The sequence below is a fragment of the Oculina patagonica genome, chromosome 11, assembly GCF_052425735.1.
Source record: "Oculina patagonica isolate OP01 chromosome 11, crgOcupat, whole genome shotgun sequence".
Taxonomy (NCBI): Eukaryota; Metazoa; Cnidaria; class Anthozoa; order Scleractinia; family Oculinidae; genus Oculina; species Oculina patagonica.
Genome location: NC_135768.1, coordinates 14880220 through 14941167, shown reverse-complemented (window position 1 = coordinate 14941167; position 60948 = coordinate 14880220). Strand labels below are relative to the sequence as shown.

At 37.8% G+C, this 60948-nt stretch overlaps 3 protein-coding genes across 4 annotated transcripts; 1 reads left to right on the top strand and 2 right to left on the bottom strand.

Moving 5' to 3' along the window:
* Positions 1–345: 345 nt before the first annotated feature.
* LOC144629536 (uncharacterized) lies at positions 346–21120 on the top strand. Of its 2 annotated transcripts, XM_078487766.1 has the most exons (6): positions 346–460; positions 1062–1121; positions 10509–10760; positions 12165–12267; positions 18744–18844; positions 19663–21120. In XM_078487766.1, the coding sequence occupies exons 2-6, from the start codon at positions 1062–1064 to the stop codon at positions 19861–19863; spliced, it is 717 nt and encodes a 238-aa protein (XP_078343892.1). In that variant the 5' UTR covers positions 346–460; the 3' UTR covers positions 19864–21120. The 2 variants fall into 2 exon arrangements, with proteins under 2 accessions (XP_078343892.1, XP_078343893.1); XM_078487767.1 differs by lacking the exons at positions 346–460; positions 1062–1121 and adding an exon at positions 9923–10048.
* A 571-nt stretch (positions 21121–21691) lies between these two features.
* On the bottom strand, positions 21692–47998 carry LOC144630433 (puromycin-sensitive aminopeptidase-like). Its single transcript, XM_078488804.1, has 24 exons — positions 47740–47998; positions 46127–46208; positions 45200–45399; positions 44319–44426; positions 42944–43144; positions 41806–41902; positions 41074–41107; positions 37979–38049; positions 36994–37028; positions 36066–36074; positions 35788–35939; positions 35254–35266; positions 34979–35083; positions 33913–33973; positions 33256–33365; positions 32136–32199; positions 30985–31118; positions 29938–30072; positions 28936–29155; positions 28005–28312; positions 27224–27276; positions 26700–26799; positions 25432–25477; positions 21692–22065 (listed from the first exon to the last, which is right to left on the bottom strand). Exons 1-24 carry the CDS (start codon positions 47863–47865, stop codon positions 21926–21928), a joined length of 2604 nt encoding a protein of 867 aa, XP_078344930.1. The 5' UTR covers positions 47866–47998; the 3' UTR covers positions 21692–21925.
* Positions 47999–55541: 7543 nt separating this feature from the next.
* Positions 55542–56162, bottom strand: LOC144630473 (uncharacterized). Its single transcript, XM_078488830.1, has 2 exons — positions 55908–56162; positions 55542–55664 (listed from the first exon to the last, which is right to left on the bottom strand). The coding sequence occupies exons 1-2, from the start codon at positions 56153–56155 to the stop codon at positions 55610–55612; spliced, it is 303 nt and encodes a 100-aa protein (XP_078344956.1). The 5' UTR covers positions 56156–56162; the 3' UTR covers positions 55542–55609.
* Between the last annotated feature and the right edge of the window lie 4786 nt (positions 56163–60948).

Genomic DNA, 60948 nt, shown 5'->3' with positions numbered 1-60948 from the left:
TTCATTTTGTTGATTTATTAGAAAAAAACACCCACATGTTTAGCCATTATGGTTTCAAAAAAGTAAGAAAATTACGTTTAATCTGCTAAATATAGTATTTCAGCCTTCTTTTTAACAAAATACACGTATCTGTAATCTTTATTTACCAATGTCACTTAAAAAAACAAGACTATGTTTCAAAAAGCTTTTCGCCTTACTGAAGAATCTCTTAAGATTGCCATTCATGTGAATGGCATTTTCCTCTTAATTAAAAAACCATGTGTAACTGATTATCACCATAAAAGACAGGTTTCCTGAAATTACCTTGTTAATAATCATTATTTAAAGTGCGCTTTTGCGAACAGCCTGGATCACTTGAGTCCCTGGCGTCATTCGACACAGTCGGTTTCAATTTCACTGAGTTCACTATCCTGGCAAAACCGGAATACTGAATCAAGAAAGTTGTCCAACGTACATTAAGGTAAGAGCTTAAACTTGACAGGATTTATCAAAAAACAAAACATAAAAAAAGACTAATTGTACTGTAGAAAGAAAGTTGTTCGTTTGCATCGATAGAACACAACTTGTTTCCAAGTTGCTCTCAGAAGACACTTAACACGTGGGGAAAGGAATGGGTTCTCAAAAAAGCATCTATATCCTAGAATATTTGATCACTCACAATGTGGATATTTGATGAACTGGATTGAGTTTAAACTACACTGTAATTCAAGATCAACTTCGCTCTGCGTAGGAACTGCGGACCGTCAAAAAATAGTTTACAATGGTCATTAAGCTTACAACTTCCTGTACAGAGTGTTTGATATTCACATTTTGATTCAAAGTGGAATGAACGAAGGAACGCAGATTATTGTTTCAGTTCAATAAAAATATAAAGCTGGATTCAATTCAAAAGAACAGAATATCAAAAAACAGAGATAATAAAAAACAAAATACTGTAAAATGATGCATGCAAATTTAGTGTGTGTTATCTTTTTGGAGTAAAAGATGTTATAATAAAATAATAAAACAAACGTGTGGGCAACCAACAAGTTACTGCTGTTTGTGTTTGTCTTGACTTTAAGATGGCAAGCCGCAGAATTCTCAATAGACGTTCTACCGAAGGACCATGCCTTACGAACAGGGTATGTAAAAATCTATTTAACTTAAGCTTGAGCGAGAGTGTTTTGCTTTTTAAAAGGGACTATGTCACTGGCATTTCCGCAGATTTTTTATCCGCTAAATTGTTCTGAAATTAGTGGTAGGCAACTTAACCCCTAAATAAACATGATAATTTTTGAACTTGCTAAAGGAATATATAGTCTTAATTTGCTGATAGAAATCAAGCTACGGCTATAAATGTCGATATTTCGAAGACGTGCAGAAACAACTTGAAAACTTTTGTCTAACTTTTTCAATTGCAATCCGTTTCCATCCGAGTCATTCGAAGCCAAAGATGCTCGTTAACATTTTCAGTGCTCTAATATAGCAATTTTTTAAAAATGGATTATTGTTTTTAAAATGTTTCCTGCGACACAAATATAAATTTTGGCGGTTCAAAAATCAGTTTAAATCCGTGACATAGTCCCTTTAAACGTATTAACTTTCCAAGAGTGATCAACATCTGAATTCCTTCCACAATATCAATACATTTTGAAGCAGACAGGTGAGAAGAATTAAAAAAATTATCAACAGAGAGAAATTGTCTTTGTGTACCACTAAATTATCAGTGTCCTAGGGTTTCTTGAAAACCTTGCTTAGCGCAATAAACAATACTAAATGAAGTACTGCTCAATAGCTTTCAATTAAATGGTTACACACTAGGGTTTTCGTACACCGACGCAAAAGTTCTAATCACCACAATCAATACAATCATTGTACAGCATAATTAACAGTCCCAAATGCAAGTTCTGCTCAATAGCTTTCATTTAAATGGTCACACACCAGGGTTTCCGTCCACCGACTGAAAAGTCCCAATCACCTTGTTCAGCATACCCTCGGTGGCAGAGGCAGCCGGCCGACGATGCTTGGCCTACAACCGATCCCGTAGTTTCCGCAGCGCACAAGAATAAAACCCTGATATTCAGGTTATATACAGCATAATTAACTGTCCCAATTGAACGCTAAATAGCTTCCATTTGAATGGTCACACACTAGGATTTCATCAGCAGACTCAAGCAGACTTAAAAGTTAGAAACATCTTTTACAGGATAATGAACAGTCCCTAATGGGAGTACATACTACTTATTAACCGAGAGTGAGGTCATTACGGGGAATCTCAGACCGAGGCCTTGATGTATGACCGAGCGACAGCGAGGTCAATACATCAGGTCGAGGTCTGGTTCCCCTGTAATGCCGAACGGACGAGGTTAATAAGTTATTTATTATATGGCCTTTTAGCACTATTCAAAAAAGAGTATAATCAAGGGAAAAAAACACTGGAGGTAAAACTCGCTCTCTGTGGCTCTCTTCGTCGCTCATACTAAAGAAGTATCGGTATGCTTATATTTTTCTTTCAGTTATTGAAAAGATAGTTATATTTTGTCGGCATTTTTTGTTGTTTTTGCCCCCTCGCTAGCAGCTTTTACTCACAACTCAAAAAACCGTCAAGCTGAGAAAAACTTTCATAATGCCCGGTCATTACAAGAAAATAATGCCCGCTCAGCAGCCAATCAGCGCGCGTACTATTGTGGCCATATAATAATGCTCGATAGCTTTCACTTAAATGGTCAAGGCTAGGTTTTCATCCACAAACTCAAAACTTAGAAGCCACCCGGAACAGCACGATAAACAAAACTACATGAAAAGTACTGCTTAATAGCTTTCACTTGAACGGTCAAACAACAGAGTCTCATCCACAGACTTAAAAGATAGAACCACCTTGTGCAGCATAATAAACAGTACCTAAAGGAACAAAGGTTCAAAACAACTTTAAAGATAGAACCACTTGTAACCAATAAACATACACCTGAAAGTGCTGCTTATCAGCTTCTATTTGAATGATCACACGCTAGCTTTCATCCACCGAGGCAAACGTTACAACCGCCACACCTTATACACACAAAATTAATGCTAAATAAAAAAGCTTTCATTGTGAATGGTCATAAGCAAGGATTTAAAAGCTGGTATTACCTCCACTTGTTTAGCGTCATAAGCAAAAACACATGAAAATACTGCTATTTATTCAATAGCCTTTATTTGAATGGTTACACATTAGAGTAAAAACCACATTAATGTAACTATGTTTTGACTCCAGGAAAAATACGGCTAATGTAGAATCAGTGTGTGGTTCTCTACTTGTCCAAAGGTTTCCCCATCTTACTAAAAACCAACGCTGTTTCCAGTTTTTTAAAATTAATTTCGTCTGGCACATTGTCTACACATCAGCATGCACTGTATTGTTACAAACGATGAAAGTTTAATTTATGTTTTAAAAACAGGCCAAAAAAAAAAACCGCAGATCAGCACGAGATACATTTTCATCGTTTTGGTCACATGTTTTTCAATTAACGACGGGCTGTCAGCTTTCTCGCACCAGACATACGCGAAAGATCTTATAATTAATTGTAGAATTACTACAATTTAAGTCTTTGCACTGTTGAACGCAAAGATCGCATTACCATCTAGCAACTCCATCATTCTTCATCTTAAGGCCTTTAGTTCCACACTTGAAATTTATAGTTTCCTTTAAGAGTACACACATGTAAAACGTTTCACTTTAATCACACTTGTGAACAGCGTTCGTTAAAAGATCGCAAAGATTCTCTTTTATGTGCAATTCCTGGACGGGCACTAAAATAATTATGTTTACAAACCACTGATCAAACTCTACAATACACTTATAATTTAACTCTGTTGGTTACATTTTACATTTTTCAAGAGGTGGAATTTTTTTTTACTTTTTGTTAGTCTTTATCGCCAGCTTGTGCAAAATCCTCAGAAAACAAAAATTGAAGCGTGTTTTTCAAAGTGCTTTTTTAAATAAACAACAATCGAAATTGAAATTTTGGTTCCTTTTATTATTGGCAGCATTATTTCAAGCTAATAAAGTTGCATTAGCCTCTCAGAATATTCTGTAGAGAGGAAAATGTTTTATTGACGAAACTATGAAAGCTGCAAAAACAGTGCAAATGTGTTCGCTTTAGTGTTTCAATTAAACAAACTGAACTTTCAGGTTTTCTTAATTAAGCATCTACATACTCGATGAAATCAACTTTCGTTGTACCATTGTAAGAGCTTTGACCGAAGGGATGCTCCCATTTTAATCCTGAAAAAGCATAAAATTGAAACTTGGATATCTAGTATACTGATACCTCAAGCTGCAGTGTATCAAAATTTAGACAGAATAAAAGTAGAAGCCTATATTTATGGTGTAATTATTTTTTCTTTCATACACCCGTTTTTTTTTCGTCTAGATCTAAATGAAGAAATTCCTTGTTTGTATGTTGCTAAGAAACACTCGAAGAATGTAGGAATGGAAGGACACGAACCAGCTGTCGATCAAAACACACGCCCACGGCACACGTTTCCACAGAGCTTAATTTCTCGTTTTTCCAAAATAGTCCTTCTTCTAATATCTTGGGGAGAAAGAGAATATCCTCTCTTTGGTCTCTAATAATCTTAATGATGATGATAATATTTTAGGAGCATCCTACAGGGTTACAACATGAGTTGAAGTACGGCAAAACTCGAAGCAGCTGCAGAAACACTCGCCTACGGCTCGTGTTTCCACAGCATTGTATCTTTTTGCAAAAAAATCCTTCTGTTTTGAAGAGATAGAACATTTCCTTCCTTTGGTTTCAATAGCGTTACGACATGAGTGGGTGTTTAGGAGGACTTGAGGACAGCCACCAACTGCTTTTGTAGCCAAATCTTTTCTTGTTTTACCTAAATATTCCTTCTCCAATTGTGTTGGGATGAAAGAAGACTTCCTTTCCTTTGGTTTAATAGAATTATAAGACAATAAGTGTTTGGAAAACTCAAAACAGAATACTCACCTACAACTTGTCCATTCTCAGCATTTGCTATTTTTTTCTAAAATGTTCCTTATTCTTCTTTCATAGTCAGATAGAACAGCACGAGTTATAGCACCAGGGCTGTAACTAGAAAGAGGCAAGACAAGGCACTTGCCGCGTCTAAATTTTTTACCAAAAATTAAAATCCCCAGTTGATCAAGATTGATTTTTCTCATGAAATTCCTCATGAAAAATATCTCTGAAAGAGATTCAGAGTTTCTACCTTTAAAAATTTTCTGGAGGGCATGCCCCAGAACCCACAATCAAGTTCTTGCCTCGTCTATGGCAAAGGTCTAGTTACGGCCTTCAGCACAAGTGGATGTTTGGGAAAACTTTTTAAAGCTGCTTGAAAGAACATTTGCCAACTGCTTGTGTATCCACAGCTTAAATGTTGCTTATTTACTTCCTTTGAGAAATAGAAAATAGCTTTTCTTTCATTTCCACGGAGTTGTATCACGGGTGGTAGTCAGAAGGGGAAACCCAAAATACTCTTCCTCTGTGTTCATTCTTGGAGAGATTGAAACTTCCTTTTTCTGGCGTCTATAGCTACGGAAACACTAGTCTGTGGGACAACCCCCCCCCCCCCCCCCCCTCGGGGCACCTGCGAGAACACAAACCTACGGTTCACGTTTCCACAGTTTTGTCGTCTCACAAAAACCCACCCTTGTCAAGTATAACTGGAAACAAAAAAAAACACGGAAAATCTATTGTGAGTCCTTCTGTACAAAATATCGTTCTTTCTTCCTTATGAATTTTTGTCACTTGTCGAGTACTGTTCTATAAATTCAAAAAATTACCGCAACTGTCTAGTTCTTTATCCCTGATGTCTAGGTCTGTTTTTAAGGAACTCGTAATCAAGCTAAAAATACCAGATGACAGCGGGCCCCTAACTAAGCTAACATTGATAAGACAGGACGACACTCATTTCTGGCTGTTAAAGACGCGTTTCATTGCTAATTAAAAAACTACGTGTAGACGCTACAAAATGTTATCTTTAGAGCACTTGATATTCTAAACACGTTTTGAAATAAGGAAGTGTTCCTAGCCGATGCGTGTTCAAGCGTAATTGAAATTCAAAGCACGAAGCTAAAATACGTAAAAAAAAAATAAAAAAATAAAAATAAAAACAGGCAAATAGAAGAGCAAGCAATGATAAAGGAACAGGTTAAATACTGCGATGAAAAGGCGAGAAATTTCCTTACTGATTATGGTCAACTTTAATATCCGTTCTGAGAGTCTAGCGGTACAGCATGACTTTATGAAGAAAAATGGCTAGAAGGGGTGAAAATGGGAAAAAAAAGACCACAAAAATGATAGAAAGTAAGCTTCGTATTGATCTTTAATGCAGGCTTGTTGCATACTTTTATGCAACAAGCCAATTTACGAGATGAAACGTGGACAAGAAACGCATTTTAAATTGGGTATTTAGCAACCGTCGGGAGTTCGGGGATAAGAGGGTTAGTCTATGACTCAGGGATATGTTAACAAGTACTTATGATACAAATAGGTGTTGGTCAACGTTTTTCGAGACTAACTAAATTACTTATTTTGATACCAAAATTATCATACCACCCGTAAAGCCCAGCTGACGCAATCCTATAGAAAGCATTACTACGACCCGACATGCGTGGGGTCGGACTGGCTGACGTGAGCTGTTCCGAAAACAGTCGTCCAGCACGAATATGCGTTTAGGCCTGGCTAAACGAGGAAAAATGTTTCCAGAAACATTTGTAGCACGCGCATGTTTTCCCAATGTTTCTCAGTTTTGCCACACGGGAAGCACTGTTCAGTTCCAGCGTTAATTTTGTTTCCATGAAGCAACTTTTACTTCTACTACACGGAGGAACATTTCGTGTTTCTGCGCGACATGGCAGTGGGAACATGGCAAAATGGGAACATGCATCCTGCATGTTTCTGGAAACATCTTTCCTCGTTTTGCGCGGCCTTAAGGGCGGGCAGGACAGGAATTATTTAGCCTTCGGTCATTTTGCGCAGACTTCGCCATGCAGGTCCAAACGGCATAACCTTGAGCCAATTTTTTTTCCTGTACAGCCCTCCCACTCAGTCATTTGGAAAAAAAATATTTTCTTGACAAATGTTTTGGCGATAAATTGGAACGATTTTCACAAAAAGGGATAAATTAACGGAATTTAAGCAAGTTGATAAATTTCTGTTTTCCCATAGTCTTGGCCTTTCTAAAAGTCCTTTGCGATCTTTTTCGAGTTCGTTCGTTCGCTCGCGAATTTGTCACTTGCCGGTCGCGTGTTCGTAACCAAACGCTTATAAAAACTCGTCAAAACCTCGAAGGAAGTTAGTCATATTTTTGCTGATCCTGACAAATCTATTTTCTCTACTTGTTGTTGTAGTCCAACTTGCGTACTCACATGAGTTCCTCAGTACAGAGGTTTTACGGTTCAAGGAATGGTTGAGGCTATATCGCTCAGTTTGTAGTGTTTTTTGTAATGAAAATGATCCTTCCTGTATTTGCGTTTTGAATGCACTACACATTAACAACCTTAAGTTAGCCGTTAGTTAGGAAATTTTCTTTCGACAAGCCATATTCCTACCTAAAGGTCGTACTCGTAACAGCAATTCTACAGTTTCCAAAGCAATAAATATTCCTCTAAAAAGTTATATCCGGATTAGTTATTGACAAAAATGATGTTTCACGGATGTGATCTTAAGTCTGTTTTCTAAGTATTGTTCATAATTACGTATTTCACGTCCTACTCGTATTAAACACAAAAAGACTGAATGAAATATCAGCCACATTGATTATCAACAGGTGAAAAGTAATTATCACCCTTTAGAAAGCAAACGTGGCGCGCCAGTTACATTAATTATCACACGGTTGCATTATAATAGTGGGCAGTTATTAAGTTATCACCCTAATAGACTGACAAGTAAGGCCAGATATGAATTTCTTGTATGACGGCGCGTTCAACATCAGTAAACTCGAGGAAGTATAAAGCTAAAGATGAATTTTTGTTTGATAAGCCACGCAAATTTTGGAAACAAAAGCATATAATTAAATTATTAAATGTACGCCCAGCACCTTTGATTCACGGAAGATAGAACTCTTGAGATATTCACTAAGGAAGGTTTCTTTATGTGCAGTCGAAAGAGTCACGCACCAAAATTAAAGCTTAAAAAGTTTGCGACCATCAATGTTTAACATATTTTTAAACAACAACATTTAAATCAATAGTCAAAATACTTTAAAAGTATTAAGGAAAACAGTAAAATTTCGCCTTAGTTAGTTTAGTTTTTCAATATATATTTTTTTCAAACAGTTTAAAATGCTAAAAGATATAAATAGTGTTTTCTTTTTAAACTGTGCGCATCAATTTATTCCCTTAGGCTGTCCGCCTTTTGAAGTGGCTGTTCCGAGGAACTATTAGCGACATTTAGGAAAAAAGAAAGCCAAAAACCGTTTAAGCATCGATATCGCGAAAAGTCCCGCCTTCAGAGGGTTTTTCACTGTAGTTTGAGACCGTTAAATGCTTTATGAATAACCCGCATATGAGCGTCAAATGTCTAGATTAGGCTTTCTCAATGGCAGGAACTACAATACAGAGATAAATATATAAGTAAACGGCGAGACGGCTTTTCTATTGTCTTTTTACAATGAACACACGCCGGCGAAAGAACCAGAATATTAAACCTTTGTTTTATGTTAAAAGTTGTTGTAAGGCCTCATTGTACAGGGAGGGCCTGCTAACATATTGTCCTGCTTGTTATTAAACATGTTTGAAGTTGAAACAGCTAAGAACTATTCAATCCACTTTTCGATACTCAAAGCTCCATTTATTAGGCTTGTGCTAATGGCTTTCAATGGCTTGGGCTCGCAAGATTTTGAAATTTTAATGACCGAACCACTCATATGTTTTCACCTGTCTTGCCGGAACACGTGGAGGTACTAACACGATATCAAATTTAATTTTTGCGTCAGAAAATAAAATAACTACTTGTAAAAGTGCAAGAAAAGACAAACCATATGTGAGCCTGGCGCTTTCGTTAAGGCGTCAAAAACACCTCGATTTAACTGAGTTTATTCTTAATTTTTTAGTTGAGTTTATCTCTGTCTCAAATTAATTAAGTTTGGAAATTTAAGCCCACCTTATAATTACTTGTAAAAGAGCAAGAAAAGACAAACCATATGTGAGCCTGGCGCTTTCGTTAATGTTTCCAAGGCGCCAAAAACAGCTCGATTTAACTGAGTTTATTCTTAAATTTTGTCGTCATTACTTTATTTTTAGTTGAGTTTATCTCTGTCTCAAATTAATTAAGTTTGGAAATTTAAGCCCACCTTTTTTTGCTTTGCATATTAAACGTTTAGGTTAAGCTCTTGCTAAATTCAAATGACTAATCTTAAAAGCGCTGTATTAAGGGGTTCGACGCGTCTTGTGAAAATTCGAACTGCGACTTTTGAACTTCTTTAAGTTAGCTTCAAAATTTAAGACTTTCATTCCAGTTCAAATTAACCTTTATGGGTGAAGCCCACTCTTTTTGTTTCAAACAAAGGGGACAACAATTGACTGACAACCCAGGCTTGATGAAATTCAAATACTTGATCTGAAATGAAGCCGACTAGAAATTTAATGCCTCAACGAAATGATCCCAAAATTAGAGCATAACACAAACAAAAAAAAGAGTAAATTCTAAGGACCACTTGTAGTAAAACAGCGTTTATTTTTCGTGAGAGACGAACTAGAGGAAGTTGTGTAATCTCGAAACCGATCGCTCAAACTTCCAAGTGACTGTCATATATAGTTATCGGATATTAGGAAGCGTAAAAAAATATGACATGATGTTTGATAAGTATGACCATTTAAGGCATAACCACTTTTTAAAATATTTCAATAAGAATATTCCTCCACCTGCGATCTACCTCAGGGCAGCTCATATAAAACCAAGCTTCAGGAGACAGCATTGTCATTATTCCGTGGTAGTGAAAACTACTCTTGTCTAGCAATAGCATCTCAAACTTCTAGCGCCGTTTAACTTGCCAACTGAGTCGCCGCAAAATGAACACAAGTTTAACTATATCAAAATGGGTAAGATTTGTTTATATTTTTATAATTTTTTTTTTCATGTTTTGAACCTGAATGATTATTGCTGAAGTTGCTAAATATTACATCTCTTTGTTAAATAAAACTTTGTTGTGCTTTCATAATCATTTCAAAAGCTTTCTAAACATTTTTATCGACTGTTTGTGTTTTTAATGTCGCAGAGGAATGATCTGATTCCGTCCTGTTAAATTTTGTGCCCAAACTTTACTTAAAAGAACAAATTTCGCAGCGCGTTTCCAGTGATAATGCATATCTTTGCTCCATCGCTACTATGTGGACGCTGAAAACAAAAAAGTTAGTTATTATTCTAGAAATAGCTGTTAGTTTATGTTAACTTTTAACAAATATTCAATTCTAGCCTCTCAGCCACCGCGGCAGCAAAAAAATGATAATGTTAAGATAATAAAAGTCACAAAGTTTTCCTGTTATGTTTTTCCACCAACAGATTATATTTGTCCTAGCTTTCTTCGCCTACACAATCACCTTCATAAATGGCCATCCAAGTGCATTCTCCTGGACGCCGAAGGATTCCGAAGATGACGTCAGATCCCGAAGCCTTTCGTATGGCGATGTACCGACTTTGGACGATTACGAAGAACTAAATGATGAGTACGATTTCAATACTTTAGACGCCGATGTCGAAGACGACTTTTCGGAGTACAATTTTATGCACAACAATAAAAGAAGCCCTAATTCTGTAAGTATGCGCAGATTCTTTTTTTTTTTTTTTTCATTTTCTATACTAAGGTACTTAAAAGTTCACTAATGCTTTAAATTCATGCTGTTTTCGTGGGTTTTATTCTTCTTAATCTTTCTTGAAAACTCATCAACGCAGTTCCTAAACAAACTAAACTGCATGTCGCCTTGCTTTGGGTATTGTCTCGATTTTCAACAAGGTTTCAAACGGTTACCATTTATAAATTAATTTCCTCTTGCTGGCTCTAATGAGTAATCAAAGGCCAACACACCTGTTAAAATACATTGTAGAACAGTTTAATCATTTTTTATAATGCTATTTCAATGTCTGTATAAAGGTTTAAAGAACCCGCAAAGATAAAAATATCTTTGTTCTATGTTATAGAAAAAATAAACTGAAAATAAATGGTCGGACACTTTGCTATATTGATGAGCTTTAACGGCGAGCAATTTAGACTAAACATGCGTTCTTGAAAGCGTCACGAAGTGAAAAAACTGTTTGCTCAAGACGATTAATTAATATGAAAAAAACAGGTGTTCTATTTCTAATATTCGAAAAACTATTAAAGGGACTCTGTCACGGCCGAGTTAAGTTTATTTTATTAAGTTTTGCCAAATACTCGCTATGAAACTTAATCTTTTCAAAGAAATTATGGATCTAAATGACAAAACCATAGCTTTATTGCAACCATATGTGTCTCCTGGGCGTTCTAATTTTAATGTTGCAACCATACAAGATTAACTTTGAATACTTGTTCAGCCTAACAATCTTTCAAAAACCCCGTTTAAATCTTCGTCACTTTTAGCCATCTGTACCTTATTTTGTATCTGCTGTGTTATTGAAATGTTTCTTCACTGTTTTAAGAGGTTATTTTTATATTTCATCGAAATTGATGGTCATTTCCCATGCCTAAATTTGGCTTAAATCCGTGACACAGTCAGAAAGTTTAAAAGCTGTGCTCATTTTTAATTATGTTTCTATTGATGAAAACGAAAAAAAAATGGCATACTTTCTGGCGTGTTTTTATCGGTTCACAGATAAAGTTCCTTTTCGTGAAGAGGGACTAAGGGCTCTGGTACCCAGCGAGTTTCGTCATAGCGGGCAATTCTCGTCCCCAGATTGTAAAAAGAGACAATGAGCTCTGGGATGAGTGGGTATAAGTGGTTGACAATTTGATATGTTAAATTATAACCTGACAGCCTTTATACTATAAACAACATCACATTGTCCTGCGTCTGAAAATGACTTCATTGCTAAAATCGATATCCTGACCTCGAATACGTTCGAAAAGTTTTCTTTTTGTCGCCATGGACCTATTTTGTTGTTTTGGGCGTTGTTGTTCCCTTAATTTTAGCATTAATCCCAGGTACAATAAATATTTATTCAATACTATTATTTTTTCAGAGAGGCGATAAGAGTTACAAAAATAAAGCTGGTTATTACCTGGTTGAAGGTCCTAACCACACAGTCACCGGAACACAAGACCTGTCGAAGTGTTACACAAGTGGTAAGAAAAAAATATTTAATATTCTACCATGTTTACAGTTAGTATGTTACATGCAAACAAATTTTCCTCGCCAAGATTTAGATGACAAGTTTTATCTGCTCATGTGAACCTCAAAATGTGAAAATATTTTCTCTTTGTCCAATAACTGGTCAAGTAGAAACAGTTGGTCGTGTGCATGGTTAAAAAAGGTAAACTTGTCGCCCGGTTAGCTCAGTTAACGTTGGTAGAACGCCAGACTGCTGTGCGGGAGGTCTCGGGTTCGACTCCCAGACCGGACCATAACTCAGGGTCTTAAAATAATTGAGGAGAACGTGCTGCCTTTGTATTGCTACATCTGCTAATGGTTAGATGTTCTAGTCTTCTCGGATAAGGACGATAAACCGTAGGCCCCGTCTCCTGCATCTTCAGTGTATATGGTCAGCAGGAGATAGATTTAGATGACAAGTTTTATCTGCTCATGTGAACCTCAAAATGTGAAAATATTTTCTCTTTGTCCAATAACTGGTCAAGTAGAAACAGTTGGTCGTGTGCATGGTTAAAAAAGGTAAACTTGTCGCCCGGTTAGCTCAGTTAACGTTGGTAGAGCGCCGGACTGCTGTGCGGGAGGTCTCGGGTTCGACTCCCAGACTGGACCATAACTCAGGGTCTTAAAATAATTGAGGAGAACGTGCTGCCTTTGTATTGCTACATCTGCTAATGGTTAGATGTTCTAGTCTTCTCGGATAAGGACGATAAACCGTAGGCCCCGTCTCCTGCATCTTCAGTGTATATGGTCAGCAGGAGACGTTAAAGAACCCACACACTTATCGCAAAGAGTAGGGCATGGCATGTTGTGGTCTGGCCTAATTAATCGGGCGTGGCCGATTTATAGTTTACCCTTTGGTCGTCCTAGACGATAGTCTCCTGTCGGCTAAAAACGACGGGGATAGCCTGGGCCAATCGGTTTCATTTCAGTTTTGATAGTAATAAATCGGTGTAGGAACACTGGGTCGACTTTTGGGCTAATCTGCAATCTGGTTCTCTTCTTTGCTTCGGCGGGAGGACAGAGAAAAAAGCTTAAGGGGTAAAGTACTAATAATCACCATTGTGAAACTGTAGTTGCTTTGACAAGTTGAAGCTATTTTTGTAAATAAAAGGGGTAACGTCATTCATGTCACGCAATGTTTTTGTGGGAAACTTTGAAACTAGACGCTTTACTGGTTTCTACAAATAGCAGTGTGATCTGGCGGTACATTTTTTTGAGGCGGACTCCACTTTAAAACTATTTTTTATATATTTAGCAAGAAGTGTGTCGATTTTCATTTCCGCACAGTTGGGCGTCAAAGTCGCCTGTCACAAAGAGTAGAATGTTTGCACAACATGTTTTGGATATATTTTAGATTTGACTAGTGACGTTAGTAAGACACTTCTCAAGACGTCAGCAAAACATTGGCAATGTACAGTATTGGTGTGAACTTGAATGGAATTTTTTACGAGATCAGTAAAGCTGACTTCAAAATGAAAACTTCGAATAATTATAATTAAATACCAATTGAATTTTAGAAGAGAAATTCCGGAAGTGACATCTGTGTTCAAAATAAGAATTTTTGTATAACTTAAAGTTCCGAAAAAAAAGACCACATGTTTTGTAAAAATCACAGACAAACATGATCAGGAAAACAAAACAGGCCAATGGGTTTTATTCACGAAAATACAACTTTCTTAAGAAAGAGTTTGTAAACAAGACAATGGAATCGAATTACATTTTAAACGAAATTTGCATACATTTGAACTTGCAAAAAAGAAGTATCTCTGCCGAGACATAATAGCGAGACCTTACATTAATAATTATTGTATTCTGATCTGATTGTTATTTTTTATGCATTAACTATTTGAAAGTGGTTCTCATTGATGAAAACAAAACGGTTTTTCATTCACTGCTTGAAGTATTTATAGACGTGAAAACATTCGCTTAATCAAATTACATTCTGCACGAAATATTTTGTATCCATTTGTCCCGAAACTTTGAGGAAATTGAAATCTTTGTTGGACAGTACTTATACCTAATCGTACCTTTTTGGTACGCTTCGGTAGCATATCAGGCGAGTTTGGTCGAGCCATGGTTCGTATTTTGGCGAGACGCAGTCGAGCCAAAATACCCATGGCGAGACCAAACGAGCCTGATATGCAGCCGAAGCGTACCAAAAAGGTACGATTAGGTATTTACCGTACCCAAATTCAGCCAAAAACCCGGTTATATTTATTGCTCTGTTGAAGCCATGCTTGCAAGGTACGTACTGCAAATTGTGTTGACTTGGTCTTCAACACTTTTACAAAGTTCCTCTTCTGCCTTTTTTTCCACTCGTTTGTTTAGAGTTTCATTTTCTAAATTTTCAAAATCAAAATTAAGTGAAAAATTTGGAAATTCCGGCTCCATTTTTTTCAGTCTGAATGTCTCAGTACTCGTCGGCAAACATCGCGCAATTGGCGAGCGCGCTCAAGTTTAGTTTTGGCAGGAAGGTTTTTCTCTTTTTACGACCCGCTAAACACCGCTAAATTTAAATTACGAAGTTCTGTTTTATCGGTAAAATCTCTTTTCAATTCATCGCACAGTAACACTACTTTACTTCAAAGTGACCGTGATATGGTGGCATATCAGGCCAGTGACTTGATATCGTAGGATATCAGGACAGTAGATCGCGCTTCTGATTGGCTACTTGCGAATTTGGGTACGGTAATGCATAAAAGCAGTTCATAGAATTGAATAAAAAGATAAGAACCATATTGATAAAGGAAATTTTAAAACTTTATTTTGGCTCATTTTGACGAAATTCAGGATTTTCAAAGACTGCCAGTAAACGGCTGTATCTTGTCTGTCTCTAACGATTTTGCCACAGTTTCGAACGAGCTAATTTTTCAACATAATACCATGGTAGCGGACAGAAGTCGGTTCGTTCTGAATTTTTCAATACGGTATACAAGTTACAGGTCAATATACAGACCCTCTGTATAGTAAAAAACGTTTGGGAACAAACCATTGTGAACTTATTTTCTATGTTTGATCAGTAAAAATCCTTAGTACGACATGGGGTTTGTTATCAAGTTCGTTAGTACGTTAATACTGCAAGGTGTATAACCTCAGAGAATTATTTTCAAGTGTGTTTTGTTTTATTAGCGGTTTATACTCTAAGGTCTTGGTATGGGAGATCAAAATTAAGGCAAATTTCTGTTATTATCTGATTGCTTGGCACAGATTAGTACGATACTGAATTGGTTAAGAAATGTAAACAAACATTAAATTGAATGAGAGTAGAAAGGGAGGGACAGGTGAGGGTGAAAGGCTAAGGAGATGGAAAGGGAGGGAGAATTAAAATCCATGCTTGGTTATATCACGCAACCTTTGACTTCTGTTGTTTTCTCACAAGAACAAAACTTAAGGTGGGGTTCTACCTGAATTTGAATGGAACTTTAAGAAATTTAAAGAAGGGATTGAAGAAAAGAATGGAAACACCACCAAACAGTTGACCCCCTCCGGCAAGAGCACTCCGGGTTGTCAGGAGACTGTTTGGTGTCCGTCCACCAATTTTTAACTTCAAATTCAAATTTTAAAATCACATTAAATCTCCAATATTTCTTATTTGTCTAAATTTTACTAATCCTTTGAGAAAAACTATCGCCTCCCAGACATCCCCCAAAATCGTCCAAAAATTAACAAAATACTGCAAAACAAATATATATGGGATAAGTAAAGCTTTTTTGGATTCCTTAAAACGCGGGTGAAATGGTTTTCAGTGTTTTCCAGCCCTTATACTTTGGGTCAGTACTACTATTCATCACCAGTTGCTATTACAGTAATGGTATGAAACAAATACCTAATCATTGGTCAATAAGTTGTGATCATTTTCTTGACAATAGTAGTTACCTGATAAAGAGTTGTATACTGTTCCATTAAAGTGTAAGGGCTGGAAAATACTGAAATGCGTCAGCCACCTAAAGCGTTGGAAAAATTGGTATTCAGGTAAAAACCCTGCCTTTATTAAGCATTGCGAAAAGGCTGCACTTTGCTTAGTGTTACAAATATATATTTTCTAGACGTCTAGTTCAATCGTTTATTTGTATTGTGCGAAATATATTTATAAATTGAGACCATTATGTCATTAAGTAATAATGCAATCTTGAAAACATTCCAGATTTTCATTATTAAATAGAAACACGAAAATTAAAAATTTGGGAAAACAAGCCTGTCAAAATGACGTTGCCATGGTGATTTCAAGTTACTGGCACAATAAGTAATCCTACCAAATTATTGCGAGATAAATTTTAGATAAACTCGCAAAGTTTGGCAGCGTTTGGTTGAATCTTGAAAAAGTTATAAGCGTCCAAAGTCAGCGCGGGCCTCAAAAGCCCCCCGGGTCTGAATAGGTTTAAGTGACTGTTTTTCCAGTGATTTTTACTGTACTGTACCCTGCCTTTCAAGTCAAAACAGATAGCTAATTATTAAGCGCCCGATTTTAAGCTTCTCAAGCTTCTCAAGCTTCTTGTTCACATTAATCCATGGGTTGGGTGGATGGACGAGGTCATATACATGGACGGATAGCGGCTGCCAAAGGCGCCTGTAATAATTATGCTGATGTCCGATCTCGTCCCGTGCTTTAATTGTAAAGTGCATTGAGCTTCGGGAAATGCGCTATAGAAGTACATTACGTTACCATTGTCAAGGCATTACGAAAACTAGTTCCCAGATCTCTTGTTTCAAGATATTTTGCTGTAAAACGAGTACTACAACTTTAAAGAAAACCCGTCAACGGAACTCATTTTAACTTAGTCAGTTAGGCAACTTACTGTTTGTTCACACAATTAAATAAAAATTGTGAAAGAGACTAAACCAAAGCCAAGGAAAACTTGTTTACGGTGCTGTTTCATACAAGCCGATGTTTCAAGAAATCAAATGAAACGATTTCTCTGAGATTTTCTCCCAAGGTAATTAGATAGTACAAGATTCACTTAAGGCCAAAATGTTACTTGATCGAGCCTTGTGAACGTTTTCTCAATAATGTCTTAAGACTGCTTTGTTTTTGTTGTATTTTAGCACCTGAAAACTTCATCCAAAATTTTCTCGAAAAAGCTCTCATAGAAATTCTTCAAATTTCGCAGACCTTGAGAAAACTATGTCAAGTCCAAGATCTAGAAGCCTTTTTTTTTAAAATTATCCCTCTATTACAAGAAAATCGGTCTCGTGTAAAATGGGTGGTGACGTCATAATGTTGCTATGGTTACTCCGATTTCGATGAAACTTATCTCATTCGCGACTTTCATCTTTCTTTAGTACAGCTGTGATGATCGAGTTTCAGTCGGATTGTTTACGGTGGCGTACAAGTTGTTCAAAGTTGAAAGGTATCGTCACTCAAAAATCCGATCGAGCCACCTTAAATGCGAAAATGATTAACTGAGCATTTTATTGTTCGCACCAAAAATGACGAAGATGCCTCCTTTCTTCTTGGGATGAAGGCCGCCATGTTTTTTCATTACCATAAACGCGTGCACATGCAAGCTCACGAGAACAGCACTAGAGTCAATGATGCATTTATGGTGACGTGAGCCAACATTTATGCTGCAAAACAGTGTTGAGCCAGCATCGACCAAGATGGGTGGTTTATTTGTCTAATTAGAGCCGGTTTGCATGATTCCGGAATGACTTTCATTCCGGAACGAAACTTGTTCCAGAATGAAGTTCGTTCTGCATTTACATGACAAAGTAGACCGGTTCAACCAAAGGCATTTTCACGTGCGCGGTTTTCGCTGGAGATCAAAACAAGATGGCGCATAAATTGCGCGAGATCAAAACAAGATGGCGTATGTTTTGCGCAAACATGTTTTTGTGCCCATTAATTGCCGTATCTGCAATTTTAACGAGTAATTTGACCATAGCGCTGTTTCTTTGGGCTAAACAGTAAATGCTATTACGTTTTTTCACAAAGAATTCAAACTGTGGAGTCCGTATGCGGTTTCATGAGTTGCGATTTCATCTCGGAACGAAATTCGCTCTGTGTTTACATGATACCAAAATGAAATGACATTCCAGAACGAAACTTTCATTCCTGAATGAAAACCGGAATGAACTTATTCCGGAATGACCTGACTTTCTTCTCGGTGTATGTAAACAGATACAGAGAAATGTATGGGGATGGAATAAACTTGTTCCGGAATGAAAGTCATTCCAGAATCAAGTGTACAGGCCCTAACAATCTTTAACGACATTTCCTTTGCTCAAACGACCCAAACGTCACTCGAACATTTCGCCCAGGCGGGATGCTGACTAAGTCAAAAAAAATAAAATAAAATTTATGTTTATATATTTATTTTAAACAGCGCGTATCGAGGAGTTCGCGTCTGACCTGTGTACAGCCGCCCAATCACAGGCTAGTTCGCGTTCAACTTCAACATTTTCGACATTGCAATTTTATACAGTAGTTTCACTCTTTCGTTTTTAATTTTAGGAGTGTTTCAAGTGGGTAGAACCACATCAGGACCTTTCTTCAAAAATAAGGCCTCAGGCTGGTACTTAGCCATCAGTAAAGGCGGAACAGTCTACATGACGGTAAGAGCGAGGATTTCAATGATATTGAATTCAAAGACTGCGCACAGTCTTAGAAGAGAAGGATGGCCGAGCGGAACTGGAACCTCGCCTCCATTAATACACAGTCAAGCGACTTTCTGTTTATTTATGACTTTCTACAACATTTTTAAAACAACTACAAACAACTACCAGAAGTTGCATGCTGTGGTTTCGAGAAAGTCAAGTTCTTATCTACGGCGATTGGTAAAAAAAACTTTGTACAAATCGTACTGGCCTCGGCGCGCAATGTGTGCAGGGTAAAATGGGTCTTTCGGGACGCTTGACTTCACAACACAAACGTTTCCTATTGTTAGGAAAGCCACAATCGCCCCTCTTGAAAACGCTCTTTACAAATTCCCAAAGGGTTGGGGGTCATCCCTTTATAGCCGAAGAGTAAGGGTTAGTACACACTTTTGCATGCAAAATTTAAGACATTCTCCATACTTTTTCACGCAATTATTTTCTTTTTTCCAGACTTAAGGTTAATTGTCAAATCAAACCCCAAGAACAATGTCAGTGGGTAGGCTGGAGAGGGTTCTAACGAGTTTGCTATTGAAAATTTGACGTAATGAAGGTCGAAATTTGATCGACGAGCTGGCAACGATTTCAATTCTCAATAAAACACTTTTTGTAGCTTAGAAAAATCTCCAGACTTTTTTAATGTTCTGCAGACTTTATCTTTATTCTCAATACTTTTCCAGTTCTGGAAAAATAGATTTCCGCACGTTTTTTAAGAATTCTATACAAACCCTCCAAACGTTTTGTATAACACTACGATACACTTTTTTTTCTTCTTTCAGCCAAAGGAGAACGACGATACAAAGATCCACACGGTAGTAGATCAACATGACTTGAGCGTTTACTTGTACCGTATGTTTAACACAGCAGGCGGAAAAGTACGTTTATACCTCGACCTCGCTCCACAGAGTAGCACAGTGTACTCCGACTCTACCAGCAATACAACAAAATTTATTGTAAGAGGAGGTAAAAAAACCTGCTAAAGTCAGAGTGTACTAGGAAATTTTATCCATCTTTAAAAGCTTAATGAACACTTGAAAGTTTGAGATATGTATAAGTTGTAACTTAAGTTATGTTTTCACTGTACTGTTGCTAATATTTGATCGAGATAGATTGATGGATTGATTGAATGGTTGTTTGATGATTGATTGATTGATTGATTGATGATTGATTGATTTGTCGATCTCACGCTTCTTTGGTTGACAAAACAAGTTAATATGAAATCTTAAAAGTTTAAAGTTTATAACTCATATCCGATAAGTAGTTTCACTCTTTCTTGCTTTCTTTCCTTCCGATATCTTGAAATTGAAAGAAAATTTCGAGAAATATGCCAATGAAAATAGAGTATTTCCTTTGTATTTCAGTCGTATTTTGTTGTGGTTTTTGTCAATATTTATTTCCTGTTATTTAGAAAGTGCTCGTGCAAAAAAATGTTTTAAATCAATCAAACTAAAAAATATCGATTGGCAACAATATAGCGTGTGGTTGCAATACAGTGGAACCTCGATTTAACGAACCTCTTTATAGCGAAGTCCTCGATATAATTAACGAACAATATTCTTCGCCCCAGTAATAGTAAAATATATGGAAAAGAACCTCGATATAACGAAACCTCGTTATAGCGAAGATATTTTGCCAGTCCCTTGGCCCTTCGTTATATCGAGGTTCCACTGTAACAAGACGTATTTTAAGAGCAGAATAATCCCAACATAGTATGTAACCAAAAGCGAAGAATTTATAATAGTATTTTTGAATGACGACCTACCATCCAGCCAAAACAATACAAAGTAAAGTGAAGATTCACTCTTTCAGTCTCAGGTTCAAATTACAAATTCTCCATACCGACTACTATATATTTATAGCTTTAGATCGTGTAATTTGCCTGTTTTTCGCAATCAAAAAGCCTGCAACAGCCGTACAATACACGTCCGTTTCTTTGGATTGGCCAAAACACCTAAAAGGAATTGTACTTTACAACCATGGATTAACGTAAGCACAAAACAGTTAATACGTTTCCCACGAAGAGGTTCGACTTCTGTTGGCAAAACTCGGAATTTTTTCCAAGTATGGCTGTGCCAGTAACTAAAAAATCATTATCGTAAAAAACGTTAAGGTTAACTTAATCCGTATCAAAACGCACAAGATAGATACATGGTGCAAACAGTTCTATTTCATATCTAATTAGATAGGAGATTGTAAGACGAGAAATAAATAAAGTATATTAAAATTATAAATGCGAAGTTGTTGAACTGTCTTGTTGTTACTTGAATTTTTTTTCTTATGTTTTGCGGGTTGTGTTTTTTTTTTATTATCCCTGAAAAGAGTTTCTTCCACAAACTTAAACGTTAAATGTCCAATTATGGTTTAATCTACAGACTTAAAAAGGTTACAATTACCCTGCATAGGATAGTAAGCAGTAACACACGAAAGAATTACTCAATAGCTTTTATTTGAATGAACACACAGTAAGGTTTTAACCACGACTTTGTTAGGTTAGAGCCACCTTGTACAGTTAAATAATCAGTACCACATCAAAGTACTGCTAAATAGTAAAATGTTCATACGCTAAGGGTTTCACCCACAGACTTTTAAAATGGTAGAACCACCTTGAAGAACATATTTAACAGTACCAAATGAAAGTACTGCTCAATAACTTCAATTTGAATGTCCTAGAGATAATCAACAATATAATGAACGGGATTTTTTTCTTCTTTTTTTTCGGTAACACAGACCTACACGTGGCAACTATTTCTCGTAGCTATTTCTCTTGGTTTGAACTGTTTTTCTTAAAGTACTTGAACACATATGCAAAGGCGACAAGCTTAAAGGCGCTATGTTACGATAAAGCAAGTCGTTTCGTTTTTGCGATGAACAAAATTGCCCTTTAATTGAAGGACATCTCAAAATAATTGTTTCCTAAGGTAGAAAAACACCAAATAAGTAAAAATAAGCCAAAAAGGAACAAGGATGGTTAAGATTGGAGAAGATTAAGACGGATTTCGATGTTAAAATTCTTTAAGACCCGCCATCCGTGACATAGCCCCTTTAATAGCTCTTCTCTTGAAGCCAAACTCGCACATTGTCCGAATCACGTGATAACCACGTGATATGCAGGCGTATGCTCTCCAATGACTGTTGAACTGTACGCTCGGCGTTTGGAACTGAGCGCTTAGCAAAGAAATCCTACCAAACAATAAACAATAGCATTAATCAGTGCACGGTTATTAAAAGAGCTATGTCGCGTTAGTTTTTAAGATTTAGGTTCAACGTACATGAACATATACCCTCAAAGACAAGAATTGTTCCAAAAAGTCTTTTTTCAGTTAAATATGAAGTTGTCATGGTGATCTTTCCTGAACAAAAACTCTTTGGAAAACGAGTTAATTATGACGGAGAAATAGAGTGCGGGAGATTTTAGCGGAAGTGAGGTTTGAGTGAGATGTGATGACCTCCCATGCTGTTTTTAGCCTCGAAATGTATTTTTGGCCAATAAAGGCATCTTTAAAGAGTTACAACTTTGTTCAATGATCACCAATTTTCAACGTTCAATTTTTATCAAATTTGGAGAGAGGGTAAAATATTAACAAATAAAAACCGTGTGAGAAATTCCAAAATTTTCAAACCTTTCACAGTTACGGCAACTCGCATGCAAACATTTTTTTTATCCTCAGTTTACCAAATTAGGTATATATTTTTGCTGGAATTTGATATTAGAAAAACTCTTGGGAGTTAAGAGGGACGATGTACTGAAAATATCATGGTGTTTTTTAATACCTGTATGGCCATGTGCATGCTGTTGGTGGGCAGTTGTCAAGTACCGATTTCAACTACATTTCACGTGAATTTTGTTTCATCCCAAGAGACAAGATTTTGCACAAAGTACAATAACAACTAGATCTTTCCATCCAAATAAAAAAAATGGCCTTTGTGGTGGCAGTTTGAGATATTCCGTCGAATAGAAGGCCAAAATTGTGTATTTTTGGCATGTCACATGTAACACACAACCCGAATATGACAACATCAAAATCGTTTTCATTGTTTTCACCGTAACTAATGAGCTCTAAAATGCAAACTTCCGAAAGTTCATAAAATAACGAACATTTTGCAGTAATTTGTGCTACAATTGATGCCTGCCTTTTCAGAAACCAAAAGGTTTTTTATGATGAGGACGAAATGTCCAATGATTGTCATTATCGTCAGTGCCCATAATTGACATCAACCTTTACTACGGTTTCAGTGATCTTATCTTCAAAAAGAAGTAACGCATGGATGGTTCATAAAATAAACAATCTATGTGGTATGTTGCTTTCAACTATTAGCATCTTCCACTGGCTATTTGGCGTTTTTTCTGCGATGAGAACAGCAATGTCCAACATAACTTGCCGATATAGTTCTGTTTCTTTTGAACACCGTGTATCGTGCCATTTTATATTGAATGTATCGTGTATCGTGTATCATCGATCGTGTACGTACCGTGTGCCTTGTGTTTGAGCATCGTACATCGTCTATCGGCTACAATGCATGGATCAGTGTGCGAGGAACCGTGTTTTACTGCTTGGTTATTTTAAACAATGTTAATATTTTTTAGTCAAAGAACAAAACAACTTTTATGTGTACTTTAATTGCAAGCGGTGACGTTCCAAGTTAACCTTCACATAAAGTGGGTCACAAGATCGACAAAGAGGCTGTGTTTTACATGTTGAGACTGTTAACAAAATATTGTTTGATACCAATGGATTTTCGTTGCTTATCGTCCAAATGTACACCGCTGTTGATAGCTTTTGATAGTCCTGCTCCTTCTAGTTCTGTGAAAGGCGGCGTGCGAGTAGAAGCTCTGATAGCCGATCGATACATCTAGTAGATCGATACATCTAGTAGATCGATACATCTAGTAATTCAATAAAAAGAAACATAATTTCGTTCTCGTTCGTTACCTTATACAAAGGCAGTTAGAATAAAGTCAATTAACAGCTCACTGCAAGTATTCGAATACGAGAGTGTTAAAAATGCAAAGGCATGAAGCTATTTACCTTTTATGTTCTCAAAAAGCGTCAACATACATGTCCATGCAGACGTCGGCAACATGCAAGCCCTTCTTATTCTATTACAACAATTATTTTCGTTCAATCCTTTCAGTTTCAGTACCATTATTTTTGTCATCAAGATAAATACTAAGAGCTCCACACTTCAAAGCTTAAATCGCGGTAAAGCAGACTACAATCAAGCGACCTGCTCTTATAATACCCCGCCAAAATATTCCCTCCAAAAAGTGTTCGAAATATGAACCCTCAAATTCATGTTCATGTTACACGTGGTGTGACATCATGCTTATCGTGTAACGTGTATCGGTTCGTGTACGTAGCATCATCCTAGAGACAAAATTCTTCCAGCAATATTCCCAATCAGTGGGAATATTACAGGCTTTGAACTATGAAACCGTGCGAGGTCAAAATTCAACGTGTTCAGTATGTCAGTATGGTTTATTCAGTTTATTAAATCAGTGACATCAGTTTCCCTTCTCAAATTAAAAGTCTACATGAACAGCGTATTATAAACCCACTTGCATCATTAATTTCGCTTTGAATTTGGAGCAGAAACTGAACAAATACACGGAGTATTCCTATAATTTTGCAGAACCAGTGCAGAACGCTGTAATAAACTTCGAAGCGGCGTTGAATGAAATCATGCTGCATGTCTGCGTTTCAAATGACATTTGATCCCTTGCATCAATCGCGCGCACGCAACAAGTTCTAATGATGAATATATTTTATTCCGCGGCCACAACTCTCTATTACTGGTGCCGATAAAACCCTTCTGCTGTTAAGTTATCAAAAAGGGCTTCGCTGCGCTGGCCGTTGCAATAAAACAGCACAAAAATAAAAGGCGCAAACTTTTATTTTTTTAGCGTCGACGGGTAAACATGCGGCGCTACATTGTCTGCCGTGTTAGCGTATAAATTGTTTTCCTGAAAAGATCTGTAAACCGTTCTGTTTCATCTGCTTTACAAGCGCCGAAAACTTGAAACCGGAGACTTTACGTCTCATAAAAATCTTTTAAATGCCTTCACCATGTAAAAAAGTTAAACTTGAGCAAATTTAATTAGTGTTAATGTTGGGATAAACTTTATCGCCAGTTCATGTCGGGATGGTTCATGTCATCCAACAAGTCACGCACGACGCAGTATGTGTTCGGGAGCGACAAAGATAATTATTATTTTCATAGTCTTGTCTCTCCTTGCTCAAACATTGGTTGAGAATAATTTTAAGCAAGAATGTTAGGCAAAAAAATTCTGATCCATATTTTACGAACAAGATAAGCTTATAATTTGCAAAGTAGATGAACACGGTACACGATACTGATACACACGATAAACGATGCTCTGTACGCTATCAGCTATTATTGACACACGATACACGATGCATTATACACGGTATTTCTTCAGCCACGCACGGTGTACGATGCACTATACACGATTTTTTATTCGGATGCACGATGTACGATACTTAATACACGATGTTACGCTTTTGCTAACCAACAGCGTGCACTTGGCCGTATTTCCTTGAGGCTCTTTTCTGTTGCAAACGAATCTGTTGTAACCTTGAAATAAAACAAAATGGTCGAAAATTAATTTTGGAACATTCTTGTCCTCCCTAAAATGGGAAATATGGGTTCAGAATTTTGGGGATTAGAAAAATTGGAATATTTCCTTTCCTTTTTTTTTGGGGGGGGGGGGGAGGAAGGCGCAGGGGGATTATCTTCCCGTCACTTTTTTTCCATTGAATAACGTCTAGATCCCCCCCCCCCCGGAATAGGGCTTCTTCTGACCACTGATGTTGCTGCTCCATTCCATTATCAAAGGCTTGTTCAGCTGTCTCAGTGTACTTTTTTCAAGATCCTTTAATTTATCCGCAGAATTACATAAAACCCTGCTATCTTGCGACAGGTAACGACGCGCAGCATGTTTGTTTGTTACTTTGACGAAAGCCGACATCCCTATTCTTGATCAAATTGGCATACCGTAAAATTCCGGTTATAAGCCCCCCCGGTTATAGGCCCATCTATCTCGAAACAAAAAAATACATCCGATTATAAGCCCCCCCGGATATATGCTCCCCTCTACCGGATGACAGTACCGAACAGGGCTAAATGTTGCTTTATTATGCGTTTTTAACCTAAAAAAGGTATTTCGATCAACACTCCCGTGGCTCTTTTCGAAACGATTTTTTCATTCCGCTTATAAGCCCTCCCGGATATAAGCCCCTCCGCTTATAAGCCCACCCAAAACCCCTTACGAAGTTGTATAAGCCCAGGGCTTATAACCGGAATTCTACGGTATTGCAGATCGGATACCGAGATGTCAAAAGGTGAAAATGATAAGCCCTGACATGAACGATGAAATAATATTAGGGACCTTTAGATCGGCGAACGAGTACGAGATTTTGTACGAAGACGACTTTTCAAACTTTCTGCTTTTGCTTTCGATTATCACATTTGACACCAATCTGATAGGCTCCATTTGAAATAGTCAGCAACAGGGAAGAGTGGAGCTCTGAAAACGTAGCTGGGTCTTAACTATTTTAAAGAGGGCCAAAAGTTTATCAGTTTTAGAACTATTAAGTGCAACCTTCTCTAGATCGATCGATTGATCGATCGATTGATTGATTGGTCGATCGATACTCGATCTTGTACTAGTCTGCTTTCTTACGGTGCTCGTTAAGTGCTCTGGTGATATGAAGTTCCACGTACAATGTCGTGTCTACACAAGCCAAAGATTGATCAACATGCAGTCTAGAAACTCTTCTGGAATTTCCCAAGTTACCTTTATCAGACGAGGTAATAACAGTCCACTAGAAAAGCGATTGTAGAGCTCGTCCCAGTTGTCCTGGAAAAACTGCCAGGCTAGTTCACGCCCTAGTAAACTAAACAAACAAAATACATATATTAGATTCGGCTGAAAGTGTACACCCGGGACAAAATGGCCAACAAAGTCGGAGCGTTTCGTTGTTTCTTTAACATAAAGCGACTAGGTGCATTGCTGTTCTACAAGAACCGACTTCTGCAAGTTAGCCCCTCCCCCTCCCCCATCAACTCCTGGTCGCAGTATGATTCTAATAAAACTAACAGCTCGTCGAGTCCCATTTATACTCTTGGGTGAGAGTTGTGTATTGTCCAAGAACACACGGTGACCACAGACAGCACGGTGACACAACACAGTGACCACAGCCCGCGCTCGAGCCCTGACCACCAAATCCAGAGTTTAATGCACTAATCTTTAGACCACCGTGCCACCCAGGCACCCACTTTTCCAGCACTTTCTAGTTTGTAACCAGACCATTGGCTTACCTCCCGGTCACACCTGCAATGACAAAGACAGTATCCTGGGACCGAACCTCACTCTGAAAAATAATAGACAAAACAAGGTCATATAGCAACAAGCCATGAATGTATTAGAATGGATGGCATACTGCGGCAAGGCTACATATCAGTCGGGGAATCAAGTTCCAGTTGATGGCGACATCTCTTCTCCGAGAAGTGACTGAGCCCGCGGTTTTCGTCCCAGAAAGTTGCTAAGCAATATGACATATTAAAACACGCAATTGCTTTCGGGGTACTCGTGACCGCTCGCGCTAGTTTTTGATGGGATGAAATAATACAGAAATTCTTCGATTCCTTCAACGACGATTTGCTAAAACCGGCACTTATTCCCCCGACTGATATACTTCTAGATGCACAACCCTTATAAATCCCTTTTAGAAAGTGTCTAGCAGAACCACGCAATTTTTTGAGCATGCGAGGGGTGATCATTTGATTTGCGCATATTAAGTCCGTTTACCGCTGACTTTCATTTATTGGAACTTGCCAGAGTCGTGCTCTTGGTACTGACCAAAAAAAATTTAAAACACCCAAGAAAAGGAGAAAATACTTGTCAATGTAGAGTGGATGGGTATAAAACGTTGAAATGAATGTGTAACCGCTAGCAAGACGAGCAGAGTATCTACTAATCTTCTATAAAATTTCATATTTTTGACTTTTTTTTACTTAATTGTTTTGGTTTTACTTTTTCGTGGTTATAAATTACCATTAAAAATATCTGTCAAGTTTTTGAAGCTATTTCAAGACATACCGACATGGAGAAATCCAGCACTTTCTTGATCAGTTCAGGCTGTAAGACAGCCCCCATACATCTCATTATTCGTACTTTCTCTTCGTCTAAATCAGCTTCTCTGAACAACTTCATCATGGAGTCCAATGTGACGTCATCACCATGCTTAAGAACTGTGCTATACACCGCTGACCTCAAGTCTGCCGGGATGGTGGATTCACCTTTACAGTGAGCGTCAAATCTCTTTCGCGCCTCAGCGATTGTCGCTTGATCGCCACTGCGTCCCATACAACCAAGAACCAAGCCTCTTAAAAGCGCGTCCAAATGACCTGTAAGAAATATAAATTGTGTTCAGATAAATTACGCTGAGAAGCATGAAAAACCCAAATATAACAACCTAGTGGTAAAGAACCTGTTAGGCCAAGATTTTCCATTTAGAACCCCTTCACAAAAGAAATTCAGTAAACACTTCTATAAAGGGCATAAATAGAAAGTTATAAAGGGCATAAAAAGAAATAAGATAACCTAGAATAAGGTTTGTGTTAGTTTAGAATGCAGCCATTTAGACATAATTGCCATTTTAAGGACCTAAATGGCTTAATTTTTCAGTAAACAACAATTATATAAGAACTATTTTAGGCTAGCTTGGAAAAATGCATGTTCTTTGATGCGGGTTTTTACTGTAGTCCACATGACTGTCGTGAGTATAAACACGGAAACCAATGGATGTCATCAGACTGGCGCTTACATGTCATGGAGGTACTCGGAGTAGTTCTATTCCTCACCCCTCCCTGAACGTGGGGCAAAGTGAAAACTGAGTCCCCGACGGGAATCGAACCCACGATCTTCCACACACTAGTCGAACAATCTAACCACTGAGCTACAGGGCAACTGGTGGTGAGCTAGGTCATTTATTATAGGTTCATATGTATTTTTTTCGTTGCGTTGTTACCTTCGCCATCTTTAGGGTCCCATCCGACTTTACTGGCAATTTGCTCATAAAGCTTCACGCAGAAGGTCTGGAAACTAGGGTAGAACCCAGTGTTCTGCAACAGTTTGGCCAGATTGCTAAGGTTGGCAGTCAAGTCATTCCAGACGGTGTAGTTTGTCTCGTTTTTGAACTGTTCAGCTAATTTAAGGAATTCCGTGGTAGATGCAAGGCCTGCTTGTGCCTGAAAGGTAAAATTCAAAATACTGTGAAACAAAAGGATTCTATATGGCCCCGTTTTGATTTGACTGTTTCTCTACTAAAGTGGTCAGGTCCGGACCAATTTTTTGACAGGTCCATACCCAAGTTTTTCTGTCGTGTAAACGCGCCTAACTGATGTTTTAAAGAGCAGTTAGACTCTGGTAGCCCACATAAAATTTGCACTTTGTTTGGCTAACGAAGCGAGGGGGCTACTTTTAAGTGAGACATTTGCGCGACATTGTTTTGTTTAGTTTTGTTTTTTTGTTTGTTTGGTACAATGTAAAAAGAAAAGAATAACATTATCAGTTTAAACCAGTTAGCCAAATTCCAACGCAAAAGCCAACATCGTCTCCTGGGCTCTTTTCCCTTCAAAGTAAGTCTTCCCACTTTAAAGGGAAAAGCATCCTGAGGTTGAGCCAAAGCCGAATTCAAAGACTGAAAACTTTTCATGCAAAAGGAGTACAGGTTTACAGAGAAAAGGCTTCTCTTTCTAAATTTAGAGCTTCTGCTAGGAATTGACTTTGAAGTGACTTCCAAGCACGCATGTTCCGAGCAAATAGGAATACTATAAAAGATAAAATAGGATTTGTAAAATAATTTCACTTGAAAAACTGCATCAACGAAGCAATTTGTGCAATGTAAGTTCTTCAAGAAAAATAAAATCGGCTTGTCAGGCAATAAATTTCCGGTAAACGTTACATTATCAGTTTGTAACGTATCATCTCAAATGATAGCTGGCTAAGGAGGTGGGTTTCCTGTGCATACCAGAGCAAATAGATCACTCTGCAGTCCCAGTCTGTCTCTTGGGGGAACACTGTTGTCATTGATGGCTGGTAGAAGGAGTTCCAACATGGCGGATGAGTACTGTACACGATAGAAACCAACTTGACCTGGATTAACCTGCAATAGAAATGTCAGAACACTCTAAAAGTGATTTATTTGTGGAAACCAACCGTTATCTTTTGCAAATCTTCGCCACTTTTACATCTAAACGAGTTTCTTTTCATACAAGTACACTTCTCAGGAAAGAACTCGTTATGCTCTTCAGTAGAAGGAAATTTGCCAATTAACACGATCTTCCGAACTCAAATACACAAGAAATAATAGTGAAGGAAAAACGTGCTCACGTTTAGCTGTACATTTTTAATGTTTCATCTTAACTTATTACTATTTTTACACCAGTGTCCAGTTGTTCAAGGGACGGATAAAGCTATCCACTGGATAAACCACAAATCCAGTGGATAGTGTAGTATGTTTTGTAAGCATTATCCACTGGATAGCGTCATCCGTCCTTTGAACAGCTGGGCTTGGGCGAAGAGTTAAGTGTCTTACCCAAGAACACAACATAGAGCGGTTTTCACTTGAGTGTCGAAAGTAAATTGCGTTTGCTTTGGTTTTGCATTACTACGCTTAGTGATTGGCTTTAAAATCTCGCGCCACTTTCTCAGCCAATCAGAAGTAAAACCAAAACCAATCGTGACAAGAAAAAAAAAAAAGAAAAAAAGAAAAAAAAAACAATCGTGACTTGCTCGCGCACGTTTTCCCGCGCTTTCTGCCAGCTACATGTATTTGCTTCGAATTTTGATTGGTACACTGGATTGTCTGTGTCCTTTGTGATTGGCCAGAGTAATTACTTTGGTTTTGGTTTTACGACACTCAATTGAAAACTACTCAAATGACCCTGGCCATAACTCAAACCCTCTCTCTAGAGTCTAACACACTAACCATTAGGGCTACGATGCAGGTTTAGTTTGTTTACATAGAGCGTTAGCCTCATTTAATCATAATGGGGTAAGCTTGATTGTCATTTACCTTAATCCACTGGTCTTTCCCAACTCCATTGACCACAACAGTACAAGAGTCTTTTTCTAACAATGTTTCAACTACAGGTTGTGTAGGACTTGCACTGGTACACACAGCTATTGGTACCTTCCATTGAGAAGAATCTAAAATTTGATATAGAAGTTTTAGTAAACATTTTAAGGGTAAAACTTAGTGAAAAAACTTTTGAATAATTCTCCTTACTGATTGTCATACATTTCTTTTAAAGTTAGTTCAGAGATTTTGGTGTTACATCAAGATCCTATCCCCTTGTTGATGATTTTCTAATCACGTCTGCTTGACAATCAGACGATTAGCAACAATCTTGGACAAAACGGTTGAGACACCTTGCTAAGTTTCACCAATTTTGGTACTACAGCTCATTCTTGTCAATCCCCCTATTTCAATGTTGTCAATGTTGTCGTCTTATGAAAACAAAGCCTGGTGAGTTGCATACCCCATAAAACAACATTGAGTGGGGTGAGACGGGGATAACACGTTTTTAACAAGCTTGTAAGTCAAGACATTCGCAAAAAATCTGTGAAATGCGTTTTTCTCAACCGGTTTTGTCCGAGATTGAAGGTAGTCGTATTAAAGTGGCTGTATATAAAATACGAAACCCTAAGCTTTTCTTTGGGCTTCAATAAAACGGTCGTATTGACGACATAGTCGTAAGGTGTGGCTCCAACATACTTCCAGAAAGTAACGTCTCGTGATTAAAAGGAAAAAAAACGTTTCACTGTATGTTCTTACCCCCCCTGACCATGAAGAAAACAGCATCTTTCTCCGTGCAATTTATTCCTCCCCCACTTCAGATGAGGGTCCTTGTTGTAACCTGAAAAATTCCGTACTGATGACGCAACTGTACAGAGATCCGTGTAGTGTGTCTGATTGGTTGTTTCTTGGTTTTAAATTCATCTGCACGAACTAAACAACCAATCAGAGAAACGGATGTCTGTAGGGCCACGTCATCAGTATGGAATTTTTTTGGGTTGAACGTCAGCTCATCTCTTGAGCGGGGAAGAATTTAGCACACAATGGAGGTAGCCTGCGTTGCAGACAACCTAAACCCTGGCTGCAACGCAGGTTAAATGAGGGAGGACACGTTTTTAATTTAGTCTATTTTGTTGTCAGTGCTTAACCTTTTGTTGCACCATCTGCCGAGAACTTCCTTTGTGATATAGTGAGTTGAAAAGATTTTCCCTTCTGGAAAAAAAAATAGCGATCAGATTAAACACTTTTAAACAATATACCATACATAAGATCGAAAAGTAACGATCTCCCGAAAAATAGCGATAATGTCAATTTACACGGTACGACTTAATTGTCGCATGCGACAAAGTTACGACAGGCCTACGGCGGCATGACTCAGGACCACTTTCACACACACGCGTCTCTTGTAAGGATGTCGTATATTGTTTTACGTGATTTTTGAGTAGAATCGTACCGTCTAATTCGCCCCATAAAACTCGACGTTTGTAAGCAAATCTTAAGGTAGCGATCCTCCGAATGTAACTACCCTCGAACATTACTTGACTACTTGACTTGCTATTAGGAAACGAGGGGAAAAAAAAACAAACACAACAAAACAAAAACCTGTGTACGTACCAAACAGATCGGATGTTATTTTGTTGATGATGAACTTTACTTTAAAGACAATAGAGTACTCTGTTTTGATGTACCATAATTTTTTCAACAAGTTTTGATTGGATTGTGAAGTTTTATTCACAAATGAAGTTTGTATTTTTAGATACCTTTTTAATTGATATTGTAATTTTAAAGATTTTTTTCTAATATTATTGTAATTTTAGATACTTTTTTAATTGTAATTGCAATTACCTTTTAAGTTATATTTATATTGATTTCTATCTATTCATACCACAATCAAAATTTTGTACATATATACACTTTTTACCTTTTTAAAACGTCTTTTTATTTGTAATTTTTAAACCATTTTTTTTCACGAGAGCGTTTTAACGAGCTACGGCTCCTAAGCTTTTCGAGGTAAAATAAATTATGTCTTACGCCTTGTCTTTATTTCATTAGACGGATTGATCCACATTTGGTATACGTTTTAGTTACCCAAAGGAACTTAACGATACTCATTTCATATGACCAGTGTCACATATTTATTCTTGCTATTTTACCCATCTGAAATCTTATAGACCACACAGGACTTCAAACTATGTTTTCCCTTCATATTCCCTTTGACGTGTTATTATTGGAGATTGTAGAAATGAGAAAACCCATCATAATTAATACCTGTTCTGCTGTGACAGACAGTACTGGAAATCCCATTTGTTTTGTCCATGTGTCCATGACGGCAGCTACTGGTTTGGAACTGGCATGAGACAGACTAGCCCACAAATCATCTTGAAAACAAAGCACAAACTCAGAATGAAACCCAGATCGATACCAATTTTTGCTATACAAAAAGGGTCCGTTTGCACTTTTACAAAGAAGGTTGGTTTGATATTAAAGGTAAAGATCATTTTACTTAAAATAGAGAACTTTTACAAGGGTCTGTTTTGGTACTGTTACAGCGGTAAAAAGAGGTTTGTACAATTAGAAGAAGTACAACCTATAACCTACGGCAGAGGATTTTTTTTTTACTTTGTAAAAGACCGCAATAAAATGAAGTGTATTAATTTACAACTTTTCTTATAAATCGACACTAGTAAATTAAAGATGGTATTTTTTTTAGCTCGGTGATAAATAATAAAGATGTATTTTTCAACAATGACACGAGCATGGGACAAAGAAAAATTCTGAGTCCCCGACGGGAATCGAACCCATGGCCTCCCAGATACCGGTTGGGCGCTCTATTACCACTATAATCGAGTGGTCTAGTGGGGTATATGTTAAACTACAAAACCTCATGTGTTCACGTCACGAGCGTAATAGATTGATGTAACTAACCTGTTGAAGCAGCGCTGTATTCAAACTTTTTTAGGTAGTGATTAAGGCCCTTCCTAAAGTCCTTAGAATAAAAAACAATAATTACATAAACAGAAAATAGCAGCGTGAAATTGTGATTTTTTATGGTGGAAAGAAAGAAATGTTTTAAAAATAAAGTTCAATTAAATGTCTAAGTTTTGAGCTGACTCTTGTCTTGTCTATTATTTCTACAACACTTAACTAGTTCAAGACCTTTTCACTGCAAAATAAACCATCTGAATGCATTGGTCACACAACGCAATTCTGCAGTTTTGCCAAAACCTGCACATAGGGAAGCAACTAGGCGCGTAACATAAATAAGCTTACAGAGTGATTTTATGACTGTGAAAATTAATTGAGCCTTTTTATACAGAAATTACGCACAAGCTTTTTGGCGGCCGAGAACTGGGCCCACAGATGGAGTTTTCCCTTTTTATTGCTCGGGCAAATTAATTATTGACCGGTCGATAGCTTTATACCAAAAAGCTGAAGATGAAGCTAGCTCTGAGAGAAATTTCAAGTTTCTTTAGTTATTCTGAGGAAAGAAATACAAGTTTACGTCTGAAGTGGCCGAGAACTGGGCCCCATACTAAACAATAGGGGGCTTTAACAATCGGAAGGAGAAATTGGAAAAAGTCACACCTTTCATAAACTGCTAGCAGTCTCTCTTTTGCTCTGAAATCCGTGTGGATGTACGAAAAATAGCAAGCGAACCCGACATACGAGAGGGGGAAGCAGCTAGCCTTGAATTGCAAGTAGCGCAGGTACCGGAAGAAGAGCGACCGCGACCGCGCTTGCGCTACTTGCAAATCGAGGCTCGCAAGTTCTCTTTCTAGTATTATTTGCGTCAACATTAATTTTTTTGTGTTCGTCTCATGGATTTTAGATCAAATAAGAGACTGCTCGCTGTCTAAATCGTTTGTTAATACCTATATGTAGCAGTCCATGGAAGTCGAACGGGAGGGGAGGGGGGATTTATTATCGAATTATTTTTAGGCTGAGCCTTGTTTTCGGTGGCCAATTATGGCGATTTAACGTAAAAACTTACTTGATCTCCTACATACTGATGTAGCATTCTGATAATTGAAGCACCTTTGTTGTAAGATATAGTATCAAATATTTCCTCTATCTCCCCTGGGTGGCCAACTGGAACCTACAACAAAGTTATAACCTAAAATTTAATTATAACGAACATATTTTGCCAGTCCCTTATTACTTAGTTGCATCAGGTTTCTGCAGTAGTTTAATTTTGTCTAAGTTACTTCGAAAGCTCTGCAAGAACAATATTCATTTAATAACATAGAGAAAATACAAACACGTTACCTCTATTGGGTGACTTGAACATGCCACAGTTTCATAAATGGAAAAGACAAGCACTTATTAGTCATTGTTATTGAGCAATTTTCAATTGAGTGTCAAAACACCAAAACCAATGTAATCACACCGGCCAATCACAAAGGATGCAGACAGTCCAGTGAACCAATCACAACAAAACAAGAAGTGAAATACAGGGCGCCAGTGATTTAGTCACGATCGGTTTTGGTTTTACTTCTGATTGGTTCAGAAACTGGTTTGAGTTTTCATACTTGAGTAGCGTGAGCATCAGACTGTTCAGAACACAGGACTCTGAGTTTGTTGGAAGCTGCTTTGAGAATTGTCAGTACAGATCTATTCTCGTCAATCAAATAAGAAGTATTTTTCCACTGCATTCAGTTTGGTTTTGTCACTGTTGGGAAACTATATGGTTATGCTACCATGAGCGTGCAATACGTGCAAAGAGCTCCACATACCTTGCCCTCTGCACACATTGCGTGCCTATACTGCTAGCAAATAAATTCTTTAGAGGGAAACAAATACCTGTTACATAATGCATCAAGCTTCAAGGCACTGGCAAAATCAGTGCTTACAAACTGTGTCCATACATCAAACTCTGGGAAACAGTGATCGACAAGGAGGTACTCAATCCATGAAGCAAATCCTTCCTTCAGCCACAAGTGAGTCCACCATTCCTGAATTTACAATAAAAAGACTTAAAATGTGCACTATTGGTACAGCCAGGAACTATGTGGTTAATGACAGGCTTGCCACACGTGAAAAATTAAATACAAGTATTCTACCCAATCTTGGTAACTTACCACTGTCACCTAGAACAAAGATAAAAAAAGAAAAAAAAAATGTTACAAGGTTACAAACTATAGTTTATTTATGATAGTTTCATATTATGTTTTGGCCTGTGACCACATGTACTTCATGTATGTCAGGGGCGTAGCTTGCCTGTAGGACCATAGGCCCGGGGCTACAATTTTCTTAGCCCACTGAAGCACTTTCAAGATGAAATGGAAAGCAATATTCATTATAAATATCGGAACTACCCTTTCGCAATTTATCTTGTCTCCAGCAAGTAGAAACTAGGGAGACTTCTAGATTAGCCAAGTGATAGGTATGTGTCGTTAAGACAAGTGCATTGATATATTTAGCAATGAATGAAAATTGGCCCATTCTCTATAACAAAATGTCAAAATTTAGGTGCTGCCAAATTGCCTTTTGATGGTCTTTATCAGGAGCATACCCTGGAGCCCTCCCTCGCAACCTACCCCCCCCCCCCACCCCCCACAAGCCACTTGAACGACTTAACCTGAGATCATGCCCTCCTTCCCTATTTATCACTTCGGGAAAGTTTCCCTCTCCCTTTCGAAAAAGAGAAAAGAACACCTGATCGCAGGTTAAGACTGACTAGGCCTACAAACCATCAGAAAGCTGGCTACGTTATGCTATTGCTGAAGTATCACATATCAACAAATTCAAAACAAATTAATGAACAACCCTGAGACTGTGCAGTATGGAATGGAAATCAGCTTTAGCTTAGATTCTGTTCCACTTGCTGTTTCATATTTTTCTTCGGCTTTCAAGGTTCATTGATTGTCCTTGTAATTACATACAACTAATCATGCGATCAAAAGCAGTTGGGTTATGAACTTCACTGAGTTCATGTGTAATAAAAAGAAAAAAGTAATAAAAAATGACCAATAATTAAATAAATGTAAAATTAACAAATTGAATTACCAGATTTCCAAACCACATATGGGCAAGTTCATGACCTAAGAAAACAACAAAAAATTCTATTTAAAATCTAGCATTTTCATTGTCTCTACTCATTACTAACCATAGCCGTCATCTTGGGACCAAATAGCATGCAAAAGATTTTGGCTACTGGCGGGCCGGGGGGCGGATCCAGGATTTCGAGAAGGGGGGTCCGGGGGCATGCTCCCCCAGGAAATTTTGAAATTTAAGTCCTTGGTAATGCGATTTCCAGCATTCTGAGGGATGATTGTGGACAGTTTAAAACCTTAACAAACCATCCCTTTTTAAAGCTATTTTATTAAACAAGGACTATGTTTAAGTCTTTGCAATAATCAAGATCAACTAGTATCATAATCGACAGGCTTTTCATAATAAATACTCATAAAAGTCAGGCCAGAGAGTCTCTCGGTTGTCATCATGGTCCAAACTCCAAAGGTAGCGCTTGACTAGTTTTAAAGTGCTGTTTGAGCGCTCGTTATCAGTTGATGTTACTGGAATTATACACGCAATTATACAAGCCAGGAGCCTTGACAAGCAATAGACAGAAAGTGCAATCAATAAAGTTGTCATTTGTTACCTTAAGGGAAATTTGAACAAAAACAAATTGAGTTTCTTCGAAAAATTGAGTTTCTGCCGTCTCTGATTGCCATTTTCTCATCCAACGATCAAATTCAATGTCGCGAGTCTGTGGGCTAAGGAGATCTGACATATACATCTCGGAGACTTCAGCAATGTCTATATTTGTGCCTGCATCAATGGAACGAAGCGCTTATATAAAACGAATTTTAGACTGGCATTTTGTTTTGTTGACTTATGCTTTTTTGTCAGAAACCGCTTGTGTTAGAATGTTTTTTTCTTTTAGTTAAGGAGGTTTGACCAAACCACCCGAACCACCCCTGGAACCGCCCCAGTTATATTGTAAAAATGTAAAACATCACATCAATTAAGTCAGTAGTCTTGCACTCACCAACAACCAAAGCCACATACTGTTTAGCTGCTGCAGAAGAATCTTTTGGATCAATCAACAGGCAGGTCTCCCTAACAATAGCAAAAACAGATGATTATAAATAAAAATACTGATTATGAGTCAAATGAAAAAGGTAATTTTATGACGTGAAAAATGGACTTTCCAAAACTTATCTATACCCACCCCATGGAGGATCATTGGAAATTCTGAGGGGGTGGGGAGGGGGTCTCAAAGGCCAAATTTTTTAAAGGAAAGTATGGGGCTTAACTGGAATTTTTTTTTTTTTTTTTTTTTTTAATGCATTTATTTAATATCACACGTTACAGAAAGTGAAAAAAAAAAACAGTTACAAAAAAAAAGAAGATAAAAATACATCAAGTTACACAATTTAACCGATAAAGCCTAACTTACTAACAAATACTTTTAACTAGTCTAAATTTTTACATAAATTTCTCTACACGGTATTTAAAATTAAGTTTCCTAACGAATTCAATTACCCCAGGCTCTATTTGATTAAGTTTCTGATTGTAAAGGTAATACTTAGCTAATAACATGCAGTAATTTAATTTCTTTTTTAGAGAGTGTCGTTGCAGTTGAGCAGAATTTAGTGATTTACCAAAGAGTAGTTCTTCATCACTTTGCGTAAAGGAGGTGCCGTTTTCTTCATTGAAGTGTTGTAAAACTTTATGAAAGAATTGTTTAGAAAGGTGGCAGTCGATGAAAGTATGACTTATCGAATCTGGATGGCCGCAGTAGGTGCAGTCCGAGTTGTTCGATACTCCAAAGAGGTGAAGTTCCTTTTTGGAGACAAGTATCCTATGAGCAAGTTTGAAGTAAAATTCTTTAAGTTTGTTCTCTTTGCACATAAATTTAATTTGCTTAAAGTAGTTTTTCCAATGAATATCATTTGATGATAGATCTCGTTCCCATTTACTAAGTGCAATTATTTTGGGAGTACTTTTCTTTATAAAAAGCCAGTAATAGTCTTTGTTTTTTGTTTTCGTAAGATCGATCGATATTGTAGGTGACAATTGAAAATTCACACTATCAAGAAAGAGTGACTTATTTAATTGAGCATGTTTTGCTCTTTCTACTAGATGTTTCGGAATTGCAGATATGATTTGGTAATAATTTAAGAAGTTGCACTTAATTGTGTATGTTTGTTTGAATTCTTGAAATGATAAAAACTTTCCGTTCTCGCTGAGAATATCTTGGATAGAGACAATTCCTTCTTCAAACCAGCTTTTCAGAAAAATCGGCCTATTCCCAATGAGAATTTCTTTGTTATTGAACAGTATCATTTCTTGTCCATTGTCACTTTCATACAGGGTTTTAAGTTCTAAAAAGTACCACAATACCTGTTTGTAAAAAGGAGGTATATCAGTCTGGTTGAGAAATTTTTTATCGTAATTACAACGTAATAGAAAGTTTAAACCACCGTATTCTCTGAAAAAATGATAGGGAATTGCCTTCCAGTTCTCCTTCCTTGAAAGCGCGTCGGTTATCAAAAATCTAGAAATCCAAGCAAGTTTTAATGATTTAGCTATTACCTCCATATTTGGCACACGTAATCCTCCGTCAACATAGTCTTGATACATGACTTGCCTTTTAACTTTGTCCGGTTTTTTACACCAGATAAAGTCAAATAGAGAGGTTGTAACTGAAGAGACAGTTTCCGAGGGGATGACTAACATTGAAGTGGAGTATACTAAATGTGGAATGCCGAGACTTTTTGTTATCAAACACCTTCCAAATAAACTGAGATTCCTTGATCTCCAAATATCAAGATTAGTATTAAGCTTTCGAACCTTAAGCGTAAAGTTTCTTTTCTCATTCCCATTTTCATCGTAAGAAACAAAGATCCCAAGAGTTCTAACAGGTTCTTTTGTCCATTTTAGATTGAAGGGCTGATCTTCCCTATTGCGCCATGGGCCTAACCATATCGCTTTGGTTTTTGAAGTGTTTAGTTTCAGACCTGAAAATGTCCCGAAATCGTTAACTATTGCAATCAAGTTTTGGACAGAAAATAAATTATCACAAAAGGCTGATGTGTCATCCGCGAATTGACTTATTTTCGACTCTGTTCCAAAGATTGTGATACCTCTGACAGTTTTGTCTTGTCGGATCTTTGTGGCAAGAACTTCTGCAGCTAAGATGAAGAGATACGGTGATAAGGGGCAACCCTGCCTCACCCCTCTCGACAATTTAAAATAGTTTGTACAAAAACCATTGTTCAAGACGCTGCTCTCAGAGTTCGTATAGAACGTAGAGATCCATTTTTTAATGCCGTTACCAAAGTTGAACAGGTTGAGGGTATTTTGAATAAAAGAACATTCTAGGGTATCGAATGCTTTTTGAAAGTCTAGAAGTAGCAGTATCCCAGGGATCTTTTGTAGCTCAGTTTGCTGGATAATGTCATTTATAAGCCTAATGTTTTGTCCTATGTATCTCCCTTTCATAAAACCGGTCTGATCTGGATGGATAAGAGATGGTAAGACGCGTTCTATCCTCTTAGCAATAACTTTTGACGCTATCTTATAGTCTACGTTTAATAGCGTTATTGGACGCCAATTTGACAAAAACAACAAATTTGCATCTTCTTTGGGTAGAAGCGTGATAACTCCTCTTCGCTGGGACACAGACATTTCGCCGAAATCAAAAGCTGCATTTAGACTATTTACTTAACTGGAATTTGCAGAGGGGTGGAGGGATTCAAACCAAAAAAAAACATCCGTGGGAGGGATATGGATGTTTTCTGGTAGCACATGATTAAAAACTTTATTCAAAATGTATAATAAAAACAAATAAGCCACCATGTCTGGATGTTATTTAAAAGTTGAATATTATAATGTTGTAGTCTGCAACAAAAGCCTAACAAATGGGGTTTCCTTCTGAAAACTAATTGATTAACCCAACATGAAATGAAGAAACATTAATTTTTTTAATTTTAAAAATGTTTGTTTTGACTACTTTGTGAAAATGATCTTCATGCTAGTAAATATTCCTAGGCTTATCAGCCGACCATTTTTTTTTCATGATTACCCTGCAGCGTAACACACTTGTAACATGTTTAATAATTTAATAAGTGAACATACCTGTAGGTTACCAGGCCCCAGTTTTCCATAGCTCCTGTGATCAAAATAACAAATGTCATGGTAGTTCTCATTAGCACTTTCTAAAAATTAGCAGTTGTACAAAAAATCATAGCTCTAGGCTCTAGATTCACAGCTCCTTCCTAACAATTAAACACAAATTTGATATCTTCATTTGTCTTTCTTAATGATGTCAGACAAAACCACCAAGTTGACACCTTGAGGGATAGAGTGGTGGGGTGGGGGCGGGGGGTGGAATCAGAGAGCCATGATTCAAAGCAGGTAAACAGGTAAAGTAGGAAAAGTTTGCGTCGAACCAAGTGGCCCATACAGACCGAAGCTAATCCCGGTTTCTGTAGCATGAAGCGACTAGGAGTATTTCTACTCCCCCCTGGATGGGATGCTCGTCCATTGCAGGGTTACCCTCCAGCATTAATTGGCCAGTACCCATTTATACACCTGGGTGGAGAGAGGTACTATGAGAGTAAAGTGTCTTGCCCAAGAACACAACACAATGACCCTGGCCACGGCTCAAACCCAGACGGCACAATCCTGAGCCCTGTGTACTAACCATCAGGCCACTGCGCCTCCCACATCAGACATGTAAACAAAAATTATTTGACTCAGTTTTAAAAATAAGGCACAGCAGTGATGGGTCAGAATGTAATGTAGATGTGATTCCTGGCTAACATGAAATTCTGATGAAATTGGAGGAATAGCTATATTTAATTTTACCTATAACAAAGTCTTGGATAGCAATGAGATCAAGCTTTGGCAGTAGGTAACCAATACCAAAATACTCTTTGTAGAAGGGTAGGCACTTCTTGGCAACCTAGACATTGATGTCAATAAAAATATCAGAATATGTCTTCTTTGGATAGCTGTTATGTTCAAGTTTACCCTTGGTACAATTTGGTGTTTTCCTTTGTTCAGGTGTAATGAGTTTAAAACGAAGGAAAAACCATCATACCAATTTGGACCACAACATAAGGCAGTCTTTCATAGACTACATTTGAACCCAGCTAATTTGAACTCGGTTATTTCAAAACTATTACCCATTATTTCAAACTAAAACCCGTTTCCCTTGGATTTGCCCTTCAGTCATTTACTATCGGCTATTTCGAACTCCTGCTATTTCAAACTATTATTTTGCATGTTTCCCCTGATGGTTCAAAATAACAGGGTTCAGCTGTTATGGCAGATATGTCTACATAATCAATGAACATGGAGGCATTACTATTACTAAGTACCAGTCAAGTTCATTAGCCCATCAGCCAGTGCCTCCATGTATCTCCCATTTTAGTTAAGCACAAAGCGATTGAGAGTATACATATGTATTTCTTACTTAATTCACCCTGGATGGCATGGGATGCTACAATCATTGACAAAAGTCATTGGCCCACCTACCCCCATCCCCCCGTTTCAATGTTGGATAGTACAATGTGCCCAAACTCCCCGTGCAGTGCGTTTCAGTGTGCTAACAAAAGTAAGCAGCAATTGAAGGCAATATTTTTTTGCATGCTACGCAACATTGCAAAGGGGGAGAGGGGAAAGTACTTAACGTTTTCACATTCCAAGTAAGAAAAATAGCAACTGCGCCAAGGTTTTGTCAATGATTGTAGTCCATCACACTTGGTTACCCCCTACCAAGTAATTCCCTAGGGCCATTCATAAATACACCTCGAGGGTAAGCATTGTGAGAGTACATCGTCTTGCCTACTAGTACTAACACAACACAATGACCCTGGGCAGGGCTCAAAACACAGAATGCTTAGTCGAGAGTCCAGTGGACTAGCGATCAGGCCACGTCACCTCCCTAAAGAGTATAAGGATTGGCTTAAAACATTTTTAAAATAATAATAAACTCACTCACCTCTAAAGCAAACTTTCCCTGGATAGCTTTTCCCTTTGCAGTGTAAACTCTGATAGTAACACCATCAGAATCTTTTCCTTCAACATAGTCAAACTCTCCTACAACAAATGCCACAAGATATGTAGACATGATAGGTGTTCTGGCAAACTTCACCACTTTAAGAGAAGTGTCATCAGTGTAATCTTTCTCTTCTGTCAGATTCTGAAAATAAAATAGCAATGAAAGTAGATTCCTTTAGAGGCAGTTTGAATATTTAACAGTCAATTGTATTCATCTACATAACATCAAACTCAGAAGATAAAATTTTGGACAATTTAAATTTAATATCAATTTTAATTTTAAGGCAAATAAAAATGAATCATTGATTCAGGGGGAAAATTGGGCTGGCAATCAAAACTGAACATTTAAAAGCCACCTTAGCCCTTAGGTTTTTTCCTTAAGTTGAGCCCTGTAACCCTGTTGGGTGTTTGGAATGTTTGATCTTGTGAGTCTCCCTTAGTTAACTGACACAATTTTGAGACTTAACTTCCAACAAACAATAGTTGGAAATTGACTAGCATTATACAGATGCAATATAATGCATGCAGAGATACTTGTAGCTATAGCCCTTTGCACACATTGTAGACCTATCATACTAGCACTATTAGCATCCAATGTGTGCCGAGTGCTATATAGCTTGAGCCCTTTGCACAAATTGCAGACCTTTCATACTAGAACTAAAGGCATGCAATGTGTGCAGAGAGCTTTGTAGCTTTCTCCCTTAGCATGCATTGCATGCCTTTCATGCTAAAGCATTAAAGGCATGCAATGAGTACAGAGAATAGTGCAGCATATCCCTTTGCATGCATTGCAGACCTATGATTCTAAGTTGTATAGACATTCAGCTTTACTCCTTTGCATATGATGCTAAAGCATCACAGGCATGTAATGCTTATAGAAATCCATTTAGTTTTATCCCTTCGCACATATATTGTGGGTCTGCATGTATGCTCAATAACCCATTATTGGATGGCAAGCACAAAATACCTGCAGAGAGCTAATTGTACCTGTGAAGTTGTGCATGCATTACATTGTGTAGTCTAGAGATTTAGCAGGGCTGTCATTAAGGGCTCTTACCTGTAACACCTATTACAGTTGAGATCACTTGATGTTAAGGGTGAAGATGTTGAGTGGTGTTACTTTACACTTAGCTTGTATACAGAGTGAAATGCTACATGTGATATTAAAGTTCAATGTAACAGCTGTTTAAAAACTTAACAACAGCAGTGTCTAGAGAGTCTGTAAACCTTGCATGTACCTTTGGTTACAGTACATCAAGTTACAGAAAAAAGCTTAGTTAAATATTAATTTTGTCTGCACTCTGAGACTTACTAACCATATTTGATAAAGCCACTCTGTCCTTGGGAACAACCAGGGTGATATCAAATGTGGCGCGAATGGTTGGCTCATCCCAACAGGGAAATGCTCTGCGTGCACCTGTAGGCTGTTAATTTCAACATAAAATAATTAGTACAATTTGTCAGGATACCCACATAAGGCCAGGAAGTCCTTGTTTAATATATAACTGCTATCTGTACATAAAAGAATGATATCCTTAATATAATTATCATGAATATGTGCCGGGAGTTTGCCATAATTATTCAAAAACTTAGTACACTTGAGAAGACACATCCAACCTCTTTTAAAGTGAGAGCTTTCAGTAAGACCTCAATGGCACCTACATGTGCGTGATTTTGGGGATAATATTACAGGGTGGTAAAGGGGGTCCTAATCTCAAATCATGAGCATTTTTAGACCAATTTCATTAATCATGTATTCAATATACATTATTTGAAAAAAATGAGCTTTAATTGATTAAAAATAGTTAATTCCCCTTTCAATAGCCCAGTAACAAGAGTAGTTCATCTCTCAGGGGAGTCAATGCAAGACAAACCTAAAACGCATAAGTTAAGCCAAGAGAATGCGTCCTCCACACAACCTGGTCTTTGGCTTTATGATTCATGTCGTTTGTCAATTGATGCTTCACTACCAGGAATTGATTTATGAATATGTAGTTCATTTTTGGTTTGCACAAACCTTTTCAGCCAGAACCATGAATCACGGCTTTCAAAATAAACAGATCACACAACATACTAGAGTTGGTAATTTATGCATCATGGCCAGATTTGAGCTGTTTCACATGTCACACATTAATTTTGCTCAGATCAGGAGTCATGTACTGCCCCTTTTCAATGCTGATTTTATTGTTGAATATACCTCAAAGTGTGTAACAGCACAGAACTTCTGATTTCCATCTTCTCCAGTGTATTTACATCTGTAGAATCCTTTTAACTTATCATTCAGTTCTCCAGTAAAATTCAGGGACAACAGGCCTCTCCCCAAGGGAAGGGGTAAGGAAAAGCTAACGATAACCGTTTCTTCCTCTTTATTATGTATTATGTTTGAAGATGGATAATCTAAAAGCAAAAATGCGGAAACAATATTATCTTATGTCAGGGACAACATCAAACTCTACCCTCTTGATCCAGACAAGGCCATCGGCAGGATTTTGCATGGGTGGGTGTGAGTACTAGAGGTGTGAGCATCTAGGGGGGTTCAGGGGTATTCTCCCCTGGGAAATTTTGAAAAGTCAAGGTGTTAATTTCCTGCAATCTGCAAGTCAACCCTCACTCCTCAAATAGGCAGAACTATGTGGCCAATGGGATGGGGGGAGTAGATGCACCCATTGCACCCACCCCCCTACCCCTGCCTATGGCCCTGGCTTATCATTAGACCACTGCACCACCTGGTAAGCTCCCTTTTCATTGTCATCAGATTAGATACTAACCATGTGCGATCAGGACTTTTTCCTGTCTCTAAAGTGTGTCTTCTTAAGGCAGGCCTACAGTCATTGCCAAAAGTCATTGGCCTGCCCACCCCGATCCCCCCATTTCAGTGTTGGATAGCACAATTCAATGTGCCCAAACTCCTTGTGCAGTGGGTTTCAGTTGGCGAGCAAAAGTAGGCAGCAATTGGAGGCATTATTTTTTTGCATACTATGCAACGTTGTAAAGGTGGAAGGGGAAATTACTTACGGTAACTTGTTAATGTTTCAAGTAAGAAAAACAGCAACTGCAACGCACCAAGGTTTTGTCAATGATATGATATACCACTTATAATATATTAAATACATTAAATACTTACTATGTTCTCCAACAGAAAAGCTGGCTGATTTGACATTTATATCTAGACAGTTGATGGTCACTGTATTGGTTTCTTCCTTAACCTGAGAATATTAGGGACTGTTCGTTATTTATGCCTAAGGGGGGGGGGGGCAGTGTTTAGAGTGGGGGGGGGGTAAAATTTTCAAAATCAATAAAAGGGGGGTGTTTTTTTTAAAATACAGTAGAAATAAGGTGGGTAAGCTTTAAGAAACAAACATTGATTGATTGATTGAAACATTGATTTAAACATTGATTGATTGATTGATTGATTGATTGATTGATTGATTGATTGAAACTGTTGTTTCAATAGTCTCAACAGATGTGTAGCCGTTTTGCAGACATTTCAAAAGTTGCTCTCTGTTTGAGAATTCTGTTTCAAAAGAACCTGGTCTTAGTTTAAAAAGCCAAGAAAACAGGACGTGGAGTAGCGTTATTTAAAGGTTCCCATATACATGTATATTAACTTATTAAATACCTTTACATGCAATCTGATATTTAATAATGGCAAAACCCACATGTGTCATTTACCCGGGCCAGTTGTAGTTTTTTAAAATACAGTATTGTAGTGCGCATGTAAATAGAAATACTCTAACAGCAAAACTAGAGATCGTTCCAGCTTGCCAACGCCATATAGGAGTCACATGGATATGGGGAGAGACTACGACGAACTGATTTCTTTCTTATATTGGATCTTCTCTGGGCCTATAATAATACCAGCACTGCAGATTCGCTTTCTTTACTGAGTGCTTCAATTCTGTATGATCACAAATGACCTTGCACTGGATTTTGGTTTATTGGCACGCAGCCAGAACAAATGCTGTATGCAATTTCACAATTGGAAGTACATCACGTCCTGAGGGTAGGGGGAGGGGGATAAAATTTAAGGCCTGTCATGTACACGGGGGGGGGGGGGGGTTTAAAATACCCTCTTTTGGGGAGGGTAATATAAATTTTACATAAGCCTGAATTGGTTTAAAATCACCCCCCCCCCTCCTTAGCCATAAATAACGAACAGTCCCTTAATAATTGTTATTAAAACAGTAACTACCGGTATTTTTCCTATCAATCGCAAAACATGGCAGCAATGGAGAAAGAAAAGGTCGATGTAGTGGTTAAACTCAGCTGAGAAAAGTGAAAACAGATGAACCACCAACACTCTTTTGCAAATCTGCAAGTCTGTAATATTTCTTATATCACAACTTTTTCTGGAAAACCCCAAAATTTGGGTCGGTCAGACGACGGTAAATGAAGAAAAAAAGGGGAAGGCCTAAGCATCTAAAAATCTAGAACCCAGCAAGATATAGACTGCATATTTTGACAAGATCACATGTTTACAACTGAACAGCAACCTGGTTACCGGTACATATAGTTAGGGCAGCCCCCTCAGAATGTTTGGTACTCTCCCCAAGCTGTGCTTGCCATATAATGACCAACTCCTCTCCCCCCGGGCAACCACTGAGGTTCCTCCCCTCCCTCCCCACACAGATAACACTCACACACAGCACAAAGTTTTGATCATCAGTGAAACCTAAAACATATCATTACCAATTGTCAAAAGTCAGTTCCATTTTGTTCACAAACTAAAATTTTTACCTCCACATCGATTACTTCCTCGCCAGTGAAAGTAAATTCTGTAAGATTTGGCTTCAGAGTCAATTTGTAGTTCTTTGGAAGCACGCTTGTTGGAAGCCGTTCAAAGGGTTTCTTTACCGAGCTCATTATTCTTGCAACAGCTCTAAAACGAACTGTAGAAGATGCCAAAAGACCCAATCTAGCTCCCACAAAAGTGGAAGGTCGAAATACAAGGCAAGAAAGAATTTTGGAATATTTTCCTTCGTGCAACACCAAGAGCACGATTGATTGGCGATCTCAGTCCGAATCTTCCCAGTCCCTTTTCAGATTCTCGCGCCACGTAGCGCAGCCAAGATGACTACTTGCGTGACAACTGTGCAACAAGTAACGCAACGCTGTGTTTAACATGCACGAGGTCTAATTACCATGCAAGAGGAAAGAATGCAAGAAAATTTCAAATAGCTAGGGCAACTAGCCTGCGTTGCAGACGAACTAAGCCCTGGTATAGTCCGACTATACCGGAGTTTAGTTCGTGTGCAACGCAGGCTAGTAGTACTCAGGCTATAGGGCAACTAACTCTGGCACTAGCTAGAGTGGATAAAATATTTGATAAATAATATGGATAATATTAATGTGACTGGAGGCTCCTTTATTGGTGGGTTTATAATGGAAAGGAATTTCACGTTTCAAGAATGACGGATTATAAATGACCATATACCTATCTCGGAAGCATACTCGCGTGATGTTCGTGGAGAGAGGGGGAATCGGATAACGATATTCTAATCCTCGAACTCATGAAACACAAGCATAAAAGTCTCGTTTGCTCTCTATTTGTATTTCCAAAGGAGATAATTGACTGTGGAAAACGCCATTGAAGAGCAAGGTTTGCCCTCTTAAAGACATGCCTAGGAACGCACGAAAATCCTCTGCATTTCTATTTTGACTGTTCACTGGCTTTACTTTATATCGCGAAATACTGAGTAAAAAGACCATAAGTAAAGCATGCCAAAAAGATCTGAGCACAGGCAGACCACCCTATGTGTTCATGGTTAATCAATAAGACGAACAAAAGAAATATGTTGAAGTCTATGAGAGTTATTAATAAAGCCCTGGAAATTACATTTCTAAATGAATCACGTTCTAAATATTTCAATAAAGGTGAATTAAATGTTAATCGACTCGATTGTGGTGTTTTTTTTTCTTTTCGCGTTCCTGGGCCGTATTAAGCGTTTTCGTCCTTTGTTATATCCGGCCAAAGGCCGCAGTAAGGAAGAAAAGGAGGTCTCAAATGGGCGGTTTTGCTGGATTTGGAGTGAAAATAAGGTTTCATCTACGTGGTGGTATTTTCAACACAAGAGCACAAAATTGTCATTTTCAGTGGCTCATGTAGCACTTTTTTATTCGATTCTTTTGGACCTGGAGTTAAAATAAGGATAAACCCACGTGATGGCGGATTTGCAGAAAGACCCAAACTGAACATTTCAAGTCTCAAATGGCCGGTTTTGCTGGATCTAGAGTGAAAATAAGGTTTAAATCTACGTACTGGTATTTCAGCACAATCACTCCAAATCGTCATTATTAGTGACTCCTGTAGCACTTTATTATTCGATTCTCTTCGACCTGGAGTGAAAATTAGCATACATTCACGTGAAGGCGGATTTTTAAAAACACCCAAACTGTACATATCATGTCTCAAATGGCCGGTATTGCTGGATCTGGAGTGAAAACAAGCTTTATTCTCCGTGGTGGTATTTCAACGCAGGAGCTCAAAATCGTTATTTTAAGTGACTCCTGTAGCACTCTCTTTTTCGATTCTTTTGGACATGGAGTGAAACTTAGGATGAATCCACGTGAATGCGGATTTGTAGAAAGACCCAAACTGTAGTAGTCTATATAAATGTTGTTTTTAAGCCTACAATAGCTCGTGCCTTCTTCCATACTAATGAGTGCTTCCTCCATACTAATAAGTGTCTTCCTCCATACTAATGAATGCCTTCCTCCATACTAATGAGTGTCTTCCTCCATACTAATGAGTGTCTTCCTCCATACTAATGAGTGCCTTCCTCCATACTAATGAGTGTCTTCCTCCATACTAATGAGTGCCTTCCTCCATACTAATGAGTGTCTTCCTCCATACTAATGTGTGCCTTCCTCCATACTAATGAGTGCCTTCCTCCATACTAATGAGTGTCTTCCTCCATACTAATGATCATGAGTGCCTTCCTCCATACTAATGAGTGTCTTCCTCCATACTAATGAGTGCCTTCCTCCATACTAATGAGTGTCTTCCTCCATACTAATGAGTGTCTTCCTCCATACTAATGAGTGTCTTCCTCCATAATGAGTGCCTTCCTCCATACTAATGAGTGCCTTCCTCCATACTAATGAGTGCCTTCCTGCATATTAATGAGTGTCTTCCTCCATACAAATGAAGTGTCTAGTCGCTTCTTTTCATATGATAATAAACTGTCTTCCGAGGTTTCTCTTACAATGGACTTGTTCTGACATGTTTCTTTGTTTGCGTTCAATCTTCATTCCTGATTGGACGTTCACGGCTGTATTGTTCATTGAAATATTAAGGCGCGAAAAACTGATGAGCGCTATTCTTGTTGCAAGACACATAGCTGTAAAAAAGTTGTTTAAGTTCTGTTCTTTTGAGAAAACTTTTTTGACTTTTATTACTATGGCTTTCATTACCGATGAGGCTGAGCTTCAAGCATTTTTGAACGCCTGTACTTCCAATACGAATTATTTTCTTTGAAGCTCAAATAGATCAAATAATTATTCACGATCGAGCAAAAAGAAAAAAAGAAAAAAAAGGTATTGTTATGCAAAGCCGGCGAACGCGCTTGATTGACCACGGATATAAACATAAGGATTTTAGCGAAAACGAGTCGCTTCTGTATAGAAAAAATTCCATAAATCGGCGAATATCGAACAGTTACGAGTAAAATAAATTGTAAGACCGGCTGTGAACCGATTTTGAGAAAACAATTTGCTACATGTGTTAAGCTCACTCTCAATTCAATGTACATTTTTTTACTGTTAATAAACCGTTGATTCGTAAACCAATTTTAGGTCTTCGTGTTTTTGATATTTTTTCTTCACTCATCATTTTTTAAAGCTTCACTGTACTATTATAATTATAATTATAATTATGCAATATTTCTTCCACTGCAGACATGCAAGAACAATGCTTTAGTCCGATTGAACTCAATTTAATAAAACAAACAGAATTAACAAACATGTGTATTAACGTAAACCATTTTTTTAACAATTCGATAACTTTATCATAATGTTCACAGCCTAGAGTTCGCTATCTCTAGCTTTTTTCACTGGCTCGGGTTTCTTCAACAAATTTCTTGACACTTGATTCGTCTTCGTGTATATAGATCCACTTGGTCTTACCATTTGAATAATGCCTTATTTTGACAGGCCAGTAATTTTCTAGTGCAAATGAGACTGTAGGAATATATGGACTGAACTGATTTCGAGCACTCGTGTACATTTCGGCAACACCAAACCCTTCTGGAAGAGTTTTGAGATAGGGCGCACCTTGCATAAAATTTCGCACAGCAGGCCAGCTTGCATCAGACCACGTCAGATCAAAATATTTGTGCTCTCGACGAGAATACCTAGTAGCAGCAGATGAAGCAGTTTCCTCAAGATTTGTTGGAAGACTGGTTTGCACGCTTTCCTCTGGTTTTGAGGATTTGTTAATACTCGGATAAACGCGACACGAACCAAAGATATCGCTCAAGACTTGTCTATTTCCTGGCGTGGCTGGCTGGTTATCCACAAACAAATATCCGTACGGCCTTTCCGTTTCTTGATAAATCGCTGCCATGAATCGTTGGCGATTCTTGTCAAACATTCCTTCGGCAATAATACCGATTTGTTTTCGATCGCTAAGGTTGCGAAAGAGACCATGTATTGAGCGTTCCGACTGATATCGGTGTTGAATTTTTCTTTGGGGAACATGTTTTGGAGCAGGAGTATGACGCTGGCATTTCTATGACGGCCTTGAGTTAATAGGCGGGAAAAGATGGGACTCTGAATTGCTTCTGACATGAGATCGTCAAAAATCAGAATATTGTTATATTTTGGGTCAATTTCTCGAAGGTCGTCTTGAAACATTGGAAGCCCGCGGAAAAACTGAATCTCTTTTCCGAGTCTCGTCTTCAGGGCTTCGTAACTATCTTGCCATTGACTATATAATACCACTAGAAATAGCTGACACTAGGTTGCCCCCGAAGTTTCGACGATGTTTATCGGTTTTTCTTTGCTCTTAATCCTTTTCTACAGACCCTCTACAATTCAGACATTTGATTGGAAATTAATTTTCTATTTTGGATGATTATTAATTATGATACGGTAAATCATTTAATTACAAGAACGCAACAGCATCTTGACATCATTTTGTCATGTTTTGCTGTGGTGTGGGATCTCAGCTAGACTCAAGCTAGACTTTAGAAAAAGTCAGTCGTCTTTATTAATTTAACACGCCGGGACGGTCGACCTATCGCGACTTGCGTGGCTCGTTTTCGCGACTTCGTCGCTTTGAATGGGCCGCTTTGCGGGCTCGAATCGAACTCACTTCACTGTGGAAAAGTCTTGATCTCAGCGAGGATAAACTTTAGAAACAGCAAAACGTTTTAAAATTACCATTTGAGCCGGCCCAATTGTTTTATAAATATATGGGCTGAGAGCCCGAGCATGAAGAATGACATGAGAATGATCAATCTTAAGAAAGAAAAGGATGTCGAAAGAATTTCTTACCTCTGTCAAAGCAAACGCCTGCCGCGAGTTTTAAATAATCACAATGCATCTCGAGATCTCTTTTGAATTTCTTTTCTTGATGCCGTATATCATCTTGTAAAGTTAAAATTTCGTCCGGAAGTGGACCGATCAAGACTTTTGAAGTTTTCTCCATTCAAGTAGTTTGTGCCTGGTAAATCACGGTCAGTTGGACAAAGGCTTTCTTATCGTAAATCACGCTTCATGACAACGATCAACTTTTTAAAAGGAAAGGATACCGAAAGAATTTCTCACCCTTGACAATGAAAACGCTTGACTTTCTAAAAGTCGCTCGCTTCTGGTTTCCGGTTTCGCCTGCCGCGAGTCTTAAACAATTATCTCGAGATCTTTTTTTAAATTTCTTGTAAATCTCGTCCGGAGATAGACTGATCAAGGCTTTTCTCCGTTCAAGTAGTTTGCGCTTGGTAAATCGCGGTTTTGGACTAAGGCTTGCTTATCGATCGTAAATCGCAGACAAATTTGAAGATATGGCTTGATATGTTCGTACGTGTTTCTAGACATATTTCTTCTTCGGCCACTCAGATGTAAAAAATGTGGATTTTCTTACTTCTCTGCGAGTTACTTAGTTAATTATCGCGAAGTCTTTTCAACAATTGCATTGCTTTCGGCTTTTAGACATTGTGAAATGAATAGGCCTCGAATAAAACCTCAAATTATCTTTTTCAAAATTCTGCCCAACTGCAATCAACCTTTACAAGCTTCGTTTGTTTACTTGTTGTCATCTGTGCACGTGCTCATGCTTTGGGCTGTCATCATCACCCAATCATCGTTTACTTGCGTCATCATTGACCAATCACCGTATGTCGGCATTTTACAACTCCCGATACCTACTTGCGGGCTTTCAGCTTGTCGGCATTTTACAACTCCCGAGACTATTTGCGGGCAAAAATTGATCAAATCGAGATTTTTCCCAGTATATACTATATATTCGCGCGGATTACAATGATGCCTCCTCGGGTTTTGGCCTCTGGGCCAAAACCCTGCGGGGGCAATGAAATACGCCTCGGTTTCTTGACTTCATAGAGAATACGATCACTTGTTAGCATCTGCTTCACAAAATAGGTTTTACCAGACTGGCTTGGGCCAACCACAAGAAGCGAAAACTTATGACGAAACCTAAAATCTGGATAAGCTTCTGTTGTCAAGGTAACACAATGGGCCAATTTCTGTCTCTTTGCAGTGGATGTCGGAGTTTCTTTCACAGAAATCAGTCGTTTCCGTAACACAGATGTTTGCCTTTTACCGATAAGTAATTCTTGAGGTAGACTTCCTTGCATTACGCTGGCTACTCTGCTAGAACCCGAACATTTTGCCACGCTTAGTCCCGGTTTTCTTTCAGGGGCTTTTAACTGATGTACTGGACGCAAATGATCACCCAAATAGAGTAAGTCTGGCTTACCGCAAACAGGGCAATCCATCTTAAATTTGTAGGGCATCTTAACACTATGAAAACCTACGATAAAGTGAAAGAGTAGAATTGGTTGGGTTTGTTATATAGTCTCTGGTGTCGTAACCAGACTTAACGCAGATATGATCAACTTTGATTTGAAACCGATGTGGGGCCGATATGAGGCCGATGTAGGGCCGATGTGGGGCCGATGTGAGGCCGATGTAGGGCAGATGTGGGGCCGATGTCAGGCCGATGTCAGGCCGATGTGAGGTCTATCAGTTTCGTAATTACGACTCTTGTACTTGGTAACCCCGCCAACACAAAATAGCTATAAAAGAAGCGCGCTGCTGCTTGTAGTTTAGTCTATTCTCAGAGTTAACACAGTTTAGATCACAATGTACAGCAATTATAACCAATTCTTTCAAGAGGGTTTTGCAAATATCATATTGCCCAATGATAGTGGAGATGATAGCGATGATGAGAGCTCGCAGGAAAGCGAACAATCATCTCAAGATTCTCAATCGAGCGAAGAAATAGACTCTTCCCAAGAAGAAGACACTACCAATCTTAGTTCAATGAAAAACCCATGAATATCTCGTGAAAACCCCATGAACCCATTTTCATGGTCATGAAAATGGAGATTGTCAATTTCATGGTGTTTCTGAGCCCATGAATTTTCCGTGAAATATGAAGTAGTATTTTTCATGACCCATGAAAAAAGATTTCATGGCCATGAAAAATGTTGAAAATTCCTAAGTCAGATTTCATGGGCATGAAAAATCCATGAAATCAAAACAAATGAAATTCACAACCCATGAAAAAACTTTCACGGCCATGAAAATTGGTAACAGACGAAAGTTGGTTTTCATGGCCATGAAATTTCAATGAAATGTAAACATATATATTTCATGACCCATGAAAAGCTCTTAATATTCTGTAGATTTTGAATCGTATATTTTCTTGCACTGGGTCACATGTACACCTGTCATATGAAAGTTAGTTATGGGGCATGCACACAAACATTAGTAATATTCCCATTAGTTATCCAAGAACCTTTGGACATAAAAATAATGGTAAGAAACAACATAATTATTAGGAGGAAACTTACTTATTTAATTTGCTACTTTTAGTGGTGAGCAAAATTTCACTATTGTGACCATATGTCAACTGGAAACAACATTCAAATCACAAATTATCCAAAAAATCTGTTCTCTTGAAATGCTGATTGACCATCTGACCAACATTATGAGCTATATTCATATGAAATTTCTATGAAATCTGAAGTGACCTGTAGAACACACCAAATTAAAGACTGATTTTATGGGGCATGAAATTTCCATGAAATTTAAACTTACAATTTCATGACCCATGTAAAAGCATATATTCTTTTGGAGTTATGAATTTCATGGATCATAAATTTCCATGAAAGTATTGCTTATAATTAAGACATGACACCATGAAATATTCTTAACGCCTTCATGAATTATGGGTCATCAATTAAGAAAACTACAACAGCTGAGCGGTATCTTGGCTTACATCAGTTTGACTTTGTTTGTATTCTATTGAAAATATACATTTTTTGCTGTTCTGAACAACCTGACACATTTAGCCTTGTGTACAACTAGTTTAATAAAATCACACAAGTTTCTTTAGTTTTGGAATCTATTAAGTGGCAAAATAGTCTTATCCTGTTATGTTGACATTCTCTCTTATATTGCCCATGAGCACTACCTTCGTCCTGAAATTAAAAAGATAAAGATAATCGATTTCGGAAGTTTGTTACCTAAGTGTTATGAATAGAATGCGGCTGTTACAGCTGATTCACCATTTGGATTTGCAGCATTGCTCCTGTGCGAGTGTCTGATCTAGTACAAGAAACTCACCATCCTAGCCTTTGATTTTAATTTAACGCTTAAAATCGATTCTAGCATCAATAGGTTTAAAAAATTTTGTAATTTAAGGCGCAAAGATTTCTGTTTACCTGCTGAAAAACTGCAGGGATTGGCCTGTAAAAGTTGTGTGGACTGCAGCACCGCATGTTCTTGGTTGATCATTGTCTTGCCAACGAAAATCCAAACTTTTCAACCTTTCAGAATTTGAACTGATTGGAATAACCAAGTATATCTTAAAATGATTTGTGGCTACATGTCCAGCTTTATAGTACAAGCGTATAAACTGAGTAAAACACTGTTTCTCTTCTGAAAATCGAGTACAGCAACACTCCGCCATGTTGAATCTATCCCATGATGCTTTGGGAATTATCTTAAAATGGTACCTTTGACCAGCGGATTGCCATTCCAAAAGTCGTTTTTTTCTGGCGGTAATGTTGAATTGATCTGTCTCTGGCAATTTTAGTTGTATTTATCATGAGATTCCCTTCAAAATTGTACGTAAAAGATCAAGTAAGGATCATGATTGCTCCAGAGAATGGAAAGCAACTACGGGCAAGTAAGTATTAGTGTAGTTCAAGAAGAAGACCATCAAATCCTACCCTGCGATCGAGCACTTAATTACGTAACTGAAGTTGATCGTCGACTTAAGCTTACATTTGTAAAACAAACTTTAAGCTTATATCAGCACTGATTTTTTAATATATATATTCAGCTGAAAAACTAAAAGAAAGCTACTGCTCCTTGAATGTTTTGAACACTTGTAACTTACGAAATTCGTATACACAATCACTGGTGATGCGCTTTTCTAAAGACTTACAAGTAAGATTATTATTACCGACCTTGTATGTTGCTTTGTATTTTATTACAGCTTTTGAACTACCAATGAAAGCAGGATAGCTTGAAAAAACAGAGTTACTCAATGAACGCTAAGTGTAAAGAATTTTATGTTAAAACAAGGTTATGATTTTTTTTTCTTTATATGAATCTGTAGAATATTTGTGAATTACGTCTGTTTATATTAGAAACCCTTTCTTTTCATGTTTGACACATTTGGTATGAGCTGAGCTTTTAATTGCAAATATGCAGTTTTATTTTGTGTTATTGTTATAGAAATAATACATTGTTGTTTAACATTAAACAGTTCAATGAGAAAATGAATGTAACTTGTGAAACAATATCTGACTGAATTTAGAGAATTTTGGTATGTTTCTTTGTATAATTTTATTGTTTTTGGACTATATATTGATGGCATATTCATGGGGTGCAGCAGTGATTATTCACCCCATGAAAGTAACAGAGGGCCGGATTTCATGGGCCATAATAATGCTGTAAAAAGGCCATGAAAGCAGTGGGAAAATTTTCATGGGCCATTAAAAACTCCCCGTTCAGGGGTTTTTCATGGGCCATGAATTTTGTATCCCATTGAATTCCCATGAATTTTCACACCATGAAAATCTGGTAGTGAGTTTCATGGCTTTGCTTTCTAAACCATGAAAATCTCATGAAATTAATTAATGGCATTTTCATGGATTTTTAATGACTTTTCTTTTCAGACTGGAAATTTCATGGCCATTAAACGGGAGTTTTTAAGGGGATTTTCATGGCATTTTTAATGGAAATTTCATGGGTCCACTCCATGAAAAACCCCTGAATTTAAGCCATGAAAAAGCTGTTAAAAAGTCATGAAAAACCTGTGATTTTCCCATGAAAATATTCACAGGATTTTAATGGGTTTTGGTTTCCTAGTGAGAGGAGCATATAGATCCCTGGTCGCGCATTCAAGATGAAGTTACTAGTCGTCACGAAGCCTAGCTCGAAGCTCTGATAAACGAGTAGGAACAACATGGAGATTCGCCTGAAGTGGCCCATGTTAAAGCTGCTACCAGTATACAGGAAGGAGAAAAGTCCTTTTGGACTATTTACAGTGGATGCATGCTATGAAGAAAGATTTCACCTTCCGTAAAGTGATGGAGACCAAAAATTCATTGAAAGATACAGAGGGATATGATTGGCTGGAATCAACAGAACTCGCTATTGATAAGCAAAAATTCTTACTCAATCCGGTTGTTTGTCAAACAAACTGTTCCCGAAGACTAAGTGAACTGTGCCGGTTCATCTTTTCTAGAAACACCTCAATGATGTTTTTATTATCAATAAACGTATTTTAAAAGAGAAAAGCTTTTTATTCCTTCTTGTGTATCGCGGTGCGTAACTTGTCTATATAAACGCTTATAGATGTTAAGATAAAAACAGAGACGTGAAAATACATATAGGTTTACGAAACGTAACAACGGTTTATTATGACTCAAAAATAAAATATATCGTATGTGCAACTGATTGTGTTCATTTTCTACAGTGCTAGTTTCTTACACAACTGAATGCTTACTGATACAGTCAATATAGCGACAAGTGTTGACTGGAATTTGTGTTCTAATGTAGACATTCTTTTACCCACTTTGGGCTCTCTAATCTTGCAAACTGTCTTTGCAGCTTGGGCCTGGGAGTATAAGATGTTATGCTCACTTCTGATACCTTATTTTCCTCAGGACAGTACAATGGAGATAGTCTTTGACTCTCGTCAATAAATGGCATCTCGTCACCCTATTGGAAATATATACACATTTTCTTATTTCTTCTGCAGGTAAAATAGGGTCGGAGCGGATTCCTTTGAGATCTTGAGACTTTCAATGTTGCAACATCCATATGCCTGCAGTAAAGCGATTGTCCACCTTCACATACTTTGTAGTTAGGTATAACATAGTCTCTAAAACACTGTTGATATTCGCGTACGCTATCCTCGCGGCAAAAGAAGGAACATTGCTTCCAGTTCACACATCGAATGTAACGTATTCCCGTGGTCGGGTTGATCACTTCAAGGTTTTTAAGGCAGAGTCCACACTTTGAGTAACTCATCTTGACACTGAAGTTAAAGTACGCAGATTCTTTGCACTGTCGTAAAATTTTTCTTGCTTCATATCAAAAAGTGGAGTGAATACTCATCAGTTTTTTTCGCGCGTTTATATTCCAATGAACAATACATCACTGAAAGTCCAATCAGGAATAAAGATTAAACGCAAACAAAGAAACATGTCAGAACAAACCCATTGTAAGAGAAACCTCGGAAGACAGTTTATTATCATATTAAAAGAAGCGGCTATAACTATGTAGTGGGAATCCGTTCATTAGTATGGAGGAAGACACTTATTAATATGGAGGAAGGTACTCATTAGTATGGAGGAAGGCACGTTAAAAACAACATTATAGACTACTAACTGTACATTTCAAGTCTCAAATGGCCGGTTTTGCTGGATCTGGAGTGAAAAGAATCTTTACTCTACGTGGTGGTATTTCAACGCAGGAGCCCAAAAAACTCCTGTAGCACTATCGTTTTCCATTCTTTTGGACCTGGAGTGAAACTTAGGATGAATCCACGTGACGGCGGATTTGGAGAAAGACCCAAACTGTATATTTCAAATCAAAAATGGGCGGTTTTGCTGGATCTGGAGTGAAAACAATTTTTAATCTACGTGGTGGTATTTCAACCCAGGAGCCCAAAATTGTCATTTTAAGGTCGCGGGGGACACCTTAGGCTCATCATTATGCATTTATTTAAAGCGTATGCACGAAGTGCAACGACTGACATCGACAACTTAACGAGATATGTGCATAAAAATATGAGCGCGCGCGCGCGTGATTTGATGTGTTTGCGTGTGGAATTGTTTGTGAACAAAATGTTTACTCAAAAGTGACGTAGGGCTCTGAAAAATTCCCATGTTTCTTAAGGGATTTTACCAATTTACAACAACTCTTTACTTTATACGTTTATATAGATTAAAGGAAGTCTATGGGCTAATATTCATACAAATTTGAATATTTCTGCAACTCAAAGTTATCATATATCGCTGATAAACAATCGTGTCTTTTTTGAAAACACATTGTTCTCACCATTAAAGCGTGGAATATAATCACCATAATTACCATTTGGAAACCGTGTTTTGATCGGGACATCTTCGGAAATCTCAAAGTTTGGACTTTTCCGACAATTTTGTGGCAGAGAATTCAGCGCGGATACAGAACTTCATGACCTGCCATTGCAGAGAGGTAAACTAGGAATACTGTAGTGTGTCATAACAGAAGCGGAATTTTAAAAGAGCGCTTTTAGAAAGAGATAGAAAGCATTAAATTCAAATTTGCGCATTTAAACCATCATAACTTGCTGGCAAACTTAAAATTAAAAAATCCGCTTCTGTTATGACACACTAGAGGTATTGACACATCAATTAATGACAAGATCACAGAGTGCTGTCTCCTAATCGATCCGCAAACTCTGCCACAAAATCATGTTTTTCCCAATTTGTCACTTACGAGGCTATATCACTGTCGTTAAGTGAAATCTTCCAAATAAAATATGACATTCACAATATTCCATCATTTCTTTATGTCTCTGTAAAATTTGAGCTTAATCGCACCCATAACAGCCGAGAAATAAGCGCTTTAAAAGATGCAGGTCAAGCAAAATTTCGCCTAATGAATTTATTCATGCCGTAGGTGTCCCCCGCGACCTTAAGTGACTCCTGTAGCAGTATCGTTTTCGATTCTTTTGGACCTGGAGTGAAAGTTAGGATGATTCCACGTGATGGCGGATTTGCAGAAAGACCCAAACCGTACATTTCATGTCTCAAATGGCCGGTTTTGCTGGATCTGGAGTTAAAACAAGACTTACTCTACGAGGTGGTATTTCAAGGCAGGAGGCAAAAATCGTCATTTTAAATGACTCCCGTAGCAAATCTTTTTCGATTCTTTTCGACCTGGAGTGAAAATTTGAATGAATACACATGACGGCGGATTTGCAGAAAGTCCCAAACTGTACATTTCAAATCTCAAATGGGCGGTTTTGCTGGATCTGGAGTGAAAAGAAACTTTAATCTACGTGGTGGTATTTCAAAGGAGGAGCCCAAAATCGTCATTTTAACTGACTCACGTAGCAAATCTTTTTCGATCTGGATTGAAAACAAGCTTTGCTCTACGTGGTGGTATTTCAACACAGGAGCCCAAAGTCGTCATTTAAAGTGACTCCTGTAGCACTATCTGTTTCGATTCTTTTGGACCTGGAGTGAAACTTAGGATGAA

Excerpts from the sequence above, each read along its gene's own strand:
- LOC144629536 (XM_078487766.1), top strand. The coding sequence starts at position 1,062 with ATGGCAAGCCGCAGAATTCTCAATAGACGTTCTACCGAAGGACCATGC. Across the intron at positions 1,122-10,508 it reads GACCATGCCTTACGAACAGG|ATTATATTTGTCCTAGCTTT; the intron begins GTATGTAAAAAT and ends TTCCACCAACAG. Across the intron at positions 10,761-12,164 it reads ATAAAAGAAGCCCTAATTCT|AGAGGCGATAAGAGTTACAA; the intron begins GTAAGTATGCGC and ends TTATTTTTTCAG.
- LOC144630433 (XM_078488804.1), bottom strand. The coding sequence starts at position 47,865 with ATGAGCTCGGTAAAGAAACCCTTTGAACGGCTTCCAACAAGCGTGCTT. Across the intron at positions 37,029-37,978 it reads GTATGTGGCTTTGGTTGTTG|GTCATGAACTTGCCCATATG; the intron begins GTGAGTGCAAGA and ends TTGTTTTCTTAG. Across the intron at positions 28,313-28,935 it reads GGACCCTAAAGATGGCGAAG|GTCATTTGGACGCGCTTTTA; the intron begins GTAACAACGCAA and ends TATTTCTTACAG.
- LOC144630473 (XM_078488830.1), bottom strand. The coding sequence starts at position 56,155 with ATGGCGGAGTGTTGCTGTACTCGATTTTCAGAAGAGAAACAGTGTTTT. Across the intron at positions 55,665-55,907 it reads TCCCTGCAGTTTTTCAGCAG|GACGAAGGTAGTGCTCATGG; the intron begins GTAAACAGAAAT and ends TTTTAATTTCAG.